This window comes from Sander lucioperca, chromosome 2 (genome assembly GCF_008315115.2).
Source record: "Sander lucioperca isolate FBNREF2018 chromosome 2, SLUC_FBN_1.2, whole genome shotgun sequence".
In the NCBI taxonomy this organism is placed as follows: Eukaryota; Metazoa; Chordata; class Actinopteri; order Perciformes; family Percidae; genus Sander; species Sander lucioperca.
The window spans coordinates 11,513,146-11,584,787 of NC_050174.1; the positions used below are offsets into that span (position 1 = coordinate 11,513,146).

Consider the following 71,642-nt stretch of genomic DNA (forward strand, 5'->3'; position numbering starts at 1 on the left):
CAGGAATCATAAAGCAGGCAAGTGTCGAAACCGGGAAGGAACTGGCAGTCCAATCAGGAAAATAAATCCAAAGAGGTAGGCACTAAACCAAAGTCCAAGAAGGTCAGGCATTACAGATCACAGTGATCAGAGGCTCGAAAGCCAATGGCAAGAAACTGGCAGGAAATAAATGGAAAAGGGCTGCTTAAATATCTGCAGGGCTGATGAGGAAAGTGGGAACAGGTGTGTAGATGAGTGGGGCAGTCAGGTGCTGGGGAAAAGGAGGGAAAGTCCAAGGGCATCTAGTGGATGGATGGAAAATGGCAAGTAGTCACATGATCCTCATTAATAGATACAGTTTGCTTAGTTGTTGTGGGATTGCAGATGTTCAAATTTCTGTATTTATTTCCAACCATTTCTCATCCATGTTGGCTTAAAAGTTTTATCAAGTTTCAAGTTTGAGTGTTACTTTATGTTGTCTCAACACGTGGATCCAGGCCTCTAAAATATATCAAACTTTGGAGTTTTAAAGGTTTTCCAGTAATAGACGTTGCACAGCTTTCAGGCCACTTAAACCCCTTTTTCACTGGACAAAAAAACGATGGACACGCACTAACATCGGCTTTTGTCTTTAGTGGGAAAGGTTATGCATTCATTCCCGGGACAATTTACTTTGCATTAGTTACAGGTACCGGCTCCAGCTTCGATTGGCAGTGATGGAACCATGACATGACATATGGTAACAAAGCGACTCTTTATCAGCTCACATTTCATCCATCTCCATGCAACCAGCTCTGGAACATTGTTCCAAATCAGTCAGAACCAAAAGGCTATTACCTATTTTTAACAAACCCACATATACGCACTAATTTTGGATGGAAAAAGGTTATAACAGGATGTGCAGGTAGAGAGGAGGTAGTCATCGTTATGCCTTCCTTCCAAAAGATTAAGCTGTAAGCTGCATAAAGCTGATAACTTGTGCTTTTACTGAGCTTCGCTAATTAAGGGGCCACCAGAGAAGTTTTGTGGCCTCTAAGCTAAAAAGACTTGACCCTGCCCTCCTCAGCAATAATTTTTTTATGACCCTCCAACATGATTTGAAAAAGAAGAATGACCCTCCCCTTGCATGCAAGTTTGAACTTAACAAAGAAGTTCAGATGACATTTGATTTTTTACAGCCATGATGTATGCGTGTTAACCTCTGCATTCTCATCTTACACATCCCACTCCTCTGTTATAGTGTGGTGGCCATTTCAGTAGATTTACTCACTAACATTGTTGTGGAAACACAATAAGCATGGAAACTAAATGCACACTTCATGCATTACTGTATTACTTCAAATACTAAGTTCCTCCTCTAGTAAACTAGTATTCATATGAAATAAAACAATAAAACATTGAGACCATTCAGCAAAGGACGCTGGGAAATAACAATTCAACACGGGTTGCTATGGACTTGTCTCTAGGCTTCCTCAGTCATTGTATATTTTAGCACATAGGTAAAGGTGCCGAAGCTGAACATTATATTCCAAAACACATATGTTTATTTTTAAAGCAGATTTTAAATTACATTGTAACAATTTAACAATTTGCCCTTATAAAATCCAATCGTGGCACGGCTGTCTTGGAACGCAATAGACAGACGGAATGCCCCGACACTTAAATTCAACTAAAATGTAACAGTGAACAATCCGTGTTCAACCTACAGTCTGTTGAGATGCCTGTCCAAACGCAGAAACCAAGCGCAGTCTCACCATAAAACGTTAAGACACGTTGAGAAAAAAGATCCGTATTTTGCCGTAATCCAATGACACGGAAAACAAAAGTAATCCACAGCGATCAGTAGATCCACGAGCAGAGTCATGGTGTATCCAGCACATTCACCAGCCAGCTCCAAACAGGTGAACGAGGCCTCTCCACTTCGCCGCTTAAACAAAGTGGAATAAACGTATAAAAGTCCAAATATACACAAAACCCGCAATCAATTAGTAAGCTGACATCATATTATATACATGGCATTTAGGAAACCTTTATTACAAGGTTGGCACGGCAAGATGTCCAGACTAGTGCAACAGTAACTTTCGTTTTTTGCGTCCTGCTGCTCCCATCGTCAGCCAGGACATATTTTTTTTACTAAAGCAGTATATGAAATCTGATGTATTACCTACCACCATTTAGTTGTTTTGTGTTATTTTAAATATTAAATGTCTGATGGTTAAACCTGTTTTGCACACTTCTATGCCATTATTAATTACTACAACAACTTAAAATTTAAGCTTTTGGCCCACTGCACATTTTATGAGCCTAGCGAAGCACTGAGCACTGCTCTTGTTGCTGTTTTCAGTGTAAATAAAAGATCCTTGATTATATTTTTACGGGAGTGTGCGGTCTCTGCCACAAACGTTCTTTCTGATCGATATTTCTTATTTCTACAGGGTTATAACTTTGAATCCTCAAAGAGTGCCTCTACCACATCATCATCTTTCTCCTCATCATCAGCCTCAACTCGATCCACTCGGCCAATCATAGTGCCCACAGCTCAAGCCCTGTCCCCAAAGCTCGTCCCCAAATCGGGCTCTCAGGGGGATTGTAACTCTACCAAAGGACAACACACCCTGCCGTCTCCTTCTGTGCCCACTCCTACTCCGCCTGCTCCTCTAACACCTCTAGAACTGGACACCATCCACCTAACCAAGGACCAAGACAAAAAAGTGCAGTGCTCCACCTGCCCCCCCAGCCATCGCCGCGTATGCGGTCAGACCCATCTGGTAGGGGGCCAAGACTGAGAGCTACATGGATAAATATGCACCAAACAAGCCACTTTGAAATTTTGCTCTTTTCATGAATACAAAAGTTGGGTGACCCCTCCCCCAGACTAAAAAATGTTGGGTGACCCTCCCCTCAACAAAGAATAAAAAGACATGACCCTCCCCTCTTTTCCTCCGGTGGTCCATTCCATAAATACCGAACGGTCCCTTACTATGATAGTTGTCTTGAAGCCATTTCAATCAGGAGAGACTTCATTTAGGGTGAACAATCTTTTTTATTTATTTAAGTGCATGATAAAAATTATTTGAGAAGAGTCTTTGGCAATTAGACCCCATTGTGACATAGTATAGTATATTTAGGGGAGTGGTGATGCCGTGATTAGTTCAGGATATTTCCCCTGGGTCTAAACACAGGTAGTGGTGGTGAAGAAGAGCTGCTCAAGAGGATGACTGGAGGTGAAGGGGTCGAGGGGGGGGTCGCATCCGTTTGTAGTGAAATGACAACTGACAGCAGAGAGGAGAATGGATTTTAAAGTTTGACAGCAAGGATATGATTGGCTAAGAGAGACCTGCAAGACCTGGTTGGACTACTTAGAGTGAACATCCACAGAGTTGAAGCCGGACAGAGAAAGAGAGGCAGAGAGAGATGAGAACGGATGAGTGAGTAAAGGGAGGCCTCCTGATTGAACTACCAAACTTAACGTTTTCTTCTTCTTTTTTTTTTTACACTGCGGAAGTCTGTGATGTTGGGTGTGGTCAGAGGTGCAACAAACATAAACTAATTCCCAAAGATGTTAAACTATTCCTTTAACATCATATGCACAATAAAGATACAAATTATTCTGAGCCCAGTTAACTAAACAAACTAATTTTGTCTAATTTGTCAAGTCCATTCCTTTGTTAGGGTAGCATCGTCTGTTTTTTGATCTCCTCATTTCAACCTTAAATTCTAGCCCATCTGTTCTGTAGAGATCTGCTGAATATCTAATAGTACTGACATGAAAAAACAACTTTAATCAAAATTCAAACAGTGAGGTGCTTGATAAATGCCAGCCCTCATTATTTTGCAGCTTGTGCCACCTTTAATGAGCTTAGCATCTGTCCATCGAACAATACGACACTCTAAAATAACTGCTGAGCCACGTGCAAATTAAATCAAGTGTGTCTGCAACTGCCTTATGTTCATATGATTGACTGATTAATTGATGTAAGTGACGCAAACTAAACTAAATCAGCTTAATTTGCCCTTTCTGAATTTAAAAAAAATTATAACTTGTATTTCCTGTTGTATACTGAGATGTCTGAAGGAAGGGTAAAGGGTAGATGCTGAAATACTGGGAGAAAATATGAAAATAAACTGTTCGTTAATAGGTTACAATAAATACAAAGAAAGGAGGGAGCAATCAAGGCCACAAAAAAAGAGAAAACATTCAATCGAACAAAGGAAAAATAGCAAGAGAGCAGGGGAAGAAAATAAGACCAAATTCAAACCAGGTGCAGACAGTGCAATCAAGCATCAGCCAACAACAGAAAACACAGGGGAGCCTGATGCAGAGAGAGAGCCAGGGAACAAGGGATGGGCTTTTGATGGAGTCTCATCTGGAGTGTTTATGACGAGGCAGCGCCAGCAACGTAATGAGTTGACTGATCAATCTTTTCCTCCATGCCCCGCTGGATCAATAGCACTGTTTTGACATCCTACATTAAGCTCTAACTAATTGCCAGATTGCTAAATGCTTTTAAGAAGGAAGAAAAAAAAACGTATCAGGTCAATCAATAATGCAATCGCACCAGGGACTCTCCTGTACTGCCCAGGGAGGAGGGATGTGTTGGTTGGTGTGTGTTTATTTGTGGGATTGTAGGGAGTGTTAAGGGCCAAACTGTTACCTGGTTCATGGATTATAGGATTCGTGGATGCATCTTATTTGTGCATGATTGGTGTTGGGGCAGCTGGGAGTTGTGGTCAGGGGAGGAGAGTGAAGAGGAGCGATGGTATGTTTGGGGTTTGAACCTCAGCGGCCTCAGTGGGACAGTTTGTTGACCTAGCTCACAGCTCCGTGGCTAAACCACCAAGACTTTAAAACACTCTCTGACAGGAGAAATCAGCCTTAACAGCTTCATTTAATAATGGCTTTGTGTGTGTATGAATATTGAATAATCCTAAGAACCCTGTACACTACCTTCTCAGCACCAAACAGCAGACAGACATCGTTAGAGACTAGCTGGTAAACATAGTGGAGCATTTATTGAACTTACATTCATCACGTGGCCAGAAACACAACTCTAGGCTGTGTCTGTTGGATGCGTAAATAAGACATTATTTGCTAACAAGTTCGTCGTATTGTTATATATGTCAGTGATGTGTTCACAGCTTATTTCTTCTTCCTCCAAGTACCTGAAAAGAAAACACGTATTGCAGATTTAAAAGTTGAGCTTGACAGATCATTCTTGACCTTGAAAACAGCAGCTGAGACAACAACAAGTCCTCCAAATTATACAACAAAATATGTTGTTTGCAACTGCCCTGCAGAATAACACATGAAGGTTTTCTGATCTGATTTGGAGGAACGGGTTAGCTAACCCTGCATGCTTACCTTCTTTTGTGATGCTGCAATGTTCCAAAAGTCTAGCAACTACAGTAACTTGCTGAATACATTGATATCATTACCAAGTTTTAGTCCTGAACAAAAACATGTTGACCCTTGAGTGTGTACACACACACACACACACACACACACACACACACACACACACACACACACACACGTAAAAACACAGCGACCTTGTAGGAACCATGTGCTTATTCACCCGTTGTTCTGTAATCTCATCTTTAGGTTATAAGGTGCTTTCCGACCGGATAGTACTTGTACTTTTTAGAGGAAAAGTACACTTCTAAGCAGTTCTAAGAACTACTCTCCCCCAAAATCTTTTTTTCCGTTTGCATTCCCACTGGCCAAGTGGCCATAGGGACTGGTAGGAGGGGTAAGGGAGTGACGCAAGCACGGCAACGGTCTTTATAGCATCGTCACTAGACCTTAGCGTCACATACAACAACAACAAATGATGCTAATACTTGTGCACTTTTCCTATATTAAATGCACATCCATTCTCGTAGTAATTCACGTAATGTTTTGCTCAACACAGACAGGGCTTTATTATACTCGGAACAGACCCCGTCTCTGCCGGCTGCGCTGTGGACGTGTGTTTGTGACTGTGTGTGTGTGTGTGTGTGTGTGTGTGTGTGTGTGTGTGTGTGTGTGTGTGTGTGTGTGTGTGTGTGTGTGACGGCCGGCGAGCCGCAGGACACGCTTGTGGAGTTTAACTCCGAAAAGACAGTTAACCACAGGTTCCCGTTAATCTTATGATGGACATGTGTTGTGATATTTAAACAAATGCACCGTCAACTGCGAAATAAAAGCTTCTTATTTACGAGAGCAGTCTGAGAGACCTCCAGCTTACCGCGAGGTGTCTGAGCATGACTGGCCGAGCAACAAGCTAGAAGCCGGGGCAGGCGCTTGCTGGCTGTTCGACCAATCAAGTACACCTAGGAAAAGTGAAAAGGGAAAAGACCCTGCTCTGAAGTAGGAGTTAAAAAAGTACGCTACTGAGGCCAGAGGAACTTAAAAATCCCCAAATTTTTCCTGTCAGAACACAACGAAAAAATTGTTCTAGGAACGTTTAGTTCTAAGAACTGCAAAAATCCCTCCGGTCGGAAAGCCCCATAGAGGAAGCAAGGGAGATACTAGGCTACAGTAGGGTGACCAGACGTCCCCGATTTCCAGGAACAGTCCCCGGTTTCGGTGACCTGTCCCCGGCTGAGACTGTCCCTGGTATTACAAATTAATATACAGTATATTTCTACTGGTATGCTTCCTAGTGACATTAATGCAAAAATATGAAGAAAAAACTATTCCACCTGTGTGTGCATGGTTAAAATTCTGAAGTGCAAAATAGTTACAGCTACAGCACAAATATTTCCATCCATAGATAAGAATAATCAAGTCTAACCTCTGAATTTCTTTTCAAAATGCACCAGATTGATGCATTTAAACGTTAAAATAGGCAAAATCTTCTTACAGTGGAGCATGCCCATGGTCCCCCATAGAGGGGCTTGTGCCCCAGTGCAGCTCTAGGTCTAGTGACGCCCCCTGGGGCAGTGTCACCGTTTTATTAAGTTTTACAAAGATAAAAACATTACCTGTTTTGGAGGTATTTACGTTTCTGAGCTGAAAATGTCCCCGGATTTTGTCAAATCTGGTCACCTTAACTTACAGGAGGGGGGTCAGGGATGCACTGGTTGGACAACAATATCGGACAACAATCTCCTTCTTCCACTCCACCTCCACAAAACAAGTGGGGGATAAAAACCCTTTTTCATTAATTTTTCAGACAAGTGGTGCTTCTCGGGCTGGAGAGCCTCTCCTGTACAGGTGGTTCATGCATTTCTAACAAGGAGAAACACACAGGACATGCCTCGGATTTAAAGTGCAGGTGTATGGCTGGGTGACCTGGGTCGCTTACTATTTTCACAATTCACACAATCCTTTTGACATAGCCCAACTCAGGAGCCAGTGGTGAATCATGAAAATAATTTAAATGAATGAGCATGAAGGATATAACAAAGAGAGAGAAGATGCACATGCACAACATCTTCTATACATAATTATAATAGCACAGCATATTGGTTTGGTAAAATTACACTGAAACAGTGTCTATACTGATTTCTGTGAGCTGCCAGTTTTGAACTTCAAGCCATGGTGATTTGAATTTCAGAGGGATGATTATAGGAGAAGTTAATTGCGTGCAGATGATATCATAATGACAGTTTGATTAGACTCGAATTGCTAAACAACTTAGTTTAATTTTTTAATTTTGAATATCACTAATGAAGCAAATCCAAATGTCTATGCCAAAGAGTGTGCACTAACTCTGATATCTGTGGATATATTTAGAGCTGAAATAATAATCGATTGAACGATTAGCACAAAGGCATTTAAGTCATTTCTTCAAGCAAAAACTCCAACCATATACTGCTTTTAGCTTCTTTAATACATGTGATGATTTGCTGCTTATGTCTGTTTAATTGTGAACTCAATATTTTAGTTAGTTTAAGTTTTGGGCTTTTGGTCAGACGAAAGACATTTGAAGATTTCAACTCAGACTTGTGATAGATTATTCATTATTTTCTAACATAAAACTTTCCCTTTTTACCACACAACAGCACATTTGCACCTGATTTATTGTCCAAGCTTTAGGTCACAATAACTTTTTCTGATTTGTTTTCATTTTATAGGCCACACAATTTGTTCAAACCATTCCATCGATTAATAAAGAAAATAATTGGCAAGTTTGTTTTTGAGTCATTCTTTTTGAATGGCCTCTGCTATTATTTTCTGCTGCTACGCTCAAGCTCTTTATATTATTTTGATTAAGAAGAAATCACAAATTTCACTCTGGCTCAGAGACGGAAGTTATACATTCAAAAGTGACTTGCACAAGGGAACAACACCAGAAGACGCTGAATGACGTCTTCTCCATTTATCCTCCTCCTCCTTCTCTGGCTCCACCCTTGACCCTAACTCTTCATCTTCCCCTCTGCTTCCATATCTCTGCTATTAAAACAACTGAATTATTAAACCTATGGTGATAATCAATCAATAACACTCTTTCTTAGAGGGATAGACCGCTTAATAATTGACTAATCAGGGGACCTTTGCCTCCAGTGAGTATATAAGTGTGTGTGTGTGTGTGTGTGTGTGTGTGTGTGTGTGTGTGTGTGTGTGTGTGTGTGTGTGTGTGTGTGCGTGCGTGCGCATGTGTGTATGCATACACCCCGTTGGAGGGGCCCAACCATTTGCATGTGCTTGTTGTTCCCTTTGATTGAGGCGAGTGTTATTGAGGAAGACTGGCTCTAATGAGGGTCATGGACAATTAATTCAACCCTCTCATTTCTAGACATGCACGAAAAGAGAGCCATCAATGGATGAAATTAGAATTATTAAGCCACAGGTGCAAAAGGATAAAAAAACACATTGCATATGTCACACAACTTCTCTTCTATCCTCAACCTCTAAAGCGAGATTGTCCTGTTAGTGTGAAAACAGAAAAGTGACCTACTTTCAAAACAAAGTACATGTTTTCAGTCAGTAAAGCCAAACTTTACTGTTCTGTGAAGGATGGAGGTCCTTCAAATTCCTGATAAGGTTGTAAGATGCAAGTAAAATTAATACATTGGGGGTAATTACATGTTCTCACTTTACAGTTCACTGTTACTGATTGAATCATTGGTTTGATGGGCCATTTCATTCAAATCATGACATGCATGCTTTTATTGCTTGGCTTTGTCATTTGCTAGTGAGCTCTACACTACAGAAACTTCTATGGTACTTCACTTTAAAGCTGCACTAATCAATACCTTTATATTAACAATGAAAAAAAATATTTGTGTTACCCGAGTCTGCTGTTCCCCTACAAAGTGTTTTAATGAATTTCAGGACCTAGTCTTGCACAGCCAGATCAGAGTATGGTCTGACTACTCCGCTTATCATTTTGGGATAGGGGGGGGAAAAACGCTCTGGGTTGTTTGCATTTCTTTTAACTAATCACAATTGTCTTGGGCGACACTAACCCCCAGATGCAGCAACGGTGCCCTGACAAAATAGATAACGGTGATAGCGGAAGGGGAGGAGAATGCCTGAGACCTGGCGTGATCCCAGCACTGTACATCTAGTAAGCCAGACTATTCAGGACAGACTGTGACGGAGATGAGATGAATGATATCAATCTAATGTATTTGCATCAAGTATGGAGCTAAAGCTAAGAGGTTCACATGCATTTTGTTTGTTAAATGTGTACATACAAAAAAGAAATGTAGTTAGATTCTTTGACTATTTCATGAGGAAAAGTCTGCCCAGCAGTTCTGTACAAAGTGTCTCAGGCTATAATGCTACCTGCCTAAACCTCACTCAAGTCAACTGTAACCTGCTGTTGTTTGCCAAGAAATAGTTACAGTAGTTTTTTGTTGAACGGAACTTCCCAATAAAACCAAAACTTATCTTTTTTTACAGTACTTTTGTGATTCTGTACACTATATTGTTTAAAGGTCATAATTATTAAGCTTTACATGTGCTGGTAGCATATTTTCGAACTGTTTCCCTATGTTTTCAGTCCTTAGGCTAAACTAAGCTAATCACCTCCCGGCTCCAGCTTTATAATTAATGCACAGACATGAGAGTGGTATCAATCTTCGGTATCACTTTACTTGAAGGTATCTACATAAGAGTGACATGACACTGTCATGAACACATGACACTGTCATGACACAGTCATGACACATGAACCCTAAGCCTAACTCTAACCATAACTTGTCATGACAAAACTGAATGACACTTACTAAAAGAAGCGTTATGTCATACACGTTTATGACTTGTTTATATTGTTTATGACACGTTCATGACAGTGTCATGTCACTCTTATGTAGATACCTTCGAGTTATGTGTAACCCAATCTTCTCATCCCACTCTTGAAAAGAAAGCAAAAAAACATATATTCCTTTAAAATTAGCATAAGGACATTAGGTTTATCATTCCTCATTTGGCAAAAAACAATAAATCCAACAATGTTCTTTTTTTTATATGCAATTAAAATTCAAGCGCTCTGGCTTGTGAATGAACTGTGATCCAGCTCTGCTTGTGTTAGTGTCAGGTTCATGTATTGTATGAAGTGTTCAGTGAAGCTTGTTGTATTGTACACACACTCTGATGTATTGTGGCTCCTGTGAGTCTTTGCTCTTAACATACCAAAGTGCTTTAAAGCTCTTTCAGTCAGGAATTCACCCCTCATCCCATCTCTGCCTTCTGCATCGATAACAACTCTCCTGTCAATTGCAGCAGTCGAGTAACGGCTGCCTGCCTCAATCCTTAAATTGCCTCCTAAATCTTGGAGGAGGGTCACACAACTGTTTGTTTTTTTACCCGTAGATGGGATTGGAAGCTACCTATTACCTTGACAGTTACTTAGTCAACCATCAGGGTCACGCAGGGGGTCACATATTTTAGCCTTTGGTGGATTAGAGCTGTTTTGATTGACAGCTAAGGGGAGAAGACATATCATTAGCAGTCATGAATCCCCATTGTTTTAAAAACACTGGCGGAAACCATAATTTACCACCCTACAGTCATGGTAAATCTAGTCTCGCATTGCCAGACCTTCCTCCACACCGCTGCGGAGGAGAGTCTGGCTAGTCCACACAGCATTCCGGGATGGGAGAAAAACGTGCTCTGGTGCCACCTGAACAATCGATATAGACTATGTTAAATCTGAAATAGGTACTGTATGTGTTTAGACTTTGAAAAGGTGTTTTTTATTTATTGGTTAGGTCAGGAATGCTCAGGTCTCTTAAACAACTGTCACACACCTGAATTCCCAAGTTGCTGTCTCCTTGTTGCTGCTGAATGATTGTCAGTTTAAGATTCCTTCATCTTCTATCAATCTTTACACATTCATTAAAGAGGAAGATATGAGCACATACAGATTAAGGTAAAAACTGACTTTAAATTATTTGTTTGCACTTTTACATTAACAGTTTAGATGCATGCATACAGTAAAGGATTGTGGTCCTGAAAGCACTGCAATTGTTTTAATAAAACACGTGCAAATAGACAAAACACCAATATATTAACAACAAATCTTTACCCTGAATACCCTGATTCAGATATTATTGCAGATATCTGCAGTAATTTAAAGTAAGTGAATGTAGTGTACAAGCTAACATAGCCCCGACCGGAAGGTCCCATAGTTTTTGTTCAACGCGTTGTTAAACTTGCGAGGAATCCATACTTGCGCTGCTGTTGAAAAAAAGGCTCGCACACAGTATTCTAAAGTGTGGGAGTATTTTACTCTTAATGCCAACAACAACAATGTGGTAGTCTGTAGACTTTGTAAAATGATCCCTGAGTCAGGATATCAGAAGCAAAACACCGTAAGTTCTGCTCACCTATGCCTCTCCAGCTTCTCCCGTAAACTTGAGTGTGAGGTAAACTGTGCTAAATCGTGTCTCCCCCATCTGTAGCACTGTCTTCGATAATTGCACAACCAGGCCAGATTGTTTCAGATATCTCACGAGTCCTTTATAACGTCAGTTATAACGGCCCACGTATTAAAAAATCGGGTTAAAATCGGGCTCGGGCTCATAATTCCCTTAGAAAGGAGAGAGAATTTTTTTTACAGTTTTTTTTATTTTTAAGTTTTTTATTCATGTATTCCTCCTGAAAGTGACTTGAAATGTTAATTTGTTTTATTGTTGGATTTATTTGATACATCTGATTTCATATGTTGCTAAAATTGCACTTTTTTTTTTACTGTAAGATTAAAGGGAGAAGATGTTAAACAAGAGCTTATTCATTATTTTACCTACTAAAAAAAAGCAAATACAGACCACTCTTTTTGCACTTGCTCTGTTAACTTTAAGTTTTTATTTTTGTATTCCTCCTGAAAGTGATTTTATTTTGTTGTTGGATTGATAGCTTACATCTGGCTTCAGGTTGCACTACAAATTCATTTTACTTGAACAGTGCAGTGTCAAACAATTTTAATAGATAGAGATTTGAACTGAAATTGGTTTTGTGTAAATTGTTAATAATTGAGCAATGGGAAAATAATCGCTAATTGTAAAATTAATCGTTAGATTAGTCGACTAATCGAAAAAATTATCGCTAGATTAATCGTTTAAAAAATAATCGTTTGGGACATCCCTAGGGACAATCATGCTACGGCATGGTTCAAGGCAACTGGGCCAAGTGTGAGTACACCCTAAGTGTCCACTGGAAACTTTGTTTTGTAATTTAATTCTGTTTTGTTCTGTGCAACTTGAAGCATTTCAAATTTGTTTGTGTTGTCTGAATTTACAGTATGTTTTATGATGCTTCACATGTACTTGGTAAAGGTGTTTTCTTCATTTGCATTGAGCTCTCAGGGCCACTGAGTTAAAAAAAAAAAAAAAAAAGAAAAAAAAAGTGAGATATTGCTGCAGTCATATCTATAGCAGCCGTACTTTAACTTGCATATTAATTGCACTCCTGAGACAGTGTGTGTGCCAGCCTGTCTGCGTCTGTCTCTCTCTGGATCTATCATCACCACTCACTCTCTGTTTCACCACAGTCCTTAGTACCATGTTTACTGTGCTGTCTCTACCCCGGCATCCAATGAACTTACAATGCTTTATGCTTTGTGTTAAGTGTGTCTGTGTTTTATGCATACATGTGCACAGTGTGTTTAGTGTGTAGTAATGCACTGTGTTGACGTGAAGGCTAAGGCTGTTGACCTTGCTGGCGTCCATCCATTGACGTCCCCAAGTCGCCTTGATCTGGGGTCTGACTGGTCGCTGACACAGGACTATCAGAGTTTGCTGGCTCTTTGTCTCGTCTTTTCTTTCACCATCTCTCTCTCTCTCTCTCTCTCTCTCTCTTTGACAGAAAGCTGACACGAGTATAGCGCTTTCCTATCTTTTCTTCTCACATTCTCAGCGTCTTTTTCAGCATTATGTTTTCCTCTATCCAAACATCTGAAACTCAATTTTTATTGTCTATCCGTTTATTTGTATATCCAGCCATCTGTTTTTTCTTCTGCTCTACACATTTTGCCTTGTGTAAGTAAGATGCATGTCTCCTGTTTAATGTCAGACTAAAAAAATCTCAGGTAAAATAAATTCCTGCATGTGTAGGTTGACATGAGAACACTACAGTTGTGTAGCAGTGAGCCAATCTGCAATGTATATCAGGCACTTGATTGCTGTTGAGAAATATATTTTTTGACACTTGCTGTCTAAATTATTGAAAGCCTGAATGACACTGGATTTTATATAGTTCTAAACTGTACAGAACTGTGTGTTGTGTCCTTTTTCACATGTGCACCTCCGAATTTGACCATAATTGATTTGCTTCTCTGGACTTTGACATACAACCAGTGTCTCCTCTGCTTTCTCTCTTTTTGTTTTGAGGATAAGCACACAAGGAGTTAACATTACAGAACAATGGGCGAAAAAGCACATCGACCTACAAGGTCTCTGTGTTTTTACATGCCTGTGTGTGTGTGTGTGTGTGTGTGTGTGTGTGTGTTGCATGTGTGTCCATCTAGTATCTGCAGAGTTCTGTCTATGTAGCAATATATACTTCCTGTTTCCTGCTTTGTTGGCCAATGATAACCTGATACACCCTGGAGAGAGCTGTGGGGGCGTCTAGGGGGGAAGTCGAGGAAAAGAGGCAAAGGCTGAGATAGGAAAGAAGTGGAAAGAGATGGATAGTAAAGCAATGCATTTTGGTTTTAAGTTAAAACAGGAGTCAACCTATGCAGATGAAATCAGATCAAAGATCATATCAGTCTCCATTGTGCTGATAAAACAAGCGCTCTGAATTTATATTACAAACGTTGGAACTTAGATGTTGTGTCAGTGGGCCTGAGCCACTATCTCTGCGACCAAGCTCTGAGGACACAATGCTGTTCGTTATTTAATTCTTTGTAATTGGTTTCAAGTCTGCTTCATTTACATATGCATGCTAAGAGAGCATCTTATCGAAGGAGAGGTGGGAATGGAAATGGGTTGAAAAGCACCCAGAGAGAGAGAGAGAGATTTGTATAAAGAAAGGCTAAAAGGAGGAATGAATGAACAAACAAGTGAATAACAGATGGGATGTGAGTAAGTGCTTCTAGAAAAATCAGTCTCTCTGGTTACCATGGCAATGAGAGGTGCAAGTTGGCTCTGCTCCCTACGTAACCAATTATGTCTGTCTGTGTGTGTGTGTGTGTGTGTGTGTGTATATATGTGTGTGTGTGTGTGTTTATCTACTATCTAAGGCTATTCATATGCAAAAGAGGAAAAGTGGGTCCCTGTGAGTGTCTGTGAAAATGTTTCCAGGGCATTCAATTTTGTCTTCTGTCGGTTTTAGCACTAGCCGCAATTTCTGTCCTACACACCATGTTGGCACGGTTGTGTTAGAAGACTGTTTACAAAAAGCTGCACACAAGCCTGTAGCTTTATGAGAACACAATCAGAAGGGGCAGAGTGTAATTGTTAGGTTAAATATTAAAAGGACACACCACTGATTCTACACATAACGTTAATTGGATGCAGCCATATAGCTTCATCCAGAGAGCAACTTCGGTTTTAGTGTCTTGCCTCAAGGACACATTGACATGCGGCCGGAGGAGCCAGGGATCGAAACGTTAAAAACTAAACTGTGCTTGCATTTCCCCAATCTAGATTTTAAAGTAAATAATTGTGTATTTGCTGCCAGGACCTCAAACTCTGAAACAGCCTCTCTGATTAAATAAGTCCTGCAACCTCAGTGACTTCCTTTTCATCTCTACTAAAAACACATTTTCATGAATATTACTACAGTAAATTGAGTAGTCTTTCTGTGCACAAATACTTTAAAACAAATAGTTTATTTGTCTGTGTCATAACTTATTATAAGCCACATATCATGGTTGGTGTCAGGCTGAAACACTGCATACAATTTAGTACTGTTAGTGTTTGTGGCATTTTTAACCATTCAACCATCTTCAAAAGCACTTCTATCGTAATGAGTAACAGCTTAAAACGCTTAACTCTTTATCGAGGACGTCTGATGCTGAATTACAATGAGATCACACACGCACGGACGCAAGCGCGCACGCGCGCGCACACGCGCACACACACACACACACACACACACACACACACACACACACAGTTTTTCCAGTCTTGTGTGCTGCTGTGACATGCAGCCTTTACACACGTCTTTGTCAGGCCGTTCTTTGTGGACTTGTACCTTTTCATTGGAGCCATTCTGTCCCTCAGTGGGACCACCAGTGAGTTAGAGAAGTGGCCAAGTCGGACACTGGCACTAATTGGCTACGCTATCAGAGGCCTAGAGAGCCACACTTAGACTACAGAAATGAGCTCGTCAGTGTGAGAATGAAGGCTGGGCACGGTGCCTGCGTGAATGTGTGAGGGGAGAGGGAGAGAGACTTCTAATTAGGGGTCTCTGATGAACATGAGAAACTTACAGCAGAAGTTCAAAATCCTCCACCCTGCAGCTCGCACGCACGCACGCACGCACGCACGCTTTTTATCCTCTGACCAGAGCAGTTAATTGGTTGGTTGGTGCTGGTGTTTGTGGTGGTAGTTGGAGGATATGGGATGGGGTGGGGTTGGAGGGGAAGGAGGGGGGGGTCTTTTGTCTGATGCACTTCAGCTGTTCTTATTGACAGCAGAGACAGGAAGTGAGGGCGTGGGGCTTAGAGAGAAAAAGAGCTTTTCTCTCCCCACTGCCTTCCTCAGATTAACATTCTCTTCTACCTCTCCAAATTCTTCTCGTCCTCCTGTTATTTTCTTCCGCTCCTGCTTTCACTCTCTCTCTGTTCCTGCTGCCATGTCTTACTTTCCTCCTCTGCATTTTTCTTTCATTTATAGCTACTCAGCATCATACAATACTTAAAGACATGTGCTTGTGCTGGCTTTTTGTTATCTCCTTCTCACCTTGTTCATTTCCTCAGAAGCAAAATATTAGATTACCCGGGGGCACTTAAGCAGCGGAGGTACATTGCTAAACAAATGCTTATGCAACTGTGCCACTGACATGGAGTGATTGAGTGTCTACATATGCTCTATTAGCCCAGAAATAAATCAACGAAAACCAAACCAAACGCAGACAATGCTTTGTAGATGGATACCTGTGATGTCATGAGTTTCAGGGATTAATTGTCAGGTTCATTTCGTAGTTTTGATAGAAACTACAAGACAATTTTACCACTCCTCATGGCTTCTGTGAAAAAAATAAAATCATTTTCTAGCCCTTAAGACTGAACTGAGAGCTGCTGCGTGCCGGGAGGTTTACATCATCACATCAGATTTTTGAAGCCTCTTCTTTCTAGATTTAACTGATGCATTTGCCTGGAAACAAAAACATTATCTCTTTATCACCCACAGAAATACATATGCATAAAGAGGAATATCCCCCCCTTTTGTATCTGCAGTGAGTAATGTATAAATCAATAGATAATTATAAATGAATTAGTGACTGTACATGAGATGGTATTAAACAGATTCACATTTTTTCAAGTCTGTCCTCAAACAATACTCATATACCCATATGTACATTGAAAGAGTTATTGATCACTGTAATTATTCCACGTGTCTACACTGGCTGTGATTTAAGTTTAAATTTAATTTCAACATGAGGCTTGTCTGAGTTAGCTAAATCCAGTGACTACCTTCCATGGTTAGCGTTTTTGTATCAATTTTTTCTTTGTTTCCAGAGATATTATTTTCATTGACGACGGTGGTGGAGGGATAGTAACACTGCTGAAGCCTCATGAGCTTTGAAATTTTTTTTTGCCCAGAGTGATGAATGTGGATTTTGTCCCCCTTCATTAACACTAAAAATGGCTTTAAGAAAGGATCTTTTCAGTACGGACAGGAGAAACAATTACAGCGACCAACAGTGCTTTGGATGTACATATGGACACTAATCTCACTGTAGGCATGCAAAAAACCATGAACTCAATAAACTTAGCCATCACATTGGTTATACTATATCTAGTCTCTAAACATAACCATATTCCCTGCACACCTACATTAAAAATATTTGTAAATTATGCTTTTCATAGCTATTTGATCCTGGTTGGTATGCCAACATGTTTGTCATTGTCAACAATGCTAGGCAACCTTGCACGGGAGTGGATGTGGTATTGAAAATGTGAGTGATTGTTTAAACATAATCCAGTTTTATCAAATTATCTAAACCACTGGGGCGGCCTCTAGCTCACCCAGTAGAGTGTGTGCCCCATGTAGGCTGAGACCTTTGCAGCGGCCCGGGTTCGAATCCGACCTGCGGCCCTTTGCTGCGTGTCATCCCCCATCTCCATCCCACCATTCCTGTCTATTCACTGTCACTATCAAAAAATAAAAGGGAAAAGCCCCAAAAAATAATAATTAAAAAAAAGATCTAAACCACTGTCAGAGGGTGAAACTAAATGTCAAAGCAAAACTATGAAAAAAAGGCCCAGATTGTAAGAAGAAGAAAAACATTTTTCCCTGTTAATGTTTTTAGTTTTGTCTGCCAATCACAGCTTTCTCCCTATAAATCCAATACAGTTGCTTTACCAAATTTGAGAGAAAGGTCCTCATGAGACAAACGTTCTGTGAATTTAAGAAAAATAAAATACAGCAGACAGTTTACCACATTAACATTTTATTTCCCATGTCTTCACGCTTCAATTTTCTGCGTTACAATCCCAACTTAAAATGAGTCGCTATCACTGCTTATTTACCTCAAAATGAACATAAAACAAAAGTAGCCTGCTATAACAAACATAAATATAACAGCACACACATTTCTCATAGGGACATTATTTCACATCATTTATCCTTAAAAACACACACGCCCAGAACAACGACCTCCCTGGGTTTGGAAGTTGTTAGAAAACGAGGGAATGAAAGAGTTTAGAGGGAAGGAGAGAGCGTAAATGATGTGGGGAGTAAAGGAGAGTGAGAGGGGATAATCAAATTGAAAGAAGAAACGCACTGTAAGAGCATTAGCTGAGCTGAATAATGGAATAAGTTAAACGCAAATGCACACTCACGCAAAAGCGCACTCACACTCACACACACACACACACACACACACGTTTGCATCCCAGAAAACAATACTTAATAAATTACAAAATAAAAGCAGAAAATAGCCATGCGCTAGCTTTACAAATGCAACACAAACGTACCTCATCTCTATAAACAAAAAAATGTATTAATCAAACAAACTACTTCATACTCTCATTACAAAGCACCATCTGCTTTTAAGGGTCCTCAGCAAATCCACAAAATGTACACACAGATTGGAGGAACAGATAAAAAGGAAACTAAATTCCAGTCTTAATTTTTTTTTAAAACATCACAGCAATGTTACCACCAGCTTTGGGCTGGGCTCTGAGAACTTTAAGCTAACGAGGTGACTAAAGTTGTAGTTTGCAAACTGTTGTAAAGTGATCTTCCATTCAGTTTGTTTCTCTTTGTTTTGTGTATAGTGTTTATCCAAAGTGCAAAAGGGTTTTCTGCTCGCTGCAGCTCATGCGTCGTGTTTGTTACCACTTTGTCTAACATTATAATACTGTCTATAATTAAAACAATGAAAACACCAACAGTGCATGTGGATATTTTACATTCCATCTTCATGTTTTTAATGCTGTACGTGACTGAGAAACTCCAACCAGACCTGTATTAGTTTATGGTGCGAGTTTGTGGTGTGCGTTTATATATCGGCATTTCATTTATGGTACAAGTTTGTCTGGATAAAGTCGTGAACATTCTACATTTGTGATATCAATAGTTTCAGTTTTGGATAAAGCAAGGCAAACAGCGCATGGATAATCAGACCACGTGCACTGCGACCGAAGAGGGAGGGGTTAAAGAGAGGAAGTGAGGTCACAACTCAAGTGTAGTTACATCTGAGTAGGTTTTTCTCCATAAGACACTCGGGATGACGGACGTTAACTTGCAGCTAAGCTATGCTCGGGCTGTTTGGTCATCCCTGGATCCTATTTAGACACCGTTAACTTGGCATGTCAAAAAAAAGGAAAGAGGAAAGCAAGGAAGGACACAAGGAAGTGTCACTAAAAGGAGTACAAAGTTAAAGTGCAGGGTGAGACTAAAGAAAGGAAGGAAAAAAAGGAAATAAGAAGGCAGGTTGGTTGGATCTCTAAGCTGGTCAGTGGGGGAGATCCAGTTTCCCCTCTGTTTTAACCAAACACAGGGTGATTTGTGAGAGGGGTTTCAAACACAGTATCTACAGAAGCCACTGGTTCTATTACGCTACCACAGCCTTGTCTGGTAGCTTCAGTGTAAGACCGGCTGTGAGAAATGAGCGAGTGGACAAGGGTTCAAGTTAAGGATCGGCGGTGCCTGCTGTTTGCTGCTCTGGCTAGCTATACGTGAATCTCAGAGGCTATATGGTGTCTGAGGTCAGGGGTTACAGTTCATGAAGGCTATAGTATGACGGTGAAAGGTGAGAACATTCACTGAGCAACACAGTTGACTCCAGTGGACCAACAAAATCAATCCATCTGGGAAAGGAGCACCTCGTTGTAGCCTACGTGCCATCAAAACGTGTCTATATAATAGGGTCAGGTGCAAATCTAAGCTATTTATTCACCAGTGAAAGTGAGAAGCGGGTTCTGACTAATTCACCTGTGAAACATTTAATTTTAGATCAGCTGACAATCCAAGCACTGGGTGGTTATACGCTCAAATTGCCAGGTATAGAGGAGATAAAAACCTCAGCGTTAGTCCCTGTGATTGGTCTCAGAGTCCGACAGTTGATCGAGGTGATCAGGATTCCCTTGGACTTCAGCAGCGTGCTCGTTTTCAGGCTCGGCGTCCTCATCGTTGCTCTCTGCGCTGTAGTCTATCGGCTCCAGAAAGGGCGGCTCGTCCTCCTCCATCACATAGGTGGTGGGGCTGCTGCTGGATAACAAAATATAACTGTCATTAACTTTTCTCTGTAAGTAAATTATGTGAATAAGCCTGTCACGGTCAAAACTCCTCACATACATCATGTCAGGACTTTGGAAAAGCAGGCACAATGCACCATTGATGCCTATGATTTATTTCAATTTTAAAATGTATTTCTGCATGCATTATTTTGAGAAAATATAAAATAAATGTATACATTTATATAACACTTCTTAAAAAGAAATACACATCTTCACTTACAGTACTGTATATCATATAACTGTCATGTTACGGTCCTTTACTCTGAGCTGAACTCAGAGGCACTGGAGGCAACAAAGAGCTTTCTAGATTCACGGAGTAACACACCCATCTGAAATGGGTTCATGGTCCTTGAAAATGTACTGTTGAGCCGATTTCTTGAAAGCACAAACCAAATATAGCACGGGGAACTCATACAAAATGTAGGATTATTAATATGCCAGGATCTTTATCTTTGTTTTATGTTGCATTTAGTTAGAAAAAGAAAATTGACAAACAAAGACTGACATGAAGCATGATGATCTTACAATCTGCCATTATATTTCAAACTCTGTCTAAACATCTCATAGCATTTAGACAATGTCTGATGAAATAATTATTATATATTTTATTTAAAATGAATTCATATTTTGTTTAATTTACAAGATGCGACAAAAGCCCAACACAAACTCCCAAGAGCCAAAGGTGCACATCTTCTATGTAAATCTATGTAAAGTCTTAACAAAATAGAAGTAATGTGGCTTTCCCTGTGGGTCTTAATGGTTAAATGGTTGCTGGTTCTTTGAGGTTTTAGTGGCTTTAGTGGGTTTTTAATGGTGTTAATGGTCTGAAATGTGATCCCAGGGAGACAGTCGATCAGGGGGGCTCAGGCAATGATCTCCCACCAAGCTCACCAGTGTGAGTGCAGGAGAGAGACAGACATTGTGCGTCAGTATATGTACAGTAAATGTGTTTGAGTGTGTGTGTGTGTGTGTGTGTGTGTGTGTAATAATGTGGATGGACAGAATATTGTCCAAACAGATAATGAGAGTTGTGAGTCAACCATTACAGGCCATTATAGAAATACCAAACCCAATCTCTCCTTTCTTTGGGTTAGATTTTCTGTATCTATCAACTGCAGCCATCTCTATACACAGTCCATCTTAATATACAGATTAATGTAATGTATGTAGATTAAAACCCCCTAACACATTCATTCACATGTGGATAAACCTCCACATCTCCTTACACAAATAAAAAAACATCTCTTTCGGTCTTCCTTAAACTGGCACAAAAACACACCCATGCCCGTATCCACGCATTTACTCACTCTGAGACACCCAGTTGTTTGTAGACGCCTCCCAATGGCCACAATGTCATTTTTGTGATGACCTATTAAATGGTAAGTGGTACCATACCAAGCGTCACGCATAAATCCATAAACCTGGGATGAGAGCAACCAATCCCAAAGGATACTCATGCAAACACACACACAAGCACACAAAAACACTTTTGGAGTCCCTTAATGATCAGACACATAAATGATGAATGAATATATCAATATTAAAGTAGAGTAGGTTAGTAGGAGAGAGTGACTGGGAGACACAGAGATGAAGAGACGGGAGCATTAAGTGGTTCTGAGTTTGAAGCCATTCTTTCAAATCAACTGCTTTAACAAATCTGTGGAGGAGAGAACGCTGACGTTAAAAAAGAAAAAAGAAAATAAGATAACCTTGGTGGTCACAGATAGGGTTTGGCCAAGTTTAATAATTTATATGCGGTGCTGAACTCAAGTCCAATTTAACCTGTGTGGACCTCACATTTCAGAACAGGGAAATTAAATAAAGTTGATTTGACATACAGTTAAGTTTGTTAGGATGTAAAGGCGTAACGCTGGCTCATCGTTTGAAGCCATTCAGCCATATGGATGAAGACTCAAGAAACTTTGTGCAACTAAAATTTTCGAATGAGTCTGAGTCTGAAAGACTAAAATTTGGGGAATCAGTACTCAGTAATACTGATGTAATTTGGTTGGTACCCTCATCCAATGAACAGATAAAACCCAAAGATATTCAAATTACAATGATGAAAACACTGAGAACATAAAACAACATCATTTGAGTTGTCTATACTATACGATTGGCATCACAGTGAACAGAAAAAGAGAGGTCAGTCGTGAAAACCAAGACAATCAAGCTAAACTTGAACTCTAATAAATCACTACTGATACTCTTCTACAAAGCAAATGCGTTGTGACAAGAGGTACAAACAATGTGAAGATAAAATACATTGTACTGGACTAGTGAAATTAGTCCAGTACATTAGTAGTCTTACAGTTGAACATATTCAATGCTGCTGTCCCCTGAAAGCACCGACACTTCAGTGGATGAGGACATGCTCTGACAGTGATCACTTTAATATATTTCTTTCCTACTTTGTGCTAATAAATTCCAGCTACAAGCGACTGTGCAGAAAGGCAGTGTCCTCGTTTGCATGTTCCATGTGCATTTAATCCATCCCGTTCACTGTGGCCCTGAAAAAACTTTGTAGGCGTCAATGGTTTAATACAAAATACAAAATTAAGATCTTGTGGCTGTTTTACGCTCTCTTAGAGAAATAATGACATTACTGACAATTACTCCATTCCTCTTTTACTTCAGAGTTTATTATATTTATCACACGTGCTCATTGACAGAATTCACAGCAGCCCTGCATAAATGCAAGCCTTCATTTGTTTCTTGAGGAGTGCTTCAGAGGAGATCCGGAGTTGACAGTCACACCATTAAGTAATCAACGTGTCAAAAAGGAAAACAGTCTGTAACCACTTGACTGTTTTTCGGGTAGAATTTTTGGCAACAGAAAAGACTTCATCGTCATCTAAGATACATCGGGAAGGTTACAATCCTGATAAATAAAGTGTTTGAAAAAACTGGTTCATGACATCTGTAGTGTGAGCCTGCCTTCTACCTGCTGCTGTCTTGTTTCCATGAGATCAAAGGCTTTATTCCTCAACTGTGAGTTTCTAACCTTTAACACAAAGCTCTCTATCTCTAAATAACCCCAGCATCTGTGTGCACCTGCATGAACTGTGCATGGGTGTGAATTTGCAGCATGCTCCACATTACTGACCTGACTACTTTAGCCTGTGTCCCAATGATATCGCTCTCTAAATCCAGCAGGTGTTGGTGATTGCGGAGCCCCGTCAGCCTCTTCAGCCTCAGCAGGGCCACACAGAACTGAGCTCCCATCTCCTCCAGCTCTCTGGTGCCGATCTGAAGACCCTGAAGAGAACATGTACATGCACATCAAAGACATATTATACTAATAGATACTAATATTTTCACACACAAAAATGTCACAATCAGACAAACTTGCACACACCGTATGTGCACACTTCCAACATACAGCTAGATTACATTTTCTTTTTCAAAGGTCCAACAGAAATCTACTTTAAAATGGCTGCTGTGGTTTTTTGTATAGCTGCTCTGGAGCCTGGGGATGGAGCCGTTGCCCATCTTCAAACAGCCCAATTTGCAATGCTGGAAAGCAGTTGCTGAGAAAACTTTTCATGTAGAAACATGATAATTTTTCATTTGCAGGAAGCACAAATTCAAAACGCATATGCACTCACACCTGCAACCCTAACAAAGTCGTCACAGTGCTGGACAATCATACAAGTAAATTAATACTCACTCAGGGACGCACACACACAGAGCTCACTCCCAACTTAACCAAAACACTTTCATGTTTCTATTTCCCCAGAGCAGCGCTAGGAACATCTAAACTTGGCCTGGCCACAGAGATATGCAGCCCCAATTCAGTAGACATTAGTTGCTGCACATCTGGACAAACACTTCCACACAAACCAGTGGGGCTGCTAATCAGTGCCAAAATGGCATCCCTAGACTGCTTCTAGATATGTAAGATGTTGACATTGGCAGAATTCAGAAGGAAGGAAATCAGCTGGGGTGGAAAGACAGTAAGAGAGAAGAAGGGAGGTAGAGGGGTCAAATAAAAAGGAAAAGAAAAGACAGAGGCGAAGCAAAGAGAAAGTGGAAAAAAAGGTCTGCAGCTCCACCTGCTGGACATTTGGAGATTTATAGGGGCACCTCCCTGTTACTTACAGGGGGTGGTGGACACAACAAAACAATGCAATAAAACTGGGCTATTGTCAGAAAGTTAAATAGCTCTGGCTAATTTGCTTCCTTTACCACGCTGTGGCTCCCATAAATGCAACTTTAGTATTTAATGGATTATTTAACAGCATGACATCAGGCAGGTCTTTTTTTTGTCCATACCTTACAAAATAAAGTACACACTTACCTTATATTTTCCCTGGTCACAACCACAGAGCGTGCTCTCCATGGTGTAGCTGCATTGTACTCCTATCTCTCTCCATACAACAACGCGGGCAGTTGACTCTTTGGAGCGCTCCACAACAAAACTACAGCTCGCCATGCTGAAGGCAGGGGCGATCTGGGACAGTATCTTAGGGAGTGCCTAAAACACACATTAAACAGTTTTGAGTGTTTTTGTGTAGGTGTGTGTTAGTGCATCAGGGGGCAGACAATAAAGTAGGGGGACAAATAACTGTGTCCAACAAAGACTGGCTTGTGTACAGAGCAGTTGCTTGGGAAAGCAGCAGTATTGACTGCTGCTACCCAAAATGTTTGCTGTGGGCTTGTAGCCTGAAGTGACATTTGCATTTCCACATACAGAGAGAAACAATAAACTGATCTTGACCTGGCCAGCTTGACTGGTGAATAGAAAGTAAAATTCCTATCCCACTGCAGAGTAAATTCAAGGTGAACTTATGAAAATTATCATAGTGAAACAAATTTGAACATGTTTTTCAGATAAGAGCTGGTGTTGAAACACATGTTAATGACAAGATAGATAGTACACTAATAGATTAGGGATTTAAATTTAACAGAATAAGAAAACCCTTAGCATTAACACAGAGGGGAAGATAAACAGGAAGAAGGCAGCTTAAAACAGTAACCTGATGTTACAATATTCACAAATAGAGAGAAAGTGAAAAGCAATTACTGTCAGTTTTAAAGTGCAACAATATTACAAGGTAATGTAAAGTGGTGCTACAATCTGTTGTTAAGTGGGGGACACAGGAATTGTATTTCAGTGCATACACTTTACAAGACAGACATGCTGATGTAAATATAAGCTGCTCTGATAGCATCTCTTTTCTGTAAAACTTAATAAAGGTGATCTCTTTGTACGGAGTTCAATGTAATTATTATTCAGCGATGTGAAACAGAGGGGCAGACGGAGAAAGTTAATGTTAGAATGAGGATGAGACATTTGTGTGTGTGGGTGTGTTTGTGTTCACCCTGTATCCAAGGTCCTCTTGTAAATCGCTGGACGTAGCACTGATATTGGACTGCCAGACTGTCTCCTTCACGCTGCAGCCATACATGAATACATTCTTTTTCCTGGAATGACCGTGGTAGTCGCAAAATACCTTCACACACACACACACACACACACACACACACACACACACACACACACACACACACACACACACACACACACACACACACACACACACACACATTAACTGCATCATCATCAAATGAACAGTGATACTGTGTTATCAGAGGGCCTGCAGTTTTACTGCTTATATTTCTTATGATGAGACATTTTCTCTGGTCTATTTTCAGATAAAGGACAGCAGCCTCACCTTGCTTTGTGTTGTAAAGTTATCACTCTTTGTACAGTAAATAAATCTCCCATAAAAGCAATATCCCATTATATCTAACTTGCTGACACACAGTGTAGTATAGAGGCCAATGGAGGCTGCTGTTTATGGTAACTGCATTCATGTCTTAAAACTAATTTGGTGATTTATTGATGTAAAAGTTAGTAGACATGCAGCCAAACAGAGTGTACAGCTGACCAGGAGAAATGGGACCAATATTAATGTGATGTTAGGAGAGTTATTTATACTTCCCAAATGAAAGACGATGCAGCAAAGTACAAAATGCCCCCAAAGTTATTTAAGTCCAGTTAATTAGAGGTCATACCAGTGGCGCCCTTTGTATGTGTGCAAGGTACTGCAGCAGGCTCTTAGTGTGGTAGATGGTGGGGTGGAGCTCAGGATTGGGATTCTGCCACTGGCGATTCAAATCTTCCCCACTCAGAGAACAACGATGACTACAGCAGAAAGGAGACAGCAGAAGAGGGGAAGGATAGAGAGTGGAGGAGAACAGAGCAACAGCTGGAGAATCATTCAAGACAAGATGTTGTGTGTGTTAATATAAATAAAGCTGTGACCAACATGCAGGCCCAGGTTAGGCAGATGTATGCATCTTCAGTGTGTATACTTGAAAGCTGTGAATGTGTGTTAATTTCTTTTTACACTCTTTTCACTCACTTTCCATTTACAACACCATCAGGGTTGAGCATGGGGATGATCTTGAAGATGTAGGCCTCTCTCAGGCTGGCTGCCAGTGGGCTGGTGCTCATCAGGAACTCCAACGTGCCCTTCATTACCCAACTGGCGTTGGTCTCTCCAGGGTGCACTCTGGCCGACAGGAAGATCAATGGACGATTCCCTGGAGATTGAGAAAGAGGGATCATAGCACAAGCATAAACAGAGCAATTAAAGAGACAGATTCGTTCACAGCTAAAAAAAACAGTGTCAGTGAACTACAGTGGATGGAAAAACCTATTTGGGAAGCACTGGCATGCCCTGACCTTCTCATGCAGTACTATTCACCCTAATGTTCTCGCAAGCATTAGTGAGAAAGGCACATTTCTGTCAGTTGAATTTCTTCATTCATTTGTTCATTATGGTGAACTATCCAGGAGCCAAGCACGAATCCCACATTTTGTCCAATGAAAGTGATGGTAAGCAAATTAAAAAAAATACATGCACACAGACCTACAGTGATTTACTTACTAAATTGACAGATGTGATCATTGGAGTTGGACTCTGGCATGGCAGTGATGGTGAGAAGGGGGCAGCCGTTTCCCCCCAGAGTTTTACACAGGACGTCCTGTCTCAGGTATATCTGAGGGGTCCTCAAAGCCTCTAGTTTGGACAGGTGCATCTGAGGATACAATGACAGAATGACAATTTACAGTTTACATTTTGCTAACATTATCTACAACTTCCATCTAAGCCCCCATCCCTCTTGAATTGTTGCACTGGCCACTTGTGATAAAGTGATTCAGTTTGGGTTATTGTTGCTTGTATTGTAAGCAATTCTGCATAGTCACTCTATATAAAAGGCAGGCAAAATGTAATACAAAAAAACACATCTATTGACATAATGAGTGAACAGTAGTGTGAGAGCACAGTAGTTATCTGAGCTCAGATTTGAAGAACATAAATGATACAACAAGGGAAACAAAACAGTGGCAGTGTATTAAGAGGCAGGGTCTGGGGGTCATATGGGGTCACACTGGGGGTTTGGGAGTTTTAGCAGTAGGAAGTAGAGTAATAATTACTCAACGGAAGTATACTGAAAACTGACATTTGAGTAGTCAGATATGTATACTAGTAAATGCTAATGTTCTCTAGGTTACAGCAAACTGTGGTATTGTAATACTACCTTAAGAGTGGAGTATGTATAAGGGTAATGATAGGCAAAGTAGCAGACATCATCCTTATGGCTGAAGCTTGTGCTGAAGGTCATTGTATAATAGGACTTTCCTTTCTGACCACCAGCTGCAATGGAACTCCTTGCAAAGTGATTCCTATGGAGGAGGAGGAACATTTCATGAGTAAATGTTGCACAATACAGCACTCATGATACATTCACTCAATGGCCACCTATTAATACTTGTGGGATCAGCTTGGGCGTGCTGTTCGTGCCAGAGTGACCAACATAACCACGTTGACTGACTTGCAACAAATGCTGGTTGAAGAATGGGATGCCATCCCATAGCAGTGTGTGACCAGGCTGGTGACCAGCATGAGGAGGAGGTGCCAGGCTGTTGTGGCTGTGTATGGTTCTTCCACACGCTACTGAGGCTCATGTTTGTCAAATGAATAAATTGTTAAATTGCCAATATGTCTTGTTTCTTCAAACTTCAATCATCCAATCCACCAAAGGAGTCAATGGTAGAATAAGCGGTTTGGCATTGGCAGAGAAGATTTGGCAAATTTTTCATGGGCGCAACCCACATACTCAGCGCTGCTGCTCATCCCACAAATGCATGTTCCTTACAAATGGGGCACCATTTGAAAGGGAACTAAACAGGCTTTCCAACGGTATAAGATTTATTGCCAAAAAGCATTGTTACCACAGAGAAATTATCTACCAAACACAAATGTCCTTACTTTTTGTGCTAAGTTTATATGTAACATTATATAGTCAATACTTTGTAAATACACTACCGGTCAAAAGTTTGGGGTCACTTAGAAATTTCCATTCCACTCCATTATAGACAGAATACCAGCTGAGATCAGTTGCATTGTTTTTTTTAACCAGGGCAGTAGTTTTCAGATTACATTATGTGCTTACATAACTGCAAAAGGGTTCTCCAATGATTTATCAGTAAGCCTTTTAAAATGATATCAGATTAATAAACAGAATGTGCCTTTGGAACATTGGATGAATGGTTGCTGATAATGGGCAATGTATATATTGCATTAAAGATCAGCCACTTCTTTCTACAACAGTCGAGAACCCTTTTGTAATTATGTAAGCACATAACGTAATCTGAAAACTGCTGCCCTGATTAAAAAAACAATACAACTGATCTTAGCTGGTATTCTGTCTGTAATGGAGTGGAATGGAAATTTCTAAGTGACCCCAAACTTTTGACCGGTAGTGTATGTGAAGCAATTCGTGAAGAAAGGGTGTAAAGGGTTTGTCACCAAGTTGCCACTACACTTTCCCTTCTAAGGGTGCTTTCCAAAAATGTTGCAGTACTAAGTACATTAATACTAGCTTAAAATATTTTTGTCAGTGTAGTAAGCTATAAAGTAGTTGAGTGCTTTATAGCTACTGTATATAAAATGTATAAATATACAAGGTAATTAATAAACTACAGCACAGAAGCTTGAGTATGGCAGTATAGGTATGCTGCATGAAAACTGTGCTCTTGCACCATTTAACTGTGATACTTATTAAAAAGGTAGTTTTTGCCTTTCCCCTCTCCCCTTCTGACTGCACCTACTTGTAGTAACAGATATCTGTTCCTGTTCTGACCCAGCGAGGCCTGCCACTGATCGCCTCCTGCACAGAGTACATCAGCACCTGCATGCCTGCACACACAAACAGAGACACACGCACATGGAGAAAGACAAACACACAAAAGAATGTGCGCTGTCTGATGCTCAAGCGATCTCATATAGACTAACAGTAGGTTAAAAGGCCTTTAAATTCAATAAAATCTAAGTTAAAGAAATATTTACAAATATATACACAAACCTTCTGCAGGTCAGAAGGAGAATGACAAGTCACATGTTGTTGTGCATCTTACCGTAGTTGAACTGGCTGTTTGACTTCTCAGAGTTGATGATGTTGAAGCGGTAGGTGGTTCCAACACGCATGCCGCTCACCTCAAAGTAGAACCACTGATGGTAGTGATTACTGTTGATGTCTGAATTCAGCACAAGGTCATACTCATATCTGGAGAAACACCACAACATAAACTGTAAAAGTGGACCCAAACACTATCAACCATAAACAATACTGATGTAACACTTCTTTTGTTTTTAATCTAATTCTGTAAAATTTACAGTAGCTTGAAGTTAAGTAGGTTGAATATAGTAATAGTTGACCATGGCTTTAAATGTTATGTTAAAAGATGATCAAATTAAAAATGCACATCTAATTGTGTAGCTCTTACGGATTCCGAATGTGAAAATATATACTTACTTCCTAATCTGAACTGCCTTCCTGAGGTTGCCAGACTCAAACTGAGAGTTAAACTTCAGTGATTCGCCATCATCTTCAATAACAGGACAGCTGAAACAACAAAATGTGAATGATAGATTGAGCTAAAGTAATCTGCTTTGTGAATGCCACAGCTCTCAACATTATCAGAAAAAAATGACAAACTGTAGCTTTTGTCATAATTTTAGCTGCATTTAGCCTGAGTGATGTAACTCTTTCGGTTAGCAGACTTGGTAAGAGGGACTCACCTAGGAATGTCCAGGTCGTAAACTACTTTATCCACGATATCATTTGGATGAATCAACCGCTCAGTGTCCTGGAATATTTTAGACCTGCATGATTAGACCCACAAACAAACTCATCATTAACACAAAGAAAGGAAAAATATGTTTTCCATTAAAAAATGTTGTTTATTTATGAGGATGAATGCAGTAAGGTGTAATAAATGCCTTTTCCTGCCACCATAAACTTACAGACACAGCAAAGTTAAAAGTGTAAACTGTAGCTCACAATCAGACTGAAAAGCCAATTCAGAGCGCCATGAAGAATGTAACCACATTATTGTATTTAACTTTCTCCAAATTGTGCCTGGAAATTTGACTCACAACTTGTCCTTGGAAAAAGCATTACTAAAACATCATTACTAAAACATCACTATTACTGAGGCTCCGAAAGGTCTGTCTAGAGCTCCACAAGTTTGCACGAGGTCATGCTCATATCTGTAGTTTATGTCAAAGATTTACAAAAGTTTCAAAATATTTGCTCAAATCTGGTAAATCTTTCTGGCATGGTAAACATTACATTACACTGCAGTTCATTTCCCTTTTCAGTTGTACTATATTCTTAGTTTTATAATCTCTATACTCTTTTCAGTTTGAATGCTAAATGATTTCAGCAAACCACAAGTTTTCAGAAAAATGTCTTACCTCTGTACACCATAAACTCTCTCCTGAAGGGGCTCCCTAAATGTTGGGGCTACATGGCCGAAGTAGTCTGGGTAAGCCACTTCGGCGTACTGGGGTACAGAGTGTGTTCCCTTCACCATCTCCACATAAAGGTCTGGGTCATGCAGCGGGAGGAGCAGCGCTGTGTCTGGCACCTCCAGGACTGCTCCTTCCCCTCCCTCATCCTCAGCACCCTCTGAGCCACAATCTGAACCCCAGTTACTGCCTCCTCCTCCCACACGACGAGTAGCGATGCCCCCCAAGAGCAGAGGAGACTGTATGTGCCTCGTGGCATTGACTGGGGATCCTTCTTGTTTGACTCCCCTTCCTCCTCCTTCTCCTGTGTTCAGAGCCCCCTCCTCTTCTAGAGAGACACACTCCAACACATGTGCTAAGTCCTGTTCTATCATCTGCCCTTGAGAGGGAGGCCTAGCGAGAGAGGACAATGTTGTACATGTGTCGGGGGAAGGAATCCGGGCCTCCTCTTTTTTGTCTTGGTCCTTGGTTAGGTGGATGGTGTCCAGTTCTAGAGGTGTCAGAGGAGCAGGCGGAGTAGGAGTGGGCACAGAAGGAGACGGCAGGGTGTGTTGTCCTTTGGTAGAGTTACAATCCCCCTGAGAGCCCGATTTGGGGACGAGCTTTGGGGACAGGGCTTGAGCTGTGGGCACTATGATTGGCCGAGTGGATCGAGTTGAGGTTGATGATGAGGAGAAAGATGATGATGTGGTAGAGGCACTCTTTGAGGATTCAAAGTTATAACCCTGTAGAAATAAGAAATATCGATCAGAAAGAACGTTTGTGGCAGAGACCGCACACTCCCGTAAAAATATAATCAAGGATCTTTTATTTACACTGAAAACAGCAACAAGAGCAGTGCTCAGCGCTTCGCCAGGCTCATAAAATGTGCAATGGGCCAAAAGCTTAAATTTTAAGTTGTTGTAGTAATTAATAATGGCATAGAAGTGTGCAAAACAGGTTTAACCATCTCAGACATTTAATATAAGAGCAAACGTAGAAAAAGTAGGGGAAAATAAAACTAATAAAACTAAATATAATAAATAAATAAATAAATAAATAGAAACAAATAATCATGCAAAGTAAAAGAAAATAAGGCAAGATATATTGATGTCTTGACCAGATATTTCTATGTGACCATGTTGTAGGAAATGTCTCATACTAATTCATTCTGACACATAACTGCTGACGTTGGGCCAATAAGATCACATTTTAATAGTACATGTTAAAATGTGAGTATTGTGCAAAGACATTGTTCAGCACTGTCACATACTTACTTATTAATACGCCAATTCAGCTATAATTCATGTTAATTTAAATAGATGTTTTGGCCTTTTTTCCCACCTTGAAATCTTGTCAACATGGGCACAAAATTACTGACCTGGAAGTCTTCAGAAAGCTCCAAGAAGAACCTCTCATAGACCCTCAACTCCTCGAATGGACGACCAGGGTTCTTTTTGGGATGTAGTTTGTTTAGGTCCGTCTCTATGTCATCATTCTGATCAAAAAGACCCAAAGGAAGCAGACATCTAAATGTACAACTTCAGACTGTGTGCTATGTGGCTGAATTTGGGCTATTGCTTATATTTGTTGCTATCTAAGGAATATGAGAGGCAGACAAAAGGAAAAAAGAACTACAGCTAACCCACTTATTTTGTGTAGCTGTTTCATTTTAGGGGGATTTAATAGTGTTCGGAAATGTTGGCGAGTGGCTCGCTGGATTGCTTAATCACAATGTAAGGGCAGGACAACGTTTTGATTAAATCAGTAATTGTAAATGCATATCATATATGGTTTACATGTTTGACACAGTTATACTGGAATGTTAGGCACTGTCAGGTGAGTGGTGGTTGGTGAGTTCTGACTGCCCTCTGCTGGAAATTAGAGAAGTGCATCAACAATCAGCAAAATAGTAAAGTCCCTAAACATCAATAACAGTATGCTAATGTAATACTTAATGATTGATATAAACATTTATGATTTTTAACTAAATGGCCTATTTGGATGGATTCACATCCTTTAGCCAATTCGGGCCATTATTATTATAGATCACAACCATTTATGAAGTTCAACCATGATGCAAAAATGTTTAAGATGTAAATCACTTGGGCCTAAACTGCACTGCCTCTGTACCACCACTGCCATACAGAGAAAATATACTCCACATTTTAAACACAAAGTGCCATACGTAATGTTTCCATGTGAAATATTGTGTCTGCATGAGAGTGCTGAATATTACCGCAGAGCGCTGATCCTTCTCGTCCTCGTCATTCTCAGTATCGTTCTCTGTGTCCGCGTCTGTCTCCTCGTTATCATCACTTTCATCCACCACATCATCCACTGGATGGAGACACACACACACACACACACACACACACACACACACACACACACACACACACACACACACACACACACACACTTAAGTGGCTGTCCTTAAAACAAACATTTTCCTTTTTTTCACCCAAGCTGGGACTTTATCAATTTCCACAGTGTGTGTAAGGCTGGCACAACTCAACTGACTTTGGTCACTGAGTTCAATTGCTATGACAGGAACAGAGAAAATGTTAAAAATATGTGAGCAGCCATGATTCAGAGATGAGTGAGAGATTTAAAGACATTTTGAACATATTTAGTCAAATACATTGAGCTGGTGATCTCAATGACAACTTGTATATGTAATAGCAGTAGCTTGTTATATTACACTGTTCTCCATGGTTGGGATACTGACATCACAGACATGTTTTCAGGAATATAGAGGAGTCAACACAACTGCGCTGGGTACTACTGGGTTGCTGTTGTCAATAAGAACTGTGAAAACTGTGGTGTACATAATTGTTTTTATGGAGTTCCTGTTTGATTTTGCACTTGCCAGAAAATGAACTAAATTGTGTGGACATTTGCATCATCATGGGAATGCTTTATTTCAGATCAGATAAAGGGGCTCAAATATTTCACCAGAAAGCCTGTGGAAGCAAGGAGGCAAATTAGTTGAGTACAGTGCAAGTACATAAGTCAGTCTACTAGTGAGCAAGCATGCACTAATCAATGTGTACTAAGCATCTTTATTACACGTTTATTACCAACACATGTCATGTTAGTTTAGTGAAGTTAAAGTATGACGTGAGGTGAATGAGAAAGCAGCAGTGAGGGAGTCTATGTACTCTGAAGATGGAGTTGTGTCTTAGGTTCGTCTTACCCCTCTTTAAGGGCCTGTCGCAGAGCTGATGATTTTTTCTTCCTGTAAGGCACATTGTGTGCAGCAGTGTTGCCATTAACCATTTATGCGTTTCAGGGATGTAAGCATAATTTGTGTGTGTGTCCGTGTATAATGCAGGACTGAATCTAGCAGCAATGACTGTGATAAAAAAGTCTATGTGTCTGTCTGTACTGCATAATCATCAATGTAAGGCGTGTGCATGCTGTACACTGCGATATGCTTGGGCACTCTCTAGTGAAGTGTGTGTGTGTGTGAGTGTCTCACCCCCAGGTGGCTGGCTGTATAGCTGCGCCACAGGCCCTACAGCAGGTACATGTGGCAGCTGGTATTGGAAGGCCGATTTGATGGTGGGCAGAGGCAGACGGTTCTTAGGAAAACACTTCCTCATGATGAGACTCGAAGTGTTGACAAGTGGATCCAGAGTCCGCACCGGGAGACACTCCTTGACATAAAACCACACAGAAAGTAGAGAGTAGGTGAGACGGAGTGTATGTGTGTGTGTGTGTGTGTGTGTGTGTGTGTGTGTGTGTGTGTGTGTGTGTGTGTGTGTGTAGTACATATGTGTTGCATGCTTTAATTGTTAGCCATGCATATGTCACATTCTCACTCACAGTGGATGAGTTGTAGAGGATCCTCATGCCATCAGCGTCTAGGAATGCTTTCCTGCCAAGCTTTATGTTGGTGATGTTCCTGAGGCAGACCAGCAGCCCTTTGCGAATCAGCATGTGGCGATGTCGTGTGTCATTGCGATGCCAGTCCTGGTACAGAGCCAGCAGGACTGGCACATGCCCACCATCCACTGCACGGCGAGCATTCGTTTCTGCACAGGGAAGAGAAAAAATGGAGGAGAGAAAGCACTGATAATTTGTACTTTATGACTGTGGGATGGGATGAAAAGAATCATGGGAGATGTAAAAAAAAAAAAAGAAGTTTGTTGGGGGTTAGATAACTTGAAATCCATGTTGATAAAAGGTGAGAGAGGCAGAAGGAACCAGCACTATTTAAGGATCACTACACTACTGAAGAATCAAAAGTCAATGCTACAAAGCAAATTACTCACTGGATTTGAGCAGTGCTCCCAGTGCGTCCAGAGCTACCCTGTTGATTTAGAAACAAGGCAAATAGGTTACATGGCTGAACAAATGTCAATGACAGAAAGAGGTCTGAAAGAGGCAAAGAATATGTGGCCTGTGGATGTCACTAGTTTATAACATAGCATTTATGCTGGCTCATTAACACATTAGACCGCTTACTTAAGCAGGCTGGTGTTCTTCTTGCTGTACGGCGTGACAATCTTGAACATGAGCTCCACCACTCCGTTCTTGCCCAAAGAAATCGCATTCACCGCTTTACAAAAACAGACATATACATGCAGAGATATCAGGCAAAAGTAGAAACTGACGGCACTTAAAAAGTATTTCTTAGTGGAATCTCCTCAAACTTTGATAGATGTATTTCAAAGTTTAAAACGACTCACAGTTGGTGGAGTAAACCCTGAGAACCTGCAGGCAGGGCAGAAGCAGTTTGGTATTCTGTAGGTTCTGTTTTATTAAGTTGACTGTGATGTTCAGCGCGCCACTCAAGCGCGCCTTCACTCCAAACTTTCGGTCTGAACACACAGAGGTTGTAAGGTCAGTGATTATACAGAGAATAATCACTAGATTTTCAGTGTTTTCTGCAAAACACTAAATAACAATACAGTCTTAGAGGCACCCTGTAGAGTTTTTACGAGTCCCCGTTTTGTTTGTATTGTGCGCACACACACACACACACGCACGCACGCACGCACGCTTTTCTACCGATCTACAGGCGGCAGTAACACGCCAAGAAACGTAGCAATTCGCCCGCAAAGGCAGGGAAGAAGAACACTGCCAGCACAGATAGAGATTGAGACAGATGATATTAGATCTACCTTTTGGGCCAACCTTGGCAAGCAGTGAGTGAAGCTGAAGCATGAGTTCTTCACTGGGAGGCAACTCTTTAATGGCAGTGATCAGAATCTGGAATAATATTCCTGTTCCTCCTTTAGACACAAATACTCCCACCCTGCGACCTCTGCCTAAAGACAGATAACAGTAAAACAGCATTAGATGTGATAATGAAAACCTTAGAATAGTGAAAACCTTAAAACATTACTTTAGCAATTCCAGCTAAATTTTCAGTTTTTGTTAGAGTGACACAATGAATTGTTCATGCTTTTAGAATATAATTACTTCTTGTCACATGAAAAAGTAAACACTTTGCAAGTACCCCAAATATTTCATTTCTAAATTAGAAATGACAGTTAAATTGCCCACTAAGTGATTAATCAGCAGGGAAGTAAATGTTGTAATCAGCTCTCAAAATCAGTGCATAAACTGCTCATCAATTGTGAAAAACTCTACTCACCCACAGTCAGCAGCTCACTGAGAATGTACAAAATGTTAAGAGTGGTCTGGACATCCCTGGTGTTCTGTCGAAGAAACACAGAACATTTGTCAAACAACATAGTTATATATATCATGAATTCTAGAAATCTGTGCAATTCTCTCTTCAGACAATATATGACTTGATGTTCCTTCTCTTACGTGTGCAGTCTAATCTCAAATCAAAGAATGCATCAATGTAAAATCTGTAGCAGGGTTTCCCACAGCTGTTCATAACTAGGCATGGATGCATTTCTTATGTCTCTGCATGCAATGTTTTAAACAGTGAGCTTATTCTGGCAAAGCTCACATCATGGGTGTCTATTAGGTTTATGAAGGATGTCTCAAAGGAAGGGAAATACACCTTCTGTGCACGTTCAATGCATCAAGACTTTTCTCCGTTTTTTGATTCTCCTTTCACTGTGGAGGCATGCAACAATAAAACAATTTTCTTCATGAATTTGAGGAAACACTTGGTGAGTTATTGATATACAAATAGTCTTTTTGAGGGTGAAATATTCCTTTAAAGAAAGAGTTTGACATTTTGGGAAATTGCTTATTTAATTTCTTACTGAAAGTTAGATGAGACGATTCATACCACTCATGTCTGTACGATAAATATGAAGCTACCATCAGCAGTCACTTAGCTTAGCACAAAGACTGGTACAGTGCAAGTCTTTCACAGTCAAATTTAAAGAAAACCACTCTATCCATTTGTGCAAACAGAAGTGAAAACTACAGAGTAAGCTTAGTGTTAAAGTGTTGTCATGCACTGAGCTGCAATCTCCAGTTGTGTTGATGAATGAGCTGACCTCCAGTGAAGCCAGGATGACCTCCATGCCACTGGAGCCTTTGGACATCACCTCTTTCCCGCTCTTCTCTGCAACACACAACAAAATAAAAAGGACCAGAAATGTGAAGATAAACAGTACTGCATTTGTGCAAAACAGTTGAGGGACCTCTCACACAAGCAAAGTGTGGGCTGTTATTCCATGTAAAGCAGGTTGTCCTGTAAATGTTTGGTCGACCATTAAAGACAAGTCAGAGTGTCACAGAGGATTATCTTGGAACGTGTGAAGACCACTTCCCTGGGCTACTTGTAGTTACAAAGATTCTGCTGGATTACCCAATATATATATACTTTGTGTCAAATATTACCTTTTGCACACGTGAGCTTTACCTTTATCCTCTTAAAAACTGTCCCACTCAGCAAGATGTGGTTTCGTACCTTTTTTCTTTCGCTCTTTCAATCATACCCTACACCTGCCCTGTAATTTAGGAGCTGACAGATTTCTGACCTCTTTGAAGAGGCCTCAGTGAGTGATCCTCTCCGTTTGTGCTTACTTCATATCACAGATACCTCAAGTTGGAGAGTAATATCACTTGGTGATGATCTTACACATGTGAGGAGTTCATGTGTCTGGCATAACACGCAGCAGCAGGTGAATATGGAAATGAAATGTGTCAAGCATGCAGCTTTCATGATTGATGTTCTCTCACTAAAAAGAATGTGAAATATAAATTATAGACCAGAAATGCATCCGTGTACACACACAATTTCCACAGACTCACTTTCCACACTTACACAACTATGTGCACCACTGGGAAAAAAAAAAAAAATAATAATCATACACAATAATGATTTGCTGCTATTTATCCATATACAGTAATTCCAATGATTTTATTCTGCTTGTAAAAATGTTCTAATAAGAATAAACAAAGCTTTAGCAAATAACCTTAGACGTTAGCGTAGACATTGCCCTTTAATTTACCTCAACAACCATCATTTATGTCTTTTCTAGTGATTGCAGATATTAGTCAGCTGTGGCACATGAACTGTGGAGGTTGTAGAAGACAGATTGATTTTTCTAATCTAAGAAAAAGGGAAATATTTGTGTGCCTTCATAGATAATTCTATTGTGAAAATCTATATCTTATATCTTATATTTATTATCTTATATATAACTACCTGAAATATTTTCATCATTCTGGACCCTACCTGGGGGGTCTGGGGAGACCACAGAATGACAGTATGTCCTGGTGTAGCGGTACTCCATTTCATAACAAAAGGTCTCAAGTTCACCAAAGCTTTGGGTGAGAAGATGTCCTGTTTTCCAAAATCCCAGGTTCACTGCCTCTGGAGTCCAAAACGTTGTGCCGGTCTGCTGTGAATCTAAACGCCTAAGAGTTTGCTAGTCTTTCAATGGTATTTCTCCATCCTTCTAAGGCTACAAGTAAACTGCTTCACTGGTCAAACCTCCAACTGTGTACCAAACACTGAGCTTAGGGGCAGGACACCATGAACTTAGTAATCAGCACCTCCCCTTGCACGCTACCAGAATCTGAAACACCAACTGCTGCTACAGAAAACTGACAACTGTATAGGATATCTCTACTTATGTGTCTTTACTGCCTCCTAAGCTCTAAAACTCTGAACATGAGACAAGAGTACAGCAAAGTCCGTCTCTGGGTGTATAGTTACTGTGAACAGGGTCACAGACCCCCACCTTCCCCAGAATCAACGTCATGCTCATACACATTTCAAGTTGAGGCGCAAGCAGGGTGTGACAGACAGCCATCCAGTAGATGAGAGAGGAACAGCTGACATATCACGATTGAAAGGGTCACAGACAGAATCCTTTCCACTGTGCCCATTAGTCATGGTGGATTAACTACAAATTTACTTTGTGTGTGGGAGGAAGCAATGAATCATGGGAAGATGAAATTCAAGAAAAGCACAAGAGGGAAGAATTCAAAGTATGCCAGAAGGCTCAAAATACTAAGTGATGATTCAGCAGAATTCTTCACCCACACACAAAGGCTTCATTAAGGCTCTGCCCCAAGTGATTACAAGCTGTCCTCACTCAAAAAATCCACAATGAAAATACCAGTAACTAAAAAACTACTAGCTCCAGGGCAAAGTTAATATGAGAGCTAGTAACAAAAATATAGTTTGTAGGTTTGTATCCACATGGGGAAAACAGTAAACGGTTCAAATTTCCAGTATTGTGGTAAACCTACAGTACAAGTCAGAAGTTTGGACACACTCCAAACTTCTGACTTGTACTGTATTTCAAGATATGGCTGCAAGTAGCAACTCATTTCATTATTGATTAATCTGTTCATATTTGAGGATTGATTGATTGATTGATGTATTTATATATATATATATATGTATTTATATATATATATATATATATATATATATATATATATATATATACACACACACACACATAGTGAGGAAAATAAGTATTTGAACACCCTGCTATTTTGCAAGTTCTCCCACTTAGAAATCATGGAGGGGTCTGAAATTGTCATCGTAGGTGCATGTCCACTGTGAGAGACATAATCTAAAAAAAATAATCCAGAAATCACAATGTATGATTTTTTAACTATTTATTTGTATGATACAGCTGGAAATAAGTATTTGAACACCTGTCTATCAGCTAGAATTCTGACCCTCAAAGACCTGTTAGTCTGCCTTTAAAATGTCCACCTCCACTCCATTTATTATCCTAAATTAGATGCACCTTTTTCAGGTGTCTTTAGCTGCATAAAGACACCTGTCCACCCCATACAATCAGTAAGAATCCAACTACTAACATGGCCAAGACCAAAGAGCTGTTCAAAGACACTAGAGACAAAATTGTACACCTCCACAAGGCTGGAAAGGGCTACGGGGAAATTGCCAAGCAGCTTGGTGAAAAAAGGTCCACTGTTGGAGCAATCATTAGAAAATGGAAGAAGCTAAACATGACTGTCAATCTCCCTCGGACTGGGGCTCCATGCAAGATCTCACCTCGTGGGGTCTCAATGATCCTAAGAAAGGTGAGAAATCAGCCCAGAACTACACGGGAGGAGCTGGTCAATGACCTGAAAAGAGCTGGGACCACCGTTTCCAAGGTTACTGTTGGTAATACACTAAGACGTCATGGTTTGAAATCATGCATGGCACGGAAGGTTCCCCTGCTTAAACCAGCACATGTCAAGGCCCGTCTTAAGTTCGCCAATGACCATTTGGATGATCCAGAGGAGTCATGGGAGAAAGTCATGTGGTCAGATGAGACCAAAATAGAACTTTTTGGTCATAATTCCACTAACCGTGTTTGGAGTAAGAAGAATGATGAGTACCATCCCAAGAACACCATCCCTACTGTGAAGCATGGGGGTGGTAGCATCATGCTTTGGGGGTGTTTTTCTGCACATGGGACAGGGCGACTGCACTGTATTAAGGAGAGGATGACCGGGGCCATGTATTGCGAGATTTTGGGGAACAACCTCCTTCCCTCAGTTAGAGCATTGAAGATGGGTCGAGGCTGGGTCTTCCAACATGACAATGACCCGAAGCACACAGCCAGGATAACCAAGGAGTGGCTCTGTAAGAAGCATATCAAGCTTCTTGCGTGGCCTAGCCAGTCTCCAGACCTAAACCCAATAGAGAATCTTTGGAGGGAGCTCAAACTCCGTGTTTCTCAGCGACAGCCCAGAAACCTGACTGATCTAGAGAAGATCTGTGTGGAGGAGTGGGCCAAAATCTCTCCTGCAGTGTGTGCAAACCTGGTGAAAAACTACAGGAAACGTTTGACCTCTGTAATTGCGAACAAAGGCTACTGTACCAAATATTAACATTGATTTTCTCAGGTGTTCAAATACTTATTTGCAGCTGTATCATACAAATAAATAGTTAAAAAATCATACATTGTGATTTCTGTCTCTCACAGTGGACATGCACCTACGATGACAATTTCAGACCCCTCCATGATTTCTAAGTGGGAGAACTTGCAAAATAGCAGGGTGTTCAAATACTTATTTTCCTCACTGTATGTATGTGTATATATATATATATATATATATATATATATATATATGCTCAAAGCAAACACACACAGAAAAAAGGATCTATACAGTGAGTATGTGTACTACAGGTGTGAATCTTCAATGATCTTCCGATTTGATTACGATTATCATGTCAGCGATTCGATATCTCGATGCATCACGATGCGCCAAATACATTTTTCTATTAAAGCCATATAGGATATTTAATTCATAGCTTTTCAAGCTTCAAAAACAAAACATTCTGCAGTGCTCTAATACTAAATAAATTGGATACATAAAACTACAGCACTGAGCACATGGCACTTCCTGAATGTGCAAAACAGAATATGTAAACAGAAATGTTGTTAGGCATACATTAAATTGTAAACAGAAATAATCGATTATAGCCCGGCCGATTATCGATACTGCATCGTCCATGTCCACAATTCGATGCATCGATTATTTGATTAATTTCAGCACTAAATGACATACGTATCAAAACTGTGGAAATTTCTTTTGTCAGTTTGAAAAATACATTAATCAACTAATTGTTGAAGCACTAATAGCAATGATGCTTGCATCAGAGATTTCTATTCATCCCAGCTCCTCAGAGTGGCACTCATGTTTCAGTATGTTCTACACAACGACACGGCACAATGCCTTCTTCTTCTGCCGTCAGATCTTCTTCTCTGCTGTCCTTTCAAAAGAGTAATCAGAGAACCAGATCAGGAGACGCTGTATCAATCCAGCCACACTTTGACTACCGGTGCATTAACCCATCTCTTTTTACACAACAACTGCATTGAGCACATTTTAATGAATAAATCAACCCGACCTGACTGGTTGAAGCTTCGCATCAAGACATTTCAAAGGGGAATCTGCAAAGTCAGTTTACAGGTGTTGAGGAGTACTACTGTATGTGATAAAAGTTGTATAAGCAACTGTGAGTCTGTGAAAAGCTCTATATAAATTCAATGTATTATTATTATTATTATTATTATTATTATAATAATAAAGCAATTCGTCACTCCACAGGGAGCTGTACAAAATCTGATAAATTGCGAATAAAATCTGACTAAACTGCTGTTGTTTAAGTTTCATTGTGGGTAATATAGTCTCCAGATTTTGACAAGGAAGAAGAATGTGTGGAATAAATGTGACGGTCCAACTGCTTGGTGTGTTTTGCTGTTGCTTGGCTTTCAGCCTCCAGGGTTGCAGACCTGTTGGAGGGTAATCAGTAACATGGGACAGGGACACACCTGGGCCCGCTGTGCCCTAATGTATAGAAGCTAGAGCAGCAGCCAGTCCTTTGAGGCGGATCTACTCACCTCACGCATCGCTGCGCTGTGGCTTTTGGTTCCTTTACCTTGTTTTTACAGCACAGCATTCATCAGGCACATTTTCACTCATCAACTCCCTACTTTATTGTTTTTACAGATTCCTCCCACCTATTTGTTGGACTTGATTATTCTCGATGCTAGATTATTTTGTGGTAAATAAATTACTTTATTAGTTAGTTTACCCTATGTGTCTCCCGTTTTTGTGACTGGCTGTGACATCTTTGGTTCTGCTTTGGTTCTTTTGGTTTTGCAGCAGAACCACTCACTACACAACTGTCCATTGTGAGTCCAACAATATATAGGAGGACAATAATAAATCAGTAGAGTACTCTTTTATATAAACATACAGACTATCGGTGTCTATTGGTGTCTGTCCAAAATGCCTACAGATTCACTCAACATCGATGGCTCCACCCAGGTCCGCAACCTCGGAATCACCCTTGACCCTTTTAACCAGGTTATAAAATCCAACTTCTTCCACCTCAATAACATTGCCCGCCTCTGGCCCTCCCCGCCCTCATAACCTCCAGACTCGACTACTGCAATAGCATCCTCTACGGTTCACCCAACAAGATCCTCAATAAACTCCAATATAGGGCTGGGCAATATATCGATACTATATCAATATCATGATATGAGACTAGATATTGTCTTAGATTTTGGATATCGTAATATCGTTACAGTATATGCTAAATGTTGTCTTTTCTTGGTTTTAAAGGCTACATTACAGTAAAGTGATGTAATTTTCTGAACTTAGACTGTTCTTTTATTTGCCGCTAACCACTTAGTCATTATATCCACATTATTGATGATTATTTATCTAAAAATCTAATTGTGAAAATATTTTGTTAAAGCACCAATTGTCAACCCTACAATACTGTCACAATATCGACATTGAGGTATTATGTCAATAATATCTCGATATCTTTTTTCTTCATATCGCCCAGCCCTACTAGTATTCTAATATATCTCTCTCTCAGCCCCCCCCCTTCTCCGACCTCCTTCACCTTTATACCCCTCAGGTCTGCAGACACCAACCTGCTGCAAACCATCCAGACCAAGAGCTGAACCTGGGGCGACGGGGCCTTTGCAGCTGCTAGCTCCTCCCTCTGGAACGCTCCCCCACCACATACTAGAGGCCAATGACCTGCCTATCTTTAAAAAGGCCCTCAAAACTCAACTAATTGAAATTTCTTATTTATTTATTTGTTTATTGGGAGATGTTACTGTATGTCTATTCTTTTATTGTATTGTATATTGTATAGCATATGTAATGAACACAACAATGGTTCATTTCCTTAAACTTGAACTGACTTTGTAATTTACTGTAACAAGAAACACTTCTTGTATTAACATATTACACTGCAGGTATGAGGCACTGCCAACAATGCAGTTTAAGGCTTATACTGTACTTCATTGGAGCGACAAGTAAAAAAAGGGAGGCAGCACTGCACATTGTTATAACACTTAGCTAGAGATAACACCACTATACACATTCCAAATGTCTCTGAACAAACACGTTTGTGTGTGTTGTGTTGTTCTCACCCTGTGTCTGTATGAGATGAAATATCTTTGCAGTGATCTGTCTTGCCGTTTCGACATCCCTCACCATGGCCTCCCCATTCATCCTCTCCAGTTGGCCCAGGAGCATCAGTACCCTGGAGTTACTGGGAACACTGGAAACACACACGCACACATTTTCACCTTAAAGATATATGTAAAAATGATAACTTAATTAACAAACACATGAATACAGTAAAAGAAATATATATATTGCATATTCAAGTCCATCTGGAAAGGGCAGAGATCACATAAGTATCACACACAGCATAATGTCTCATGGTGCTGTATTCAAAAACACAGATAGTGGATGCTTTAATACGTAAGCATGTGTTAAAAGAAAAAGCTGTCATGATTTCCTGCTCCATGTCTAGGATTAGAAGGATTAGGATGATGGATCAGTTTCAGTTTATCTAGCACTGGGTGACACTGGAAAACAAACATAAAGCAGCTCCTCATATGTGCAAATGCCCTTATATACCCACCGTGAGTCAGAAATGTCTGAGCCAAAATAATAACCAACAAAAATAGCCTTTTCTGTAATATAGTGCAATGCTAAGAAAATTATAAATTGGCAAGCGATGTTTAAATACCGACTTCAATAAAATTTACTGTTAAGGCGGTCTCCTAGGGCTTCACTATTTCTGGGATAGTGACCCATCCTCCATTTATAATCTTAGCTCAGTGGTGCTTAGCTGGAAACAGAAGGTTAGGTCAGTTGTTGGTAGAGCAATAGCAAACATGGGAAAGAGAATCAAAACTCTGTAATGGTACCCAGTAGAGCTGAGTTTCTCATATGTCCTTATAAAGACAGAGAGACACAGGGACAGAGGAAAAAAGAGAGACGGAGACTGTGTGTGTGTGTGTGTGTGTGTGTGTGTGTGTGTGTGTGTGTGTGTGTGTGTGTGTGTGTGTGTGTGTGTGTGTGTGTGTGTGTGTTGGATACAGTAAAAGAAAGAAATGGAAAGTATGATGAAAAAAGTGATGCAAGTCTGGACAAAAGGAAAACATACTGAAGGAGAAGTGAAGCCTAAATAAAACACACTGCATTAATCACATAAATTAACACAGATTACTAAAAAAATGAACAACTATAAATATTCAACCTTGATCAGGACAAATACAATGAAAGGTTTATTCCAAGGTCGGTTTCTACTGCATTAGTGATTAGTGTTGCTATTTTCATCATCGCAAATAAATGTGGAAGGTTCAAGCAAGGCCAACTAATTATCGGCTGTGTTTTACAAAAAAACGCTGTTTGAGATACAGACAGTGCAACAAGAACACAAACAATAGGGACAAACACTGGTGCATAGACAGTTACAAGGTAGAATAGTGCAAAAGCAGGATCACATCACGGAGAGTAAAGGTAAGCACTCAGTGAGTGAGTAAACAGATGGTTGTGACAGAGCAGCTTTCACATAAAAAACATAATATATATCACAGACTGCATGTGTATTTGTGTAAGCAAAATAGTTTGTCTTTAAATTGCAAAGCAACTCACCCTTTCTCTGTGGCCATTTTGGGTTTGTTCATTTTTAACTACTTCAACATTTCATGTCGTCTGCAAGAGAAAAAAAATAAAGACCTTACTGACAGAAAAGGTGAAGCATAAACATACTGTACAATTTTAGAAATGAGCATCATAAACCTTTGCCTTGTATTCCAAAAGAGATCCCACTGAACTCCCTCAGTTGTAATCTCAGGCTCTAGTCGGCCCTGCAACTATGTCAAAACCAGATGACGATCAACCTAAACTGCCCATAGCTGTGAATGTTTTGATCTGTCCATATGTTAGGCCTGTAACAAACGTGTGGACTGTCCAGGATGTGCTGAACACATACAGCTGCAAAGAGATGGCCCATATTGACTATACCAGGACTTACTATCAGATAGAACCTCCTGAATGATTTTACACAAAACAAAGGGGCTGCCCTACATTCTGCAGATCTCAAATGTCTGGAGACAAAAGACCCATAGACAAGGTCATTTTAACAGAAGGTTTGAAAAAAGCAATACTAGCGGTCAGTAGGGGTGGGAATCACCAGAGGTCTCACGATACGATATCATCACGATACTTATGTCACAATATTATTGCGTTTTTAAACATATATCTATCTATATCATATCTATACATTATATTGCAATTTATTACCTTTTTCCCAACTTCAAATTTTTCCCAATTTCAAATGATGTCCCCAAAAGGAAGCTTTGTCAACATCTGTTTTATCTAAAAAGATCCATTTCTCTGTCTGTTCATCTCACTTCAGTGTTATTGCTGCAAAATCAGACTGTCAAGCAGACAAACTGACCAACACATATATTATAAAAGATCGATTCTTGGCGTCTGTGTATCGATACAGTATTGCCACGGAAAATATCGCGATACTATGCTGTATCGATTTTTTTTCCCCACCCCTAGCGGTCAGCTGCATTATATCAAACGACAAAACAACACGATCATTCAGCAATAAAGTCTAGCATGTGACTACAGCAACAGTTTAGTGAATTGCATTTTCACAGGTCTCCCAAGAGTCCTAAATTAGATTAGGTCAGACAGTTCATACAGGAGCATTTATGGGCTGAGATCATATAAGATGAGTCATAAACAATGTAAAGAAGCTATCAGTTAACAACATAGTGCAATAAGTAATATGGTGCTTACATGACAAATAACATTTATTAACCAATAACAAACACATAATACAGTTAAAAGGGTAAAAAACGCCAGAATTGGCACCACACATCAATAAAATGTTTAAAAGTATTTTTCCAATTAAAAATAAGCTTTTAACCAAACTGGCTAACCTTAACTCCTCAGTCAGGCTTTTCCAAAGCTTGCAGAGTCAGACTTCAAAAGCCCACCAACACTTTGTACTAGACAGGTACAACCAGATGAGGACCTTAGGTCACGCCTTGGTAAGTATGGGCTGAGTAGGAGCAGTTAGATCAGACCATATAGAGCCTTGTGTGTTAGGGATAATCTATTTGAAGCTTTTCTTCAAAGCAATTGTAAAATTGACATGTTGTGGAGGCCAGCTTACATAGGACAGTAGCCTGTCCACAGTAACCCCAGAGGGCTGCCTGCTTCCACAAACCAGAATTTAAAATCAATTTAGAAAACATGATAAGATATCGTCATAACAGCAGCCCACATGGACATTTGGGTTAGTCATTGTTATTAGGCTATTGTTAGCAAGGTAAACAGCTAGGTAAGGCGGTTTTTGCAAGATGCTAAATTAGATAAGCTGTGGCTGGTGTCCGCTGCACCTGCTGGACTAGTCACTCATTAACGACCGCCTGTCTGCGCCAGCAGGCTAGCTAACGGAAGAATATGCTAACAATAAAGAGCACACAGACGGTGGTAGCTAAAGCAATAGGCCTGCATAATACTAACAAGAACAAGGAATTTACGAACCTGTATGAAAAGGAATGCTGTCCCATTCAGGGTGGACCAATTCCAAGATAAGGGGGGGCCGTTGCTGTGTCTGAGCGTTGCCTGAAACGCCCTGATGGTGTTGTGATGAGACCAGCCCCAATTGCCAGAGGGGCTGTCAGTGAACAACGCGAGAGTTCGTTTCTCTGCGTGGTTTTAGGTGCTATTGGGATGAGAATAGAAATCTCCCTATTAAGCCAAGTGCATCATAACCTTCACCAAAATATAACATTAATATAGTTTAATACCTAAACTGGCCAGGTTTTAAGCTATACATTGTTCATTGGGGGGGTTTGTTCTCCATCACGACATAAGGACTACATTTCCCAGGTTGACAGTGACCTATGACGTTAAATTTATGCGCCGATCTTTACAGTCGTTGGAGAGATCTATGGTTAATAGAAAATACTAAGGTTCGTGCTAATTTACAACGAAATATGACTTTCTTGTAACAAATGTCTTGTTTTGTATACCTGATCAAATTGAATAACGTGTTAATATAACGTGTGATAATCTAGCTTTGTTTACAGGATCATCCACTGTGGGCAACATTAACTTTAGCTTGTTAGCACACGGTATTATAAGCTATTTTGACGTTGGTGATAGCTAGCTAACATTTCCTATACATATCACGTCATTTGATAACCAGCATGAGTAACCTAAAATGCATGTCTGCAACGTACGTCGTTTTTGTAAACGTTACAAATGTAGGTTAACTCCTTACACTAGTGTTGATGATGGTGCCAAAATAGCCAAATAAGCTGACAGACTCTCGTGTGTATTTGTTTGACAAGTAACGTTAGCTAGCTACGTTATTTTTCTCTTAATGAGATGCCTCCTAATAACAGACTGAAAGAAATGCATCAATGTCTTCTTTAACCTGTAATTATTTTACCTGCATGTGATAAAATCGGTTTCAGTGTGTTTTATATGACACACATATGCCTGGCAGCAGTTGTTGCCTCTCAGTTAGTAAATCTCAATTAAAATGTATATTTCTAAATATTTGATAGATGTGCTATAAGCATTATTACGTAAATATACATTCATAAGGTAGTTTAAGGTTAATACATCAGTCATACAGTTTACACCTTTTTAGGATCTGATTTAAGCTTCTCAAGTCGGTTCACAGGGCATGATGTTAATACTCCCCCTTTACCCTAGATCATAACATACTGCCTGTTCAGCTTTCCAGGTGTAGAGGTCAAGTATGAACACGTGTAAAAGACATACAGCAACCTGTAGTTCATAAATAGCCATTTCAGTTTGTCCTCACATTTATCAATGTAAAATATGACTGACTGTGCTGATTGCACTGCATGTTTAAAGCTTGATCACCCAGCAGTGTTTGCCAACTCACCTTTGGAATGTCCAGTGGAGAAGGTGAATGAATGTAGCAAATTATTTTGTGAATGTTTATTTTTAAGTTGATGGTTAATAAATATGTAAAGACAGCCAGCTGCTGAATACTTCATATGCTACAAGACAAGAGGGTCTTCATTGGCTCTTCATTGTAATCCAATTGTATAGTACTGGGTTTTCTTACTGTGGACAGTTTTACTTCAAAACACTGGCATGGCCTACTGTCACACCCAAATTGATGAGAGCCATCATTAATGTTATTAGTTACACCTGTGCATTTTATGCTATGGTAAGGCAAAATGTCTGATTAAAAAACTTAAAGTGTTAGAACAGCTAAAGACCCAAAAATAAATCGTATGTATGATCTGTTTTGCAGTCAGACACAAAATATTTTGACATTTTCCCCATCGTTAAAAATGCTTGTAATAGCTGACATTTTGTAACAATTTGAACACTTTGTCCTAGTTCTCGTTGTGTTTCTTTTTTGTAGTCACCATGGTGATGAAGTCAGCAGTTGAGGATGATGATGCTGGCTGGGGGCTGGGCATCCCAGAAAAGATGAAGAACAATGCCAACTGGGTTAATATTACACATGAATTTAAGGGCGCGTGCAAAGGTACATGCTGTGCTAGTGATTGTGTGTGTGGGTTGTATGTGTGCAGTTATGAAAGGTTGTGATGTGTTCCTCCTTTTCTCTTGTCTTGTCCTCATCCTTTATGCAGAGTTGAACCTTGGAGAGCTGCTTCATGACAAACTGTGAGTAGGACAAAATGCTTTTTTGCACACTCACCCTTTAAAGAGTCACTTCGCTCAAATTACAAAAAGAAACACTGTCAGCATACTGCTAGGTGATGTGAGTCAGCCTGCTTAACCTCCCAAAAAATGGAGAAACTAAACATTCTTCTATGGTGGCAGGTTTGGCTTGTTCGAGGCCATGTCAGCCATAGAGATGATGGATCCTAAGATGGACGCAGGAATGATTGGAAACCAGGTCAACAGGAAAGTGCTCAACTTTGAACAAGCTATCAAGGTGCAGTACCGCTGACCTCTCACTGCCGCACAATGAAAACATTTTTAATGTATACCGTATAATTAACCACCAAGTCATTTGTATTACTCTCTTTTGTTTGTTCTAGGAAGGTGCCATCAAGGTGAAAGACCTTAGTCTTCCTGAACTCATCGGGATCATAGACACATGTTTCTGCTGTTTGGTGAGTTTTACTTTCTTATACTGTAAATGTTCAACATTATGGGTTTTATTTTTATATGAATCTGTCATAGATGTGATAGAAAACACAAAACTGTCAATATAAATAATAAATGGCAAGCCAACTTGTAGTGTATACATACTATATACTTTTTTTCTCAAACAACACAAACAATGAAAAAAAAGCTGAATTAAAAAGTCATTAAGGTGTTTTGAAATAAAAGTCACTGAATTTAATTTTAGATCAGCACCACTGCGGGAAACCCCGTGTTCATGTGTGCATGTCTGTGTGTATTCCTAGATCACGTGGCTTGAGGGCCACTCCCTGGCGCAGACGGTGTTCACCTGTCTGTACGTCCATAACCCCGACCTGATTGAGGAACCAGCCCTCAAAGCCTTTGCCCTTGGCATCCTGAAGGTGTGTGACATCGCCCGAGAGAAAGTCAACAAGGCTGCTGTATTCGAGGAGGTAAGCAACTTGTAAGCAAAAGTGTGTGTGTGTGTGTGTGTGTGTGTGTGTGTGTGTGTGGCAATATGTGAGCTATGACTTTAACATGTCCTAGAGGTCAGGGATTCATTTGTATTATTGGTGTTTCTGCCTTGCCCTCTGGTATTTATGTAAACTTTTTTTTTTTAATTTTTTTAAAGCTGAAATTGCAATTGGCAATTGATAACTGTCATATGTATATGTGTGAATGTAGATTTTGTTTTTCCTCATATGTTTTGTAGGAGGATTTCCAGGCCATGACCTATGGCTTCAAGATGGCCAATAATGTAACAGACCTGCGGGTGACAGGTACAAGTACTGTATTGTAACAGATCATTAAGTCTGCAGCTTCACATATTCTGAGGCCATTACATATATTACTGTTGATTCAGAGAAACAAAGGTGAGGTAATCTCTCTCATTTGTTCTTCCTACCAGGTATGCTAAAAGACGTGGAGGATGAGTTACAGAGGAAAGTTAAGGTATTTGTTGTCGGCCTGTTTAAGCCACAGTCTTTGTAATTTCAATGAAATACTGTTGATACGAATGCAGAGTATTATATTTGTTATATTGGGTTCTCTCCTACTGCCTCAGAGCACGCGCAGTCGACAGGGTGAGCAGCGAGACCCCGAGGTTGAGCTGGAGGTAAGTCAGGTCATTCTCTATGTCTGTGGAGTTTTTGCTTTTTGATAAAGGCATGTTTTTGCAATAGCATTTGGACCAGAGATCTTCAACAGGGGGTCATCAGAGTCAATGCAGGGGGGCCTCCAAATTATTGTTAATTAAAAAATGTTGGCAAATATAAACCCACCATATAGGTAAGGTAGTGACTAAGGTGAACATCCACAGGCACAGATCATCCTAAAGATGGTCTGTGCCACATTTATGTTTAACATTACAACATGATTTATAAAATCATGCCAACAAGTATTAGGCTATTTGAATAGCTTAGTATTCTATGCAAAAATAGTATGTATAAAGGCCTTAGGCAGCCATACAAGTTATTGTAGGCCCAGTTTATTATGCAACTTCATTTTATACAATATGTACTAGGGGGTCCCTGCTCCATCTCTCTTTCAGTTAAGGGGTCCTTGGCTTAAATAACATTAAAGACCCCTGATTTAGACCATCTAAAAGCTAAACACTGGTTGTTTCTGACTGATGTGGCTGTAGTTCCAACATAAAATACATACTGTATGACTACAAGTAGACAATCAGATTGCGTTACTGCTCTTTATCCCTCTATGCTATCTGTATAGCCTAGTATCCCAACATTTCAGCCACAAACTAAACCTCGAACCCTCCTTCTCAATCTCTGCCTTGGTTATAATTTGTTTTCCATCTACTAACTACCAGAGTGTGGGATTCATATGACCTTTGGAGACTCTACTCTGGAATGTCCAGCAGTTAAAAAAACAAAAAGTCAGCCTTTCTTGTGCCTTATAAAGCTTCAAAGAAAAATTAGGAAAGATGTGTATTAATAGCTGTGCATGTATGTATGTGTGAGCCTATTTAATGTTCTCATACTTTATTTTTCCAGCATCAGCAGTTTTTGGCACTTTTCAATAGAATCAAGTTCACACGCCTTCTACTGACAGCACTGATCACCTTTACCAAGAAAGAGGTAATGCACATACAAACACACAGTTACATAATGCATGCGTAAATGACTACCACATGGATTTTAAAATGTACTTCTGCTTACTGACCACTTAGAAGGATTGTATTAAGTTGTACTTATAGACACATATACATGGATGTTAAATTGGTCAATTTCTTCTCTATTTTTATTTGTCTTTTGTTTACGGTTGTATCTTTATCAGACCAGCTCGGTGGGCGAGGCTCAAAAGCTTGTGGCTCAGGCAGCGGACCTTTTATCAGCCATTTATTCCAGTATTCAGCACGGCATCCAGTCACAGAATGATACCACTAAAGGAGGTAACACGCACACACACACACACACACACACACACACACACACCATTCAGCCGTACAGTTAAGCTGCAGCACATAGTTTGGCTTGGCATGAGTTGACAAACCAACAGCTCTAAAGGACTACACAAACACACACACACACGCTTAGGATTAAGTTTGGAAATGAGTCAGGGCAACTGAATGAAAGAAAATATCACACACGCATTCTTGCTCCACAGCCATCCAGTTAAGTGGTCGTCATGGCAACAGAAAGCTACAAAACAGTGCACACGAAGTACCTCCTTTACCTTAACAAATTTCCACACACAGTGCTCAAAACAAGTCTGTCCTGTGTAAATGTGACCTGTGTGTTGTGACCTTTTTTGTGTTTGTTTTTTTTCTCTGTGTATGCTGCAGACCACCCCATCATGATGGGCTTTGAGCCACTGGTAAACCAGAGACTGCTGCCACCTACCTTTCCTCGCTACGCCAAGATCATCAAAAGGGAGGACATGGTGGCCTACTTTAGCAAACTTATAGAACGCATCAAAACCGTCTGTGACGTGATCAACACCACCAACCTGCATGGCATACTGGTAAACACTTTTCAGGATTTTACTTTACATTCTGAACCAGTAACCCTTAATAAGCAGCTTTTGACCTTTTCTGTGTTTGTTGGGATGCATAGCTCAAAATAAATGTTTCTTAAATGTTTTTGTAAGTGGTCATCACCCCATACAAACACATGCTTTCTACTGTAGGACATTGTAAACGATAAAGGCATATGAATTCAAAGAATAATGATTGGGTTTTTTCAGGACTTCTTCTGTGAGTTCAGTGAGCAGTCTCCCTGTGTGCTCTCCAGATCTCTACTTCAGGTGAGTTAACCATTTTAATTCTGAAGTCACTGCTTTTTTATCTGATGCCTTTAAAGCCCAGTGTATGAGAACTAAAGGCATTGTTTTCTTAAATCCAGACAACGTTCCTGATAGATAATAGGAAAGTGTTTGGGACACACCTGATGCAGGACATGATTAAAGATGCTCTGAGATACTTTGTTAGCCCACCTGTCCTCTCCTACAAGTAAGTCTGTCACTGTTAAATGATTAAACCCTGATCACGTGAATCATTTTTCATTCATATTTTCATTTATTTAAATGGTTAAATGGAAATATGTTTTGTGTGTGTAAGCATAATATGCAAACTCACTTGAGTAAGCTTATTGTGTCTCAAGATGATCTGTCTTAAGCTTATTGTGTGTGTGTGTGTGTGTGTGTGTGTGTGTGTGTGTGTACGTGTGCGTGTACCTTGGTGTCTCTCTCCAGGTGTTGTCTGTTCAACAACCACCAGGCCAAGGATTACATTGACTCCTTTGTTACGCACTGCTCCAGGGTATGTTGTCTTTACTGTTCAAAGTTATTGTCTGGTGCATTAAGTCACTTAGTGAACTTTATTGGCTGCTTTCACTTCAGCATAAGTTTGTTTCGGTAGTTGAATTTAAATTGAAAAGTTTAGAAGGAGGGATATAAAATTGCTGCCTCAAAAGAGAACGATGACACAGGCTATTATCTGCTATTCTAGGATTGTTATACTATTTTGGAAGTTGGTTGTACCCCTGAATGTATGGGCTATCTATCATCAGCTCTAGGCAAGTGGTGAGTGGTAAAGCTCGGTGTTTTAAGCCCCCACCGTCGACTTCAAGGCACCTAACCGTAACCCTTGCCTAATCCTAGTGCCTTCCATGCAGCGCTGCCTGGAAGACGACGTTGGGGGCTCAAAACACCAAACACCAGTGGTAAACCTGTGTGTTATTTGTTTGTTTGAGTCTTGTCAATTTTCCCTGCAGCCATTCTGCAGTCTGATCCAGATCCACGGACACAACCGAGCTCGACAGAGAGACAAGCTGGGTCACATTCTTGAAGAGTTTGCCACACTGCAGGACGAGGTGAAGCGCAGCTGTTTTCTCTGTAGTATTCCTCTTGTTTTTCTTTTAACGATATTTAGACACACACTTTAGACACAGATGTTTTTGCATTTTGCACCGCACAGGTTATGCAGAGACACTTCACCTACTCTGAGGTCAGTTGTGATTTTATCATTTATAAACCAACTACTAAATTCTTCTTTTGTGCTCTGCAGGCAGAGAAGGTGGATGCAGCCCTGCATAGCTTGCTGATGAAACTTGAGCCTCAGCGACAGCATCTAGCCTGTCTTGGCACCTGGATCCTCTACCATAACCTGAGGATCATGATCCAATACCTTCTGAGTGGCTTTGAACTGGAGCTGTACAGCATGCATGAGTACTACTACATCTACTGGTGAGTGCACACACACACATTATTTATTTATTGTTTTCATATTCATATTTTCACAGTTTGTTTGTTTCTTGCTCTAAATCTCTCTAAAACATGCACAGGTACACTTTTAACCATCTTTGAATGAATATGTGTTTGTTTTTTGACTGTAGGTACCTGTCTGAGTTCCTTTACGCATGGCTGATGTCCACTCTGAGCAGAGCCGACTCCTCTCAGATGGCAGAGGAGCGGATCATGGAGGAGCAGGTGAAGGGACGCAGCAGCAAAAAGACCAAGAAGAAGAAAAAAGGTACGCTCTATTGTAGCTTCTGTGGCTCGGGTGGATTCTCAGAGTATGACCACACCATACTCTTGTGATCTTCCTGTCGGGGCTTGTCCTAATAATGACATAATGTTTGGCTTTCCTTTGCAGTTCGCCCTCTCACCAAGGAGATCACCATGAGCCAAGCATACCAGAACATGTGTGCTGGCATGTACAAGGTAGGACACCAGTACAGTCACACTTTCGACCCCTCTTCTCTCCTATTTGACACACATTGCAGTATTATCCATCCCCTGTCTCTCTCCTCAGACTATGGTAGCTTTGGATATGGACGGGAAGGTGCGTAAGCCTCAGTTTGAGTTGGACAGCGAGCAGGTTCGCTACGAGCATCGCTTTGCCCCCTTCAACAGCGTGGTCACCCCCCCACCTGTGCACTATATCCAGTTCAAGGTACTGTTGGTGTGAATGTCATTTTCTGTCCCCCCATTTTCTGTCCTCTTTCTCTTCCACTCTTTTTTTTAATTTCTTCATCATAATCCCATCAGCTTTCCTTTTTGAATGGTTTCCCTTTTTTTGCCTTTTGTCGTTCATGCACTCTAACTTCCCTGCTCTCTCTGACTTTGCCCTTCTTGCCCTCTCCAGGAAATGTCCGATCTGAAGAAGTACAATCCTCCGCCAGGCTCCGCTGACCTCTACATGGCTGCCAGCAAACACTTCCAGCAGGCCAAGCTCATCCTAGAAAATGTGCCCAGCCCAGACCCTGAGGTGAGGAAATGCAACAAGCACAAATTTAATTATCAAAATCAATTCCTGAAAATGTATAATAGCATTCAAATCATGTAATCATTCAAAAGCATAGCAGCCTCAGTGTTATGCATTCACGATATTTTTCTGCTGTATTGCTCTAAACTAAGTTAAATGGTTAGTTTGTACTAGTTTTCACCTTTTCTCAACTACCAATAACCAGTTAATGATTGATGACAGGTGAACCGTATACTAAAGGTTGCCAAGCCCAACATTGTAGTTATGAAGCTCCTGGCTGGAGGGCACAAGAAGGAGACCAAGGTAACACAACATGCATCATGTTTATCTTAATGTTGGTTGATGTTCTATATTGTGAAAACTTTAGTAAGTAAAATGCCTTTTTGCAACCCTAGGTGCTCCCAGAATTTGACTTCTCAGCTCACAAGTACTTTCCTGTGGTCAAGATTATCTGACTCTGCTCCGATTATGAGAGTGTCATCATGAAGACCATCAGCTGCAAGGACCGTACCTTCACCTGAACAAGTGTGCAATGGCCCCGATCCAGTCCATGTCTGAACATTGTGTGTGTGATACACCTAACTGTAAAGTTGTGTAAAGGAGTGTTTGATACAGCCAATTTTTTCTTTTAACTGAATGAGATGAAACCAGCACAGAGAACTCACAACTGGACCTAAATGACCAACAATATCCACATCTGCATCTGTAAAAAGTTTGTTTGTTTGTTTGTTTGTTTGTGTTTGTGTTTGTGTTTGTGTTTGTGTTTGTGTTTGTGTGTGTGTGTGTGTGTGTGTGTGTGTGTGCGCGCGCGCACAGGGATCAGACACAAGTCGAGGGGCTTTTGCGCAAGAAACTGGCAAATGAAAATTTTCTAAGCTGCCTCCAGAACAGTTTTGTGAAGGCTTTAAAAGAAGAGCTGTCATGATAATGCATATCATTCAATCATATTAAACCTTTCTATGTATTTATGTGCTTATTTGAATGAAAATATTGAGTCATAAGGACTAGATTATGTTGTTTTACCTCGTACAGCACCAGTTTAGTTGAGTAAAGTTGCAACACGTATAAGAGATCCAAAATTTACAACTAACAGCATTGGTACAGAATACGTTCAGGCCAGGGAACCATCTACACTGCTTCCTCAAACTAATACCAGCTACTTTCCCACATATCAAAAACATAATACATGTTTTTACTTATTCTGTGGTTTAATTACATGTTGGAACAGAATTTCACATTTTCAGTGTTTTGACAATAAAATCCAAAGTGCAAAACGTATATATACAGGTACATTTTCCACAGAAATTGGGAAAAAAAATAAAGTATATGAGTTACCAATTGTAATATATGGGTTAATATGTTTACAAAAATGCCTAATAAAGTGTGTTCATACATGGCATGCTGAAAAATGGTGATCGTGCTTCACATCTCTAGTTCTGTCCTCTAATTGTATTTAGACATTAGTAAAGTGAACAAATATACACTCACCTAAAGGATTATTAGGAACACCTGTTAAATTTCATGTTAATGCAATTATCTAACCAACCAATCACATGGCAGCTGCTTCAATGCATTTAGGGGTGTCGTCCTGGTCTAGACAATCTCCTGAACTCCTAACTGAATGTCAGAATGGGAAAGAGAGGTGATCTAAGCAACTTTGAGTGTGGCATGGTTGTTGGTGCCAGATGGGCTGGTCTGAGTATTTCACAATCTTCTCAGTTATTGGGATTTTCACGCACAACCATTTCTAGGGTTTACAAAGAATGGTCTGAAAAAGGAAAAACATCCAGTATGCTGCAGTCCTGGGGGGTGAAAATGCCTTATTGATGCTAGAGGTCAGAGGAGAATGGGTCGAGTGATTCAAGCTGATAGAAGCTCAACTTTGACTCAAATAACCACTCGTTACAACCAAGGTATGCAGCAAAGCATTTGTGAAGCCACAACACGCACAACCTTTAAGCGGATGGGCTACACCAGCAGAAGACCCCACCGGGTACCACTCATCTCCACTAAAAATAGGAAAATGAGGCTACAATTTGCACGAGCTCACCAAAATTGGACAGTTGAAGACTGTAAAAATGTTGCCTGGTCTGATGAGTCTCAATTTCTGTTGAGACATTCAGATGGTAGAGTCAGAATTTGGCGTAAACAGAATGAGAACATGGATCCGTCATTCCTTGTTACCACTGTGCAGGCTGGTGGTGGTGGTGGTGGTGTAATGGTGTGGGGGATGCAATCCTATCAATATGGTCCAACATTTCTAAAGAATGCTTCCAGCACCTTGTTGAATCAATGCCACAAAGAATTAAGGCAGTTCTGAAGGCGAAAGGGGGTCAAACACGGTATTAGTATGGTGTTCCTAATAATCCTTTAGGTGAGTGTACATTAATATGAATCCAACATATTAATAGCCAAGATAAATTAGGTCTATTAGGCTTTTCAGTGAAAAAAAAAATATTTACACATTTGAGGAGAAGAAAAGCACTGAGAAAGGTCAGATAAGTTTACTATAAGTAATGTAGCCACTATGGTAGCCATACAGTTAAGCTTAAGGATTAATTGTGCCTGTAATGTATTACATTACATTACACGTCATTTAGCTGACGCTTTCATCCAAAGCGAATTTAATTTAGTTCTGAATTTAATCCAGAAGTATTGAGATACACACCATTATTGTGTTATAATTTTAGGATTTGGGGGTACTATAACAAAATAATGGGTACCCTGAAGTAGTAAATAGCAGTCAATAGTCAAACTCTTAGAAATCAGACATTTGACAAATATATCTAAAATATATATATATATATATATATATATATATATATATATATATATATATATATATATATATATATGTATACTGTAAAGAGATAACAGATAACACATGAACCCTGCAGATCTTTTTATTTATAGATACACAGTGGGCATAAAGGCACTTAGATAGGAATTGTTTGCCTCAGTAAAGATACGTTTCTTTTATCTACTCAATGTAAAGTACAATACCACCATGACAATACTTGGAATTGAACCCCCCCCCCCCCCCCCAATCTTTTAGTTTAATTAAAAAGTAAGCTACTTTAACATGAATATAAGTCATTAGCATAAGTGAAAATTAATATAGATGAAAAGATATGAGATATTTAAAGCACATTTGTGATATTTTGACTAAAGGTCCCAAAACTCCTCCGGTGGCCTCTGAAATAAATAACGAGTTCCTGAGGGACTGTTCGTTATTTAATTAAGGGGCCACCGGAGGAGTTTTGTGGTCTCTAACCTGAAAAGACGTGACCCTTCCCTTGTCAGTAATAATTTTCCTATGACCCTCCAAAATGATTTGAAAAAGATGCATGACCCTCCCCTCGCGTGCAAGTTTACACTTAACATAGAAGTACAGATACCATTTGATTTTTACAGCCATGACGTACAGGAGTTAACCTCTGCATTCTCATCTTACACATCCCACTCCTCTGTTATGGTGTGGTGGCCATTTCAGTAGATTTACTTACTAACATTGTTGTGGAAACACAATAAGCATGGAAACTAAATGCACACTTCATGCATACTGCATTACTTCAGATACTAAGTTACTCCTCTAGTAAACTAGTATTCATATGAAATAAAACAATAAAACATTGAGACCATTCAGCAAAGGACGCTGGGATATAACCAATTCAACACTGGTTGCTATGGACTTGTCACTATCGTCATTGTATATTTTAGCACATAGGTAAAGCTGCCGAAGCTGAACATTATATTCCAAAACACATATGTTTATTTTTAAAGTTTTTAAGTTACATTGTAACAATTTAACAATTCGCCCTTATGAAATCCAATCGTGGCACGGCTGTTTTGGAATGCAATAGACAGACGCTTAAATTCAACTAAAATGTAACAGTGAACAATCAGTGTTCAACCTACAGTCTGTTGAGATGCCTGTCCAAATGCAGAAACCAAGCGCAGTCTCACCATAAAACGTTAAGACACGTTGAGAAAAAAAGATCCCTATTTTTGCCATAATCCAATGACACGAAAAAAAGTAATCCACAGCGATCAGGAGAACCACAAAAAGGTAAATGATACGGTGTATCCAGCAAGGCGTCACATTCACCAGCCAGCTCCAAACAGGTGAACGAGGCCTCTCCACTTCGCCGTTTAAACAAAGTGGAATAAACGTATAAAAGTCCAAATCTACACAAAACCCGCAATCAGTTAGTAAGCTGACATCACATTATATACATGGCATTTAGGAAACCTTTATTACAAGGTTGGCACAACAAGATGTCCAGACTAGTGCAACAGTAATTTTCGTTTTTTTGCGTCCTGCTGCTCCCATCGTCAGCCAGCTAATATTTTTTTCCTAAAGCAGTATATGAAATCAGATGTATTACCTACCACCATTTAGTTGTTTTGTGTTATTTAAGATATTTATTTAATATCTGGTCATGCCAGATGTAATTATTCCACAAATTTTTTAAACAATGCAATTACCCGTTTGAGCCACCAGGGGGCAGTGCTCCTGCCCCATAATTGTATTTAGAGGTTGTACTAGAATAGGTTTAAATGGTTTAATTTAAAAAAAAAAACTGCACATTGCTGCAGCTCCTCTTTTCACCCTGTGTGTGAGACATCTCACTTCTGTTCCTATCTTTGTTGGGAGTCGCACATGCGCAGTAGCTAGGTAAGCACTGCTAGCTTGTCAGTTGCAGAGCATGAGGTCAAAGAATTTCTAATAAGGGAAGAAGTTCCACTCTCGTTACTTCCGGCTTCTGAACTGGTTGCAGTTCCACCAGAGTTCCACTTGGGGCGCTCACAGGCGAGTGCAGAATGAATGGGACTCTATGGAGCTATAAACCTCAAAATCCACTTTTCTCAGGATCTAATTTTTTGTCTAGTAATTTGAATGTTGCATTCGAAAGGGGAGGTTAAGAAAACACACACTGCTGGGTGTTAGATTTTTTTAAAGTGGCTTTTTTTGTTCTAAAAAGCCTTTTAAAATGTCAATGCCGTCATACACATATACGGCCAGATACACTGCTTTACGGCAAGCTCTGAGTCGCTACCTTTTTTCTCTCGAGGCATCGACAACACAGCTGACAGGTTAGACTCTCTCTGTCAATACACATGCTAGAAAGAGGTTTGCTAATGTTTTAAAGACCACGCCGAAATATTCACTCTGACATTCTGGTTCTGTTTCGGATGCCATCAAGCGGGATTACGGGTCGTAATCAGTCCTTCACTGACCAATCAGCATTCATTAGCAGAATGCTAGCGTGTTATGGGCAACAACAACTCAACCTGTAAGAAATCGAAAGGACATAAGTACTCGTTTATTCAACTTTCGACCTATAATCCATGTTGAACTTGCAAAAACTACAATCAAATCTGAGATTTCTCAACGACAGTCAGGCGAAAGAGACAATTTTAGCCGTCTAGCTCCATAGAGTCCCATTCATTTTGCACTCACCTGCAATCACCCCCAGTGGAACTCTGGTGGAACTGCAACCAAATTTGGTACAATGGGGCTAAATAGGGAGCGAACAGGCTTTCCATAGACGGGCTTTGATGAGGTCCTGCCAAGCTAGCAGCTAGGTGAGCAACGTGTTACAAAGTGACGCACGTTCATCACGGAAGTAAAGGCTGGACTACAATAGAGCTGTTTGGAGCAGTTTGTGAACAGTGTTTTCTCTGGAAGATGGTAAGTCCCTTTGGGGTGGACTTTGGGCTCCTATAACGTGCAGAAAAAGATATATAACACCATAAAGGAAAGGGAAAAAGCCAAAAAGCATAATATAAGCACTTTAACTTTAATGCTCACAATGACTTAGAAACAAAAAGAAAACAAGTGTTTTTATTTGCCTCTTTGTTTAAATTGATCTTCTGGGTAATCAAGATTAATGGGTGAAACATGTTCTCTTAAAGGCTTGTGAACACTGTATGTGTGTACTTGTGGATAATTGTTTTATTGTACCATTACTCCCATATACATACATAGTGTTCAGTGTGTATTGGGTAAGGTTATACCATTGGTTACTCTAAACAATAAATGCCACATGAAAACATGTCTTGATAGTGGTAGTAAAAACTATTTTTATTTTCGATCATAAATAAAGCCTATAATCATTTAAACATTTCATGATTCACATTTCACATTCAAACATGAAATCAACAACAAAAAGGTGAATCCAACTTATACAAATTCTAAACCATTTTCTCTCAAGATACACAGACTTGAAAATGTACAGAAATGAGCAGACAAAGCTTTCTGACAAAACAAAGCAGTAGTTGTCCCAAGTTTTTGCAGTGTCAGACAACAAAATCAACAATGAATAACGGCAACATTTAAAATAAAACATAACAATCTGGAACCCCATTTCTCCTGTGAGATTGACCAAAGGGGAAACAAAAGACACTCTGAAATAAATGAGAGTCCATGTTAATTTGTTTAAACAGGAGTGCTGGTGTGCGACTGGTTTGGACGCTCCGTGTCAAAGGCTTTCCATCAATCTATCTTAGTCATATTAATCTGTCATCTGCTCTGTGAAACATGAGCCATCATGGCCCCAGTTTTTTTTTTTGGGACAATAATTTGAAATTTGAGACAATAATATGAACTCACTGGAAAACGTTTGTATCATAAACCACTATTTTTTTTTAAATTTGTGTTCCTAAAAAGGAAAAGTTACCTGATTACCTGACTTTGCACTGAAATGTTGTTCCCAGTATTTTAGTCTTTATCGTGTCCAATATAACAAACACGTGTTTTTAAATCACAGTTAAGTTTTCAAAGTTTCCAAGACATCAAGTAACACTTATTTTACAAGGAAACACATATAAAAGACTGTACTATACCATCTTTCTTACTTTTTGGTGGGAAGCTAATGTAAAAAATGTAATAATAGTAATAGTCTACTAAAAATAAGCATGATGAAGTTTTGTTAACACTTGTATGGTGTTAAGATAAGAGTTTTTGTTCATGGGGTTCAAGCAGTCAATGTTCCATGAAAAAAGTAAATAAATAAAAAAAATATATATATATTCATCTTCATTGAAGCTAATGTTCTGTATAAAACACAAGGCAACAAAAGATCCCGCCACAAAATTTGACTAACTTTTTGTTATTTCTGTATCTAATATTAGTTTGTGTTTTGCGCTCACCCAAACAATTTCCAGTCTAGTGCAGCTTTAAGTTGAATGGACTAATACATTTTAGCACAACTACGGAGTAGTTCACATCTGCTAGATTGCGGGAGCCCAGCACAACACAGGGTTCCTGTTTCAAGTCAATGTCCTCTTCACAAATTATACAATCCATCAATTCAGCAGACCAGAGGCTGTATCCACAAAGTAAAGGTCCAGAATCAGTACACATGTACCCGGCTCTACATCCAACCTCCACTGTGTCAGACACATCAGAGCGTAGGGGAAAACTGGTGTACACAGAATCGATAAGGCAAATAAAATAAGATTGTTGATCTACTAATACCACTAGTAATTTACCTGGTGTTTCAAAATATTTTCTGTCTTACGGATCCTAAATGTTGAGCACAGTACCGATTCAACCTTGTGACTTTTTGGTCTGAAAATATAGCTGAGAATGAAGGCCCCGCTGCCACTAAAATGCAAAAGCAAATCAACTAAGTGACGCAGAAATGCTCATTGATGAAAAATGTCCAGTTACAGCAAATATATTGTATGTTTAATACCTGACAAAGTTACATCAGTATATAACCAAGAAGGTGAATTTGCCCGTTTGTTTTGTGGCATGTCATTAAGTCAAACTTACTTTTTACAGCATGTTTGGCTACATGGGAATTAAAAGAAGCTAATGTTTTCATTTTCCTGTTTGACTGGGTACAGCATCCAAATGACACAATTGGATTTAGCAGTAACAAGAATCTCAGCACATTTATTTAATTTGCTCCAGTCATGAAAAGCCTCTTTTGCGTTCACTGACAGACATTTTGTAGAGAAAATGTGAAAGTGAAATGTCCTGGCCATTGACTCGAAGTCAGCATCCTTTCTATGAGAGACTGTGTACAGGAGGAACTTAAGGCGTTGTTCAAGATGCTGTTGAACCTGTGCTGCAGAGTTCTATCATCGGGATCACTTAGATCATTTACACTTACTACAGCATTTCACACCTCTTAACCCTATAAGGGTCTACACATCATCATCACTTATGTTTTATCATTGAAGTTACAGTCATTATGGAGTGAACATAAACAACACATCTAATCACGTCATCAAAATCCACTGATTTCCAGGGCTGTTGAGATGTTAAATTTTTCAAGCTGGTGTCAACTCTTGAGACTAAATATACAGAAATGAATGTAAGCACAGTCACCACCATAAAAGCCTCCTTGGGTGTTTTATGTGTACAGTTAAATGCATGTGATCAGAAACCATGTTGGGCTGACATTTGCATATTTCAGTTTTTTTTCCTGTGGCTCTTTCAGAATATTGTGAGTTGAACATGAAGTCGTAAATATTTTTACTCTAATACAGAAAACGTAACAAGTCTTTCTAAAGGTGCTGACACACGAAGCAGATGGCAAAGAACTAGTGGCGACGAAGGCCGTCTCTGGCGTCGCCTCACGTTTTCTCACGTCGTGTCTTGGCCAAAAAGTTACGCTTGAACACACCGCAAAGACTACAGTCAACGGCCAACTAGCATATATACGATATATGATATAATAGCCAATCAGATAGATTCCAACCGAGACGAGGGTCGCAGAGTAGCGACGGTGTGTGGCATACTGCAAAAACTAGGGCGACAGACGATATCCTTGGTTTGTCAGCACCTTTAGAGGGATTTCCATTTGGGTTTGATTTGTATTCACTGTTAGGAGGGCTGTATTAACCTGTATAGTGCTGTTGTGCAGAGGTGTATAAGGGGTGCTGCTTCTTATGTCGTGTGTAGGCTCCTTCTCCGACTTCAGCCCTGCAAGAAAAAAGTTTAAATGATTTAATAACACAAGCATACCTGTGTTTATATTTTCTATTAATATAGCTGCACAGCGCCTACAGCAGGCGTACATTTAACTGGTAAAAGATCTAAAAAGCTGCATAACCTTTCATGAAGAAAATATAAATGAAATTAAAACGTTTTGTCAAAAAAATGTGTTCCAAGGAAAAAGGTGTTGTCAATCTGCTGCCAATAAATAAACAATGACCAATCTTGGAGTTCAGCTGCTAAAACCTTGAAGTGATTTTTAGCAATTACAATGTGTGACATGTTGAGTTGATATTATTATACTATGACATGAAGAACAAGAAAGTGAGGCTGTCAGTGAGGAAAACATTGGTGTGCGTTTCAGTGTATACCTCAGATTTGAGCAAGCTCAGCTTGTTTGTCTGCTTCAAACTCGCCTTCATTCTCATCATCTCCATTATAGTCAGCCAGCTCCTCCTCCATGTCCTTGTCTATCAGAAGGCACAATGTGGTTTTTACCACGAAGCACACACAAATCCCCTTTTAAGCACAGTGCATTTATTTCTTAATCTGTATCAGTAAGGAACTATCCCTCACTCAAACCTAAGCTCTGGCCTTCTGGCCAACTGCACTTAGATAAACCCAAAAGTGGAGACTGAGGCTATTCTCTCATGCTCTCTCCCTCTCTATACACACACACGCACCTTTTCAGTTTTATTCTCTAAGACACACACCTATATTTTCAGCCAGTTTACTCTGCTGCTGTTTCTCCAAATCGAGTCCACCCACGACTTGCTCGTCTGCGTCATATTCTTCCGGCTCCTCACGTTTCTGACCAATAGGAGTCTCATTTTCCGTCACCTGGCCAATCAGCATGCCTTCCATCCCAGGGTCTACCCCTGGAGACATGACCAAATTGTTGTTCATTTTATTAAAATTGCACCTCTTTGCTGAGAATGCCTGGATAGGAATAACAAACTAGTTCACTGCCTTCAGTGAACCATGCCTTCTACCTTCTGTCTGAGTGCCCTCTTCATGAGCATCCATCACCTCCACATATTTATCCTCAGTCAGGTTATTCTTCAAAGGTTCACTGGTCTCTGCCTCACCCTCCTGTGTTTTGACAGCTCCCTCTGGTGGTAGCAAAATGTCTTGCTTAACTGCAGCAGCTGAGGGAACAGACTGGGACTCTACTTTGGAGAGATCCTTCTCTGGAGGCAGGTCCACTGGGGCATCAGGACCTGGTAAACAACAAGGCAGGAAGCAAGTGCAATGTGAGGGTGTACACTTATTATTACACTTGTTATTGCAAATCTACATAAGTCTACATAAAGTTATGCAGAGATACACAACATGCATTGGATGTACAGTATGTACAGTACATACCTACATACATATACATAAATATTATTGTCATTGCATGCTTTTCAGTTGAGTAGATTGAGCCACCAGGACATGCAGGTTTGTTACCTTTGTCCACGATGATCTCATTGGTCAATAGTTCAGGTGGATCATTTCCTTTGGGCTGAGAGAGGCTCGGTGTGTGGCTTACAACAGTTGCTGTTTTAACTACATCAACCCCAGTCATGACTGGTCTGTCCTTTTTTGCTGCTCCATCCACTGCATTTTCCTGCTGAGGAGTAAACATCATCATATACTACATTTCTTTACGTCATCAATGGGAGGACAATGATTGCAAAAGTAAGAAACGTCAAAGCCAGTCAATAGCATTTTACTATATACGCTTGGGGACCAGAAAATCTGAAACCCTGGCCCTGCATCTACTGTAAGTGGGCCAGTCCTTTCCTTTTGACTATGCTACATAAACAGGTGCAACATCAACTCCATTTCCACACTTGTAAATGTCATGTAAACAGGCTACAGAGACTCAGGAAAATTACTAATTGTGGGTGTCAAAAAAGCTAGGTTAGAACATCACCAAGCCTGATGAGTTGCTGTTTTTCTGTATTACAAAGAAATGCAAATGTGTTCGTTGAGGAACAGTTTGAGAGTTTTAATCATAGAAATAAAATCTTCCTTCTATGGCTTTAACAGAGCACAATGGAGCTTTTATGACCACTGCAGAAGTGGATCCGGATCTGTGGAAGGACTCTAGACGCCACCAGAGTAAACATGGTTTACAGCCTTACACATGGTTCATTGTCAAACAGAAAAGCCAACTTACCTGTGAAGAGACACCTGAAGGAGGGATGAGCTTCTCCATTTTCTTCTGAACTTCCAGTTTAGCAGCAGCCACTCTCTCCTCACACAACTCCTTCTGGGACAGGACCTGGGAGTGACAATGGGTCCTACACATGCATGCATGCATGCATGCATACAGACAGACAGACAGACAGACAGACAGACAGACAGACAGACAGACAGACAGACAGACAGACACACAGACACACACATATTAATAACGCTGATGAGTTGTGGTTATTGTCATTTATTCATATTAAGAGGGCTGCAATTAACATAAATGTAGATGCACCTTGATCTACTTTTAAACAAACCTGTATAAATATAATTAAAGGAATCTTTTTCTTACATGTCATAAGTGAGTTTGTTGTTGAGGGTTTTGATGTTGCCTTGGCAACTCTGCAGCTCCTTCTGAAGCTTCCCCAGGTCATCATTTAGCTGATTTAAATTACCTACAGTACAGACACACACAAGACATTAAGAGCCACATAAGAACTGAATTATCTAATTTTTCTACAGAGCTCTGTTGGCTTCTAACGCAATGCAAATAGAGGTTAATAGTTACCTTTGAGTTCCTGTATGGTTTTGGTACTGGTGGAAATGTTTTGCTGCAGTGTCCCCTTGAAGCAAAAAAAATAAAATTTATATTTACAGTAGCTTTACAGTTTGTATTTTTCCTTTGACACTGTGTGAGATTAGTGTGAACCACAACAGTGAGTGAATCTAGGCCCCCAAATTCCTCTGTGGCAATAGCTTATAGTCTAATGTTGATTTGTCCCTGTTTCATTCTGACATCATTTAACTCCCACAGGAGTATGTGCACACCTTCTCCTGGCTGCAGGTGTTCTGAGATCCTTCGAGCTGTCTCTTGTAGAGGCTTTCTATGTGGCTGATCTGCTCCTTCTGTCTCAGGATCTCCTCCTGGAACTCATTCTTCTTCAGCTCCACTACTCCTCGCTCTGCTGCTCCACGTCGCACCTGGCCCTCCAACTCATACATCTTAGTCTGTATCACACACACAAAGACAAAGAGTAATGACACAGGTAATGATAGCAACAACCTGACTGTACAGTGAGCAGTGAAAAAAACACTGGCTATTTACAGAAACTCACATTATAATAACAAAATATAAAGCACACTGGCTGCGTTTTGGGAGTTTCTTCTTCATGCCACTTATACCCAGTAAAAAAAGATCAGCAACAATGGTACAAAGGCTTCTACAAAACAGCAGAAATGTTTGGGCCTTTAAGTATATTCCTATTTCACAATACAAATAAGCAAGGACATGGGTTAAATGAGTTGCTCATAGTGACTTGCATTAAAGGATGTGTTGTGAAAGGTATAAAAGAAAATAACATAACTGACAAAAAGACCTTCCCACAACTGAAACCCTGAAAAAACTGAAGACAAAATAAGGAACTGATGAAGCAAATCTAACTTCTGCAGAAGGGAATGCATTGTTATTGCAGATCTGCACCAAAACCTCAGTTCATGATAACTTGTTTTATCATTAGACAGCATGTGAACTGTAAACACATACAGTTTAGGCAAATGCTAGAAGCTGACATTGCAAGAGAGAAAATATGAATCAACTGGTAATGATTTCAAACATTAGATACTTTAAACTACATTAAAATGTATATATATATATATATATATATATATATATATATATATATATATATATATATATATATATATATATATATATATATACACACACATACATACACACACACACAATATATATACATACATACATACATACATACATATATATATAAACTTACGGTTTTACAGCAATTTTTAAGTTAATATTTGCACTGTCCACTATGGTTAGAAATTCACAGAAACGCATAGATCAACCTACCTGTAGCTCCAGGTTGCGGGAGCTTGACACCCAGTAGTTGAAGCCCAGAACCAGGATACAGGCAATTAGAGCGCCAATCATTAGAGGGGGAGATCTTCCTCCACGACGTCCATTTCCCAGCCCACCCATAGCTGTGTACAAACTAGACACACACAAACCACAGCCAGGGTCAGACTCAGCACACTTTCTATTAACTGTATAATCGCATGTTTTAAACAAGTCCTTTCTGTCTTTGAGCCCTGAATTACATCTACTATTTGAAATTTGTCAGCTGACACAAGGCCAGTTGTTGCTGATAACAAGGCTAAGGTCATTTAAGGAGTCTACACAGGTGTTTGTTTTGCAGGTTGCTTATAAACATGTAAAAAGCTTGTTGTCAGGCCTGCAAGTAGCAGTGAGCTACTTCTGCTTCAGCTAATGTCACACCAAACTCATGTCCATGGTGTCAGCAACTTTGTTGTTATGTGCACACTTATCGAGACAACGTTTTAAAGAGGCATTCATGACAGACATGTACATAATACGCAACACTATGGAGCAGCAAGAAGACCTCAGTTCTAACAATGCTGACTCAATTAAAATGTTTGCAAGATCCTGAGGACATTCCCAAAGACACATAGGTGCTGAAACACAACAGGTATTCACCCGTACCAAGAACCAAAGTCTGATATACTTCCATTTCACTGGTACAGTTTCATATTGCCTGGTGGCGGCAATGTACAATGCAAACTAATACGCCCAACCCTGAATACCCATGCTTGGTTCTTCCCATCATGCAAATGCCGGCAAGACCCAGGTGCAAATAATTACTTAAATAGTAAAATATAATCTACTTAGTAATTTACCTCATGCAACTTTTATAGACTTAAATACAAAAAAAGTAAAATCAAAAAACAGCGGGTTTGAATCAAACACCACAAAGAGATAACGTTAATGAAGACATGGCAATACTTAGAATTGTGATTTCACAGAAGAGAAATCGATGCCACGTATTAACCAAGCTAGTTAGTGATGTTGATATTAATGTCGACGCATGACTCCTTGTGTTGTCACAGCAGCAACGTTACAGGAAAGCGTGGCACAGATGACAAACACACACTGGGATGAAATTAGAAAATCTGGCGTTAGCTACCAAATCACATCCCAGGCCTGTAAACAATTGACCTTAAACGTGTTGAGTAGTAACGTTACCCTGACAGAGCTTCTTCTTTTTCTTTACGTAACTGCTAACATTAAACAGCTAATGTTAGACAAAAAGGTTATTCATATAATAGATCAGATTAATTCAGGTCCCGGAATGAGAAATTAGGTGATGTTAACAGCTATCACGGAGACTTAACGTTAGTAGTTTATGTTGCAGTATATCTTTTTTTCAAAAAATGTTAACAGCCAACCCTAGAAATAAAGTTAATTAACTAGCTAGCTAAGCGTAGCTAATCTGACAAGTCTTATTATTTGAGTCTATGCTGAAAGCAATTACCGTTAGCGTTGCCACTCTACTGCAGGATAACGCTTTCGTAGTTAGCAACATAGCTTATCTCCAGTTGCCTTTAGCTTTAGGTTAGTCTTGCATTGTCAGACCCATAGATATAAAACATAAACACACAAACAATATCTCCACAGCGATTAAGTAGCTAGCGTTATAGCTTTAGGCTAACGTTAACATTTGACGCTAGCAGTTAGCTAGCTAACGTTTACGCTAGCAGCCAGTCTTTCAGTTAACGTGAGCTACTAAACTTACCCGCTAGAGACGCAAAACAGGAATAAACGTTGAGCCCAGTATATGGATTGATACTTGGTGATATACTTGACAATCTGGCCGCGTTTCTCCTGTAATTACCAGCGCATTACCGCTAGGCAGTTACCTCGTATCCATTATTGCCATACAAACAGCAGAGTGTCCTCTGGGACAACAAGCGGTGCTGAAAAATGAAGCCAGTGTAAAAACTGCGGTTAATCGAGTGGCCACTTGAGGATGGCTCTGAAAGGGAGTCAACCCCAATGTTAAAATGCAGAACTTGACAGCAGAAATAAACATACAGCATACTGCCTCTGCCTGCTGTAGGAAAAAACGGCGTTTTGGGTAGACCATCATTTCACTAAAATAACTCAAAAATACATTTAATTTCATACATTTCCTGTAGAAAGTGCTTCTGTAAGAGTGTAATTGCTGCTGCAATCGATATTGATTGTTCGACTTGTCAACTCATTACGGAATATTATTAACTGAATCAAACCAGACATTATCAAAACTATAAAACAAATAATGTTAGTAATTTATGTTAAATAATTGTCAAAAAAGGATGGATTTCAATAAAAAAAAAACACCAAAACACTGTTTTACTTCATTTAGTCTTACCTGAAGGTGAAGGTTATTTGTTATTTATATTAGATTTTGAGACATTTGTCCCAACTACTTTTTATGATATAAAAAAACAAGTAATAATGCAAAAACTGAAGATGCTGGTGCATC

At 39.9% G+C, this 71,642-nt stretch overlaps 3 protein-coding genes across 10 annotated transcripts; 1 reads left to right on the forward strand and 2 right to left on the reverse strand.

The window, feature by feature from the left end:
• Window positions 1–17,960: 17,960 nt before the first annotated feature.
• Window positions 17,961–48,082, reverse strand: agtpbp1 (ATP/GTP binding protein 1). 4 transcript variants are annotated; one of them, XM_031309253.2, is made up of 27 exons: window positions 47,840–48,082; window positions 45,926–45,985; window positions 44,407–44,537; window positions 37,516–37,583; window positions 36,687–36,750; window positions 36,211–36,357; window positions 35,776–35,907; window positions 35,552–35,645; window positions 35,359–35,396; window positions 34,910–35,118; window positions 34,563–34,740; window positions 34,278–34,319; window positions 33,318–33,418; window positions 32,460–32,576; window positions 31,046–31,824; window positions 30,368–30,451; window positions 30,102–30,191; window positions 29,704–29,852; window positions 29,398–29,485; window positions 27,825–27,969; window positions 27,170–27,320; window positions 26,642–26,822; window positions 26,292–26,421; window positions 25,595–25,726; window positions 24,571–24,747; window positions 23,377–23,528; window positions 17,961–20,238 (listed from the first exon to the last, which is right to left on the reverse strand). In XM_031309253.2, the coding sequence occupies exons 2-27, from the start codon at window positions 45,955–45,957 to the stop codon at window positions 20,061–20,063; spliced, it is 3,789 nt and encodes a 1,262-aa protein (XP_031165113.1). In that variant the 5' UTR covers window positions 45,958–45,985; window positions 47,840–48,082; the 3' UTR covers window positions 17,961–20,060. The 4 variants fall into 4 exon arrangements, with proteins under 4 accessions (XP_031165113.1, XP_031165112.1, XP_031165114.1 ...); XM_031309252.2 differs by having other exon boundaries at window positions 17,961–20,241; window positions 47,840–48,081; XM_031309254.2 differs by lacking the exon at window positions 34,278–34,319 and having other exon boundaries at window positions 17,961–20,241; window positions 47,840–48,081.
• A 71-nt stretch (window positions 48,083–48,153) lies between these two features.
• On the forward strand, window positions 48,154–56,779 carry naa35 (N-alpha-acetyltransferase 35, NatC auxiliary subunit). 3 transcript variants are annotated; one of them, XM_031309257.2, is made up of 23 exons: window positions 48,154–48,270; window positions 49,707–49,835; window positions 49,942–49,975; window positions 50,135–50,249; window positions 50,356–50,430; window positions 50,728–50,895; window positions 51,156–51,222; window positions 51,351–51,394; window positions 51,507–51,557; window positions 52,453–52,536; window positions 52,736–52,850; window positions 53,244–53,422; window positions 53,645–53,704; window positions 53,803–53,909; window positions 54,152–54,218; window positions 54,673–54,771; window positions 54,966–55,144; window positions 55,294–55,430; window positions 55,554–55,621; window positions 55,713–55,853; window positions 56,046–56,168; window positions 56,388–56,468; window positions 56,561–56,779. In XM_031309257.2, the coding sequence occupies exons 2-23, from the start codon at window positions 49,715–49,717 to the stop codon at window positions 56,618–56,620; spliced, it is 2,175 nt and encodes a 724-aa protein (XP_031165117.1). In that variant the 5' UTR covers window positions 48,154–48,270; window positions 49,707–49,714; the 3' UTR covers window positions 56,621–56,779. The 3 variants fall into 3 exon arrangements, with proteins under 3 accessions (XP_031165117.1, XP_031165120.1, XP_035848325.1); XM_031309260.2 differs by having other exon boundaries at window positions 49,710–49,835; XM_035992432.1 differs by lacking the exon at window positions 48,154–48,270 and adding an exon at window positions 49,020–49,060 and having other exon boundaries at window positions 49,710–49,835.
• A 5,449-nt stretch (window positions 56,780–62,228) lies between these two features.
• golm1 (golgi membrane protein 1) lies at window positions 62,229–71,141 on the reverse strand. 3 transcript variants are annotated; one of them, XM_031309263.2, is made up of 11 exons: window positions 70,911–71,141; window positions 69,170–69,311; window positions 68,125–68,304; window positions 67,865–67,919; window positions 67,649–67,751; window positions 67,283–67,406; window positions 66,568–66,730; window positions 66,111–66,323; window positions 65,832–65,996; window positions 65,490–65,588; window positions 62,229–65,106 (listed from the first exon to the last, which is right to left on the reverse strand). In XM_031309263.2, the coding sequence occupies exons 2-10, from the start codon at window positions 69,296–69,298 to the stop codon at window positions 65,491–65,493; spliced, it is 1,230 nt and encodes a 409-aa protein (XP_031165123.1). In that variant the 5' UTR covers window positions 69,299–69,311; window positions 70,911–71,141; the 3' UTR covers window positions 62,229–65,106; window position 65,490. The 3 variants fall into 3 exon arrangements, with proteins under 3 accessions (XP_031165123.1, XP_031165122.1, XP_031165121.1); XM_031309262.2 differs by having other exon boundaries at window positions 66,111–66,338; window positions 66,568–66,727; window positions 70,911–71,140; XM_031309261.2 differs by having other exon boundaries at window positions 66,111–66,338; window positions 70,911–71,139.
• Between the last annotated feature and the right edge of the window lie 501 nt (window positions 71,142–71,642).

Coding starts and splice junctions, on each gene's coding strand:
- agtpbp1 (XM_031309252.2), bottom strand. CDS start 45,957: ATGAACAAACCCAAAATGGCCACAGAGAAAGG. Junction 30,452..31,045: donor AGAGTTTATGGTGTACAGAG/GTAAGACATTTT, acceptor CTAATCATGCAG/GTCTAAAATATTCCAGGACA. Junction 30,192..30,367: donor TACGACCTGGACATTCCTAG/GTGAGTCCCTCT, acceptor TTGTTGTTTCAG/CTGTCCTGTTATTGAAGATG.
- naa35 (XM_031309257.2), top strand. CDS start 49,715: ATGGTGATGAAGTCAGCAGTTGAGGATGATGATGCTGGCTGGGGGCTG. Junction 51,558..52,452: donor ACCCCGAGGTTGAGCTGGAG/GTAAGTCAGGTC, acceptor TTATTTTTCCAG/CATCAGCAGTTTTTGGCACT. Junction 52,851..53,243: donor GAATGATACCACTAAAGGAG/GTAACACGCACA, acceptor TGTATGCTGCAG/ACCACCCCATCATGATGGGC.
- golm1 (XM_031309261.2), bottom strand. CDS start 69,298: ATGGGTGGGCTGGGAAATGGACGTCGTGGAGGAAGATCTCCCCCTCTA. Junction 66,731..67,282: donor CTTCAGGTGTCTCTTCACAG/GTAAGTTGGCTT, acceptor TTTACTCCTCAG/CAGGAAAATGCAGTGGATGG. Junction 65,589..65,831: donor TAAACTGGCTGAAAATATAG/GTGTGTGTCTTA, acceptor GCCTTCTGATAG/ACAAGGACATGGAGGAGGAG.